At 41.4% G+C, this 72,089-nt stretch overlaps 2 pseudogenes; both read left to right on the forward strand.

Annotated features, from left to right (window-relative positions):
• The first annotated feature begins 19,040 nt into the window (after positions 1–19,040).
• On the forward strand, positions 19,041–22,329 carry LOC116765007 (annotated as a pseudogene).
• A 13,277-nt stretch (positions 22,330–35,606) lies between these two features.
• On the forward strand, positions 35,607–36,532 carry LOC116738952 (annotated as a pseudogene).
• Positions 36,533–72,089: the final 35,557 nt, after the last annotated feature.

A 72,089-nucleotide genomic window follows, 5' to 3' on the forward strand; every position in this document is an offset into this window, starting at 1 on the left:
TGGTTTTTTTCATTACTGGAAATATTACTTTTCAATTTTCCCAAGTACCTTACAAGTTGAAGTCAAACATAGTGAAAGGAGAAACTGCATGTATGTTTAGCAGACATATTAACCTGAAATAACACAGGCCTGGCTCCTCTCTATCCTGGGCAAATTGTTTACCAACTCGGAGTCTAGCAGGCTGCAGTGTCTATTGACTTAATAGCTATTACAGAAAATGTGTTGAAACTGATGCAAGAGGATGATGGGTATGGAAGTTAAAAGCATTATTGCTACTACTAAAAGGTGAGAGACCACAAACACTAAAACTGGTCAGTGGAGAACAACTGTTATTTCTTTGCTTTCACCTGTGTCACTTAAATAAATTTTCTAGGTGTCCATCAGGCCAAGGATAAACTCACTAAATTTCAAAATGGGGAAGAATTTTTAGAGTTTAGTCATCTAAGACAAGCCAGCCTCTTCCACATCCAATGTGACCTATCTTAAAGACCTTTAGGGGAGGTGATTTCAAAACATATTTTTGATAACTCATTTCAGTGTCAAACTGTTAAAAAGAAAGGATATATTTCTATTTTTAAAAACCACTTTCTTAGCATTTCTGCATTGCAAATAAAGTTAATCTTCTACTCCCAACATGAAGCCCTAAAAATAACAATGAGTAACAAATGATAGTTACCAGCTTTTAAGCATCCACTTATGTACATTCACCTTGCATTAATTATATCTACCACACAAAATAACCCTGTAAAAATAGGCAGTAAGATCCTATTTTACAGGTGATGAAACTAAAGGTCAGAGGCTATTTGTCCAAAGTTAAACACCTAATGAGTAGAGAAACAAAAATGTAAACATAATAAATGATGCCGAGTGTTTTGAGGTGTTTTCCCTCTATGCTAGGATGTTTAGTAAAGTTTTTTCCCCATCTTTTCTCAGAAATCCTTTGTTGAGGCTGTTGAAAGTAAAGGCAACACTCTGACAGCACAATTAACCCCAAAGTATGTGATGCTCACCTTTTTCAAATTACAGGTGTAGGAGCAGGTTTTGTTCAGAGAGGGGTGGAGAAGCAGGTCCGCATAGAGCAGGCCAGCTATTGGAAAGGGATTTTAAAAAAATGGAGGGCTTCCCTGGTGGCGCAGTGGTTAAGACTCCGCCTGCCGATGCAGGGCACACGGGTTTGTGCTCCGGTCCGGGAAGATCTCACATGCCACGGAGCGGCTGGGCCCGTGAGCCATGGCCGCTGAGCCTGCGCGTCCGGAGCCTGTGCTCCGCAGCGGGAGAGGCCACAGCAGTGAGAGGCCTGCGTACCGCAAAAAAGGAAAAAAAAAAAAAAAAAAAATGGAAAGAAACCTTCAAGGTGCGTGTAGCTAAAGCACCTATTCTGTAAGCATCTTGTATTTCCCAGGACCTGCCTCTTCTCCTTCTGTGCATAATTGTGTGTAAGTACAGCCTAGTTATTATGCATTCTAAGTAGCAATTTGATGTGGGCAAAAAGCAACATAGGTCGAGTCTCAGAACGGCCCTGAGACCATCACTGTCAAAGCCCTGTCTTCAGAAGGCACTGGTATGCCAACGAACCCACGATCTGCCTCATTTACACGAGCAGCCAAGAACGGTGCAGGTGTCGCATTTAGGACTAGAAGAAACCAACAAAGATTTTGACAAGATATTAACATCTGGTGAATTTTAGCTAGAGGGAAGCTGACCTGGATTATTTTGCAAAAACATTCCAGTTTTGCCCTACATGTATCATCCAGGACAATTCTCCTGCTGTTGTCCCGAACAGAGAAAGGACAGGCAGAGGTGTCTAGCCTCTGCTTCAGCATCTGCTGGTGGTGGATGCCAGCCTGGTGCTTCTCAGAAGGGCTGGGCCAGCAGCACTGATCTAGACCAATGGAAATAAATCGTCAGGTTTTACATGAGAGGTACTGAAAGAATGCATAGTTGGACTGCATCTTAGGGTTCACAAAGGATGCTTCAGAGCAATGGTTCTCAAACTCTAGCCCTCGTAAGAACCACCTGGAGGGCCTGTTAATGCACAGATTGCTGGGCCAACTCGCATGGTTTCTGATTCAGTCGATCCGGGGTGGGGCCTGGAAAATTTGCATTTTTGACAAGCTCCCTGTGTCCTGATCCTGCTGGCCAGGGACAACACATTAAGAACGCTGCTGTAGAACAATCTACTCTGGCTTCAAAGGTTTGAAGGTTTCCTGTCCTCCATCTCAGGCACCTACTAAAGTTTACTATTTTTGAGAGCAATGGCTGTCCTTTTTTTCCATATTCTACCATATATTAACTCTTCTCTTGGATAGCTAAAAAAAAATGGCAAAATCTTCTAAGTTCCTTCAAAGCCTAGACATTATCAGGGTATCGAGACTAACATCAGGTTGGGTAAATCATGTAAAAAGCAGGAAATCGAGTTATACACTGTTACTAATGGCAGTGGAAGCATTCCCAAATGATCAACAGTCAGATTAAAAATTTCAAACATTTATTTCAGCTGTAAATTGAGCCCAAGTGATGCCCATTATGGCTGGCAACACAACACTCTTCTCCTGAAACAGCTACTGCGGTTTCTTAGTTGACATTCACAGGCTTTGGTTGGATGAAAGGTGGGAAAGAAGTTGAACTCTTTAAACCTCATCTTCGCGTTTTCTTAATTTTTTTTTTTTTTTGGCAAAAATAATGCTGCCTATCCTAGATAGAACAAAAAAGCTAGCCATAGCTGCTGGTAAAAAAGACAATCTAAAAAGAAAGTGCCGATTATTATCTTAGGCATGATTCAGTCTTTTTTTCCCACTTGAGTTTTCCTTATATAAAATTGAGAAGAATTCATTACACTTACTAATTTGTCAGACATTGAGAATTTAGTGGCCAAGAAAGAGTGATATGGAATTATTCAGTGTACATCAGTAGCACCTGGAGATCTTATTCGAAAGGCATGATCCTAAGACCACACAGGTGAAATGGCCAGGAATCTGTATTTTAACAAGTGTGACTTAAGCATCACAGGAGCACAGACAGAGTAATGTGTCCAGGGGTCCCTGAGAGAAAGGAATCACAGATTTAAACCAACAGAGTGGACTACTGATTGTAGCTTTTCGAGAGCAGCAGGATTTATTGTACCGGGTAGCAACAGCTGCAGTCTACTCTAGGGCCAATAGGTACCTAAACAGCAATCAATAACTTTGTGTTATCCAACTGTGAGAACAGATATTAAGTTTAAAATTCCTTTAGGACAGTAAGATGTATGAGGGGTCAAAGTTGAACTCGTAACTATATATTTAAAATGTGTTATTAAGTCCACTAAATGTGAGGAAATTATTTTTATATTTATGAACAAAATAGGTTAATCAGAAATATGTAATTACATATTACATTATGTAATAATCTATAAGGGAAGAGAATCTATATATATATGTATATTCAGCTATGCTGTACACCTGAAACTTATACAATACTGTAAATCAACCATACTTCAATAAAAAAATTTTCTAAAGTGAACAGAATGTTGGGACTAGGCCGGGCTGTGCTTCTTAGCAGCCCTCCAAGCCTCGGCAAATCGTTTCAATCAATCGTGTATCTGAAAGTACCCAACAGACATCTGCTGTGTAAGTATCCTACATTGCTGGGAGTATGGAGATGGACATGATACAAAATTTGTCCAAAAAAATGTACAGTTCAGTAAGAGCATGCAAGCCTTAAAGTGTTGGAGGTCTTATAATAGTTACTTTGAGGATGATAGAGGAAACAAGGAAAAAAGAACAGTCAACTTTACAGATAGGAGGAAGGGAGGAGACTCAGGGAAGGTTCCAAGAGACGGTCATCTTTGACCAAACTCTTGACAAAAGGGTTGATATCTACCAGGTGCTTATTCTTTATAGCAGTTATAGTGGTGTGTATATTTGTATGTCTGGGGGTGGAGTGCTATGCCAGGCATAGAAAATACCATGAAAAACCACAGAACTAGACCAGTAAGCAGTCCACTCTGGCTGACACGTCTAATCTGAGATCTAAATCAGAGGAAAACCTGGGGGCTGGAAAGGTCCTAAAAGCATCAGGTTAAACCATAAAGCATAAACCATAAACAAAAAAAAAAAAGGAATCTGTCAAAATTACAGGAAGAGTCGAAAAGCAAAAGCAAGATACAAACATGACACTGACACATAGGATATGGCATATAGGCCATATGGGAAAGCAAAGGGTTTGTAGTTGGTATTAATTGATAAAAGATGAACAAACCAATTAAAAACAGATGAAAGACAATCTGCAAAAGAAATAATAAAATGTCCAATGAAAATATGCTAAAATATTCCATCTCACTACTAAACCAGCAATAAAATTTAAAGCAACAACATATACTACTCATATATCAGACTGGCAAAAGTGATACACTGTAAATGCTGTGTCAGCAGCAAAAGTGTAGGAAAACTGTAGACCCAACAGCAGAGGTAACACATTAGCAAATAAGAATATTTCTGGAGGTAATTTGACAATATCTAGAAAAACTCTTTAACCCAAGCTAATAATTCCTTCTAAAATTTAAGCTTAATTGATAAAATAGCATAAAAAGCTATATTTTTATATATAATTAGCATTATTTACAAGAGCCAAGAAAATGAAAACAAGCCCAATGTTCAGCACTGTCATTTAAATAAATCCTGATACATCTAAACTATGAATATATAAAATGAAATGATGCAGATTTCTTTTGACAAGGAAAATAACCATAATAAAATACTAGGTGAGAAAAGGCACCTGACTCTGGTATACTGACAGTGTTCACTTAAAAAATGATGCTAAAAAAAAAGATGACAGGGACTTCCCTGGTGGTCCAGTGGTTAAGACTCCATGCTTCCACTTCAGGGGGTGCGGGTTCAATCCCTGGTCGGAGAACTAAGATCCCACAAACCACGCGGCCAAAACAAAAAAAAAAAGACGACACCTTAGACTATGGTTAAATTTTTTATTTGTTTCTTTCCAAGGTGGTTAAAATCTTTAGGGAAGTTCATGTGTGGAAAGCAGTCAAGCACAGCACGATAGCCATGAATCTGGGCCCCTCATGTTGAGAAATGATAACACTTTGGTCTTCCTACCTCTATCGAAGAATATGCAAATCTAGAAAATTTAATAACTACAGATTTATCTCCTTTTGAAGGGATCCAGACACACAAAATTAATATTGGTAAAAGGAAATCAATCCTCCAACTATATATGCTAAAGTTTTAAGCAGATAAAAATTAAATGGGTAGAAAAATTCAATAAATCTAGCTAGATTTTCAATACCAATATATCAAAGCAACCAAATAAAATTAACTTCGACTTTTTTAAACGTTAGTGAATTCCCAAGATTTCTAAATAATGTATCATTCTAATTAAGAATTATTAGAAATACTCATATATGTATATAAAAGTATCACATTTCCAAAAATTAAAAGGAAATATGAAACTACATATAACGGAACCCTCATGCATTCCTGATAGAAGTATATATTGGTTAAAACGTCTTGGAAAACTGTATCTGCTAAAGCTGGAAATATATATCTACTCTGATCCAGCAATTTTGCTCTCAGGTATATCATCCCCCCCAAATATATACACATATACCTACATATATATACACATTCATCAAAAGATCTGATCAAGAATGTTCAGAGCAATAGAACCCATCAGTACAGTTCAGTATAGTCACACGATGAGGACAGACAATTAATAGCTACACTCAACCACATGGATGAATCTCACCATTGCAATCAACAAAAGAAACTGTAGTAGCTGGTCTGGTGTACCACACAGAACCCCCCCAACACCCAAGCCATTCATTTTCCTGGCTGCCAGGAGTGTTGACCGCTGATGGCTCACGCCTGGATTCCTCTGTCAAAGGGATCAACGGCATCCCATGAACGGCTGTGATGTGGCCCTGGCACTACTGCTTCAATGCAGTGACGTCTCTGAAGGGCTGGTCTCGGTCCCGAGCATCCCACAGGTTTGGCTGAGGCCCTCGGTGTTGCTACCTCTTAGTTAGTTCAAATTCTCCCCCTGCCTCACCTGCTCCTCTCTTTCCCTTATAGATGTTGTTGTTTCCTGCAAACCTCTGAGTTTCAGAGTGTTTCCTGGTGGACTCAAGAGGGTTAATACCAGGAATAGCATAACAACGCCCACCCAACAACTAACAAGGAGGACCCATCACCGGTAGAGAACTGACAGCCCCTGGGATGTGATAAGGGTGCAATGATGAAAATGTCTACTGGCAGAAGGGAAGACACTATACAATAGCGTGGCTGTCTGACAGATTTGGGTGAAGTAGTCATTATAAGGGCAATGGGATCAGCTGGCTCTTGCTAAGGATACACTAGAGAAAGACAATGAAAAACTGAGGCCACCAATGTACAGCGCAGCGTGAAGCTCAGGCGAACTCTCTCTGATCTCCACTGACGCATAAGAAACCACCCCAACCTTAGTGGCTTAATACAATGGCCATTTTATTATCTCTTGTGATCTGTGGGTTGACTGAGCTCAGCTGGGCAGCTTTGCTTCTTCACGTCATGCTGCCTGGAGTCATCTCAGGACCCGTGCAACGTGGTTCACTCCTACGCTGGCGCTGGATTCTGGCTTGTGCCTAAGACATCGGCTTAGAATTTCAAGCGAAGCACCTCACTTGTCCTTCATGTGACCTCTCCCTGTGGCTTGGGCTCCTCATAGCACAGTGGCTGGGTTCCAAGAGGAGAAAGAGAAAGCTGCCAGGCCTCTAATGGGCTCAGAAGCCCAGGAACATAACCATCACTTCTGCCACATCCTATTGGTCAGAGCCAGTCACAAACTCAGCCCAGATTCAAGGAGAGCAGAAGTGCGTGCCATTTCTTGATGGGACACGCTTATACGGGGAGAATCGGCAGGGGTGGCAGGTATCCTCAGCTTGCAAGAGGCACTACACAGCCTCCTTAGTTAACATATACAGAGGCCCTCAGCTCCTGGAGTCAGAGAATCTGGGCTTAAATAAGGGGAAACTTGACTGCTCAGCCGGTCCCAGCAAGTCTGCTGCGCCCAGGTCAGGTCCCTTGTTGGGAAGGAGAGGGAGCCTGAGATTTGAGATAAGAACATCTCAGTCAATGCACTTGAAAATACTGTATCACGAGATTGCCCTGAACCTCCTTGGCCTAACAGAGCAGCCCACTCCCCTCTCTAAGGCTGGCACCAGTCCCTGGATAAAGATGATGCTGAGGCCTCTCCTTGTAAGACAACAAATGTCACCAGTACAATACAGTCCACTTCCCCTCTGATCTGCCAGAAAACTTACTAGGTCAGGTCACGACACAACCTGGCTGGGTAAGTGCTGGGTCTGCTGGGGGAGCAGAGGGTCTAGAATACTGAAGGAGCCGTGGGACCAAACAAACACGCATGGCCAGAGCTGAGAGAATGGGTCCAGGTAGGATGCTGAGAGTCCCAGACCTAGTGGGGAGGGACATACAGTTTAATAAGGAACAGCTTCCTGATATGGGAACAATCCTCCATGATATAGGGTGTAACTCCCTAAACATGAACCTAGAAGACAGTACAAATGTGTTGCTAAAATAGTTCTCAGAGATTTGGAGGAAGCAATGTCCACACCATGGCAGACAATTTAAAAAAAGGACCAAAATGTACAGACACGTGGGCATGACAGAGTATATTTTCCAGGATATACGAAGGCCAGAACACCTACCAGGTGACCACATCCTGTGGGAGGTCCTGGAGGACACACAGTTTACCAAAGTCATAAGACACGACCTAGTTACACAGGTACAGACTATGTTGACATGCTTGGCGGTGCTGTTCTCCTACGCCAGGGCTGATTGTAGGAGATGCTGTTACAGAGCAATGCCCCTGATGGCAAAAACAAGCGTGATTATCATCCAGAAAGGCAGCCAGGAATTGGTGACCTATTCAGGGTAATGGCGACGGTTAATCAAACTCAGCATTCTCTGTGGGAAAAAAGATGGGCAGCCAACAAGGATACTATCCGATTATATGATCAAAACAAATCAAAGGTGGATAATCAGGAAATTGAGAAGGGCTGCCTCAACAAAAATTCACAATCCTTGGCCTAATGTCTGGACCTGAGCCAGTTTTCGGACACCAAGCCCATTAACTAACGGGAAAACTGGGTTCCTAAGAAGGACCCCAGAAACCCATGGCAAGTATGTATGTTAATGATTCACCCAGTCCTTCCACAAAGGGGCCTACAACCATTTACTCAGTACCCAGAGACTAGGGAAAGGGGAATACTTAGAGGTATCAAGGACTATTGGATACAGGGTGCAAAATTCCAGGAGAATGAAGGAGAATGACTGGGAGGAGGCAAAGTCCTACTGTATAGCAAGGGAACCATACCCCATATCCTGTGACAAACCATAATGGAAAAGAATATGAAAGAATATGAAAAATAATATATATATGTATAACCGAGTCACTTTGCTGTACAGCAGAAATTAATGCAACATTGTAAATCGACTATACTTCAATAAAATTTTTTAAAAATTGAGAGGAAGGAGGCCTGGGGAGAGGGTCTTGGAAAGACCATGGCAACGAGCACGAAGTATGAAGAGCTTGAAGGACTTGTTAACCTATGTTAGAGCCCTCCAGGGAACAGCCACTACAGAAGAGGCAGACACAACCAGGCAGACAGATGATCTGGTCAACTGACACCAGCCAGCGGCCCCTTGACCACTCCAGCGGTAGTACAATGGGTACGTGAACAGAGGCCGTGGCAGTGGACCTGGATGCCGTGCACAGGGCCAACATCCTCATGATCTACCGACTGCCCAGCCACTTGTCAAATGTGCCAGCAACAGAAAGTAACACTGATACCCTAATAGGGCATTATCCCTCTGGGAGAATCACCAGATAGATGCTTGGCCAGCTGAAATACACTGGAAACCTTACACGCTGGAAAAGCCAGTGATTCATCTCAACTGGAACTGATACCTATTCCAAGTATGAGTCTGCTTTCAGTGCCCAAAGGATCTCAAAGAGAACCACTGTCCACGGGCTTGTATTTACTCCACAGGTAAAGGAGGCTGGGTAGTATCACATTGGACCAGAGGACCACCTATATCAAATGATGGATGGAAGCAGACACATCACTATGAGGCTCCACCAGTCCTATCACATGTCACACCACCCAAAAGCCGCTAGCCCAACAGAGGATGGAATGGCCTTGTGAACTTGCAGTTGAGGTCCCTGCTTGGGTATGGGAGCGTACCAGCACGGGGCACCGTATCTCTAGGATGCAATCTATACCCTAAATCATGATGACTGTTTAGGAACCAAGGGGTGGATGTAAGAGCGACTCATTTAACATTTCTCCCAGTGACCCATTTGGGAAATTTGTGCTTCCTGTACTCAAAACTGCAGGTACCAAAGGTCTAAAGGGCTGGTTCCCAGAGAGGAAACACTTCCAAAGGGGGCACGTCAAGGGAAAAATGAAACTTTAAACTACGGCTACCCCCCAGTCACTCTGAGCACCTTGTATCAAGAGACTAGCAGACCTGGAAAGAAGTCACAATTCTGGCAGCGATACTTGATTCTGAACATTAGGGGAAGATAAGCAGATGTATCTCAACAGGGCAGTGAAGGGCATGTTTAGCACTCAGATAATTTGCAGGGCATTTTTTTTTTAATTTTTGTTTAAAGATTTTTCTTTGATTTGGACCATTTTTGAAACCTTTACTGAATTTGTTACAATACTGTTTCTGTTTTTATATTTTGGTTTTTTGGCTGCGGGGCATGTGGGATCTTAGTTTCCCGACCAGGGATCGAACCCGTGGCCCCTGCATTGGAGGGTGAAGTCTCAAACACTGGACCGCCAGGGAAGTCCCTGCGGGGCACTTTTTCATATCCTCCTGACCAACTGTGGTGGTAGATGGACAAGTGCTGCAGTCTGAGAAGGGCATGGTGTTCAGGAACGCAGACCCTGTAGAGATGATGATCTGGATCACTCTACTTGGTTATCTGTCCAGACAAGCAGAGGTGCTGTAACTGTGAGTGAGGGGCTCTAGAACTGGTAGGAGAGGAAGGGGATGACGAGTTGTGGCCCAGAGACCAGCTGCTGAAGAAAGGGCTTTATTTTACCCCACTAGACCTCCTCTTGCAAGTTTTCTTGAGAAAACAGACCAACCAAAATCCTGGAGGAGGTTTTTTTTTTTAAGTTTATTATTGCTTGGTTTTTTTGTTTGTTTGTTTTTTAACCTCTGATTTTCTATCTTCCCTCTTTTTAAAGTATAGTTGATTTACAACGTTTCAGGTATACAGCAAAGTGATTCATATACATATATTCTTTTTCAGATTCTTTTCCATCATAGGCTATTACAAGATACTGAGTATAGTTCCCTATTGTATACAGAAGGTCCTTGTTGTTTATCTATTTTATGCATGGTTGTGTGTATCTGTTAATCCCAAATTTCCAATTTATCCCCCCTTTCCCCTTGGGGAGCTTTTCCCCACAAGGGTAAATGAATGGAGCGAATCTCAATGGTCCAGTGGGTGGACTCTAAGAGTCCTCAATCCCCCCTTCAAGACTGAGATGGCCAAGGTAGAGGTGCAGGGACCCTTGCCCATCCTGGCCACCCAGCCCTGGAGTTCCCACATGGAACAGGTCTTTGGTACAACTGCATCTCAATTCAGTTTCCTCCTGCCGAAACCTCCTTCATCCACCCCCTCCAGGTGAAGTTGCCAAGAGGACTTCCCAGTACACTTCCAGCATGTGAGTCTGCATCTCAGGGTCAGTTTCTAAGTTAGAAGCCAAATACAAAAGAACAGGAACCCTCTTTCACCGTTGGTGGGAATGTAAATTGGTGCAGCCACTATGGAGAACAGTATGGAGGTTCCTTAAAAAACGAAAAATAGAACTGCCACATGACCCAGCAATTCTACTACTGGGCATATACCCTGAGAAAACCATAATTCAAAAAGGGACATGTACCACAATGTTCATTGCATCTCTAATTACAATAGCCAGGACATGGAAGCAACCTAAGTGTCCATCGACAGGTGAGTGGATAAAGAAGATGTGGTACATATATACAATGGAATATTAGCCATAAAAAGGAACGAAACTGAGTTATCTGTAATGAGGTGGATGGACCTAGAGTCTGTCATACAGAGTGAAGTAAGTCAGAAAGAGAAAAGCAAATACCGTATGCTAACACATATATATGGAACCTAAAAGAACGGTACTGATGAAACTAGTTGCAGGGCAGGAATAAAGACGCAAACATAGAGAACAGACTTGAGGACACAGCGGGTGAAGGGAAAGCTGGGACGAAGTGAGAGAGTAGCACTGACATATATACACTACCAAACGTAAAAAGGATGGCTAGTGGGAAGCTGCTGCGTAGCACATGGAGATCAGCTCAATGCCCTGTGATGACCTAGAGGAGTGGGATAGGAAGGGTGGGAGGGAGGCTCAAGAGGGAGGGGATATGGGGATATATGTATTCATGTAGCTGATTTACTTTGTTGTACAACAGAAACTAACACAGCACTGTAAAGCAATTATATTCCAATAAAGGTATTAAAAAATATAAAAATAAGATTTCCAGAAAAAAACAAACAAAAGAACACACACAGGATATTTTTTATAAAGTTCAAACTCAGGCAGAACAAACATAGTGTTAGGTATAGGACAGAGGTTTCCTTGGAAGGGTGGTAATGGCTCGAAGAGGGAATAAGGGGCTCCCAGAGAATAATGCTCTGCTTCTTATCTGGAGGCTATTGACGTGGATGTGATCATTGAAAATTCATCCAGCTGGAAACTGTTTACTGCATTCTATTTATATATTCTATACTGCAAGAAGGTTTTTTAGAAACCTACATTTCACAATCCAGAAAGGATTTCTCTTTTGAGGTGCCACAAGATCATCAAAACGAGTACCAATTACCATTCTTCATCCTTAGGCTCTGAATCTGACACCGTGTGTTCAATGCCAGACTTAGACTAACCATGTGAAGGTGGTGAGAGGTACACAACTCTATGGACCTCACTTCTTCCATCTCTAATACGACTGAAAACAGTACCGAATGGAATTTTTGTGATTATCAAATAAGAAAATCTATTTAAAGACCTAAGGCAACGCTAAGATAGAATACAGAAAATATTCAGTAACATGTTTATTTTGGTTCGTTTTTATGAAGACATTAAAGTAAATTTAAACTACTGCCAGGACATGTCCTGGAAATTGCCTTTCAAAATAAAGATGAAATAGTTCATCTTGTTTTACTCATAAAAAAGTACATAAAGTTACCTAATTGTTTGGATTTGGAGTACGTGAAAGAGTTATGTTTACGGGATGCTTAGTATAGTATATAATCAATGTGATTATGACAAATGTTTACTCTGTTACAAGAATCATAATAAGTAACGTAGAGACGATAGTCCCTCTCAGCAAAGTGAGGGTTGCTGGCATCTTCTTATTGTCCAATGAACGTGTGATATTCTCATATATGAATTCTGACTTTGCCAATTATGAGCTGCATCAAGTTGCACAAGTTGGTTCTCATCTGAATCTATAGTTCTTTGTCTCTAAAGAAAAGATGATGCTCACTGTACAGGATTTTGTGACATTATTACATAAAACAAGATTGAACACTGGGTCCACTGAAATACAATTTCCCACCCCTCCTCCTGCTTATGGCCAAGGACATGATGTTTACATAACAGCTGTTAATATCAGAGGAACAATTTTTAGTCAATTAATAATTTTCAAAGAGCTTTTAAATCAAGTACCCTGTCTCTGTCTCATACTCACTGAAAAACCTTAGTAAATTAAATTTTTTAAATCAGAAAACTTGTATGCAATGAATCAGGTTACAGATTTGTCAAATCCTTAGGATATAATCCTGCATAATGAATTGCCTTTTAATAGAGAATTAACAACTCAAGTTTCTAAGCACAAATATTAATATTTCGACTATAAATTTGGCTTACCTTTTTTCTACTGTTGCAAAAAAAGAAAAAAGATTGGTGGAATGTAAGTGACATGGATAGATTTTGCACCTCAGCTGATACAAGCTCAAATATAAGCTCTGTCACTTACTAATTTGGGGTTTGGGACTAAGTTTCTTATGTCTCTGAACCTCGGTTTTTTCATCTGTAAAATGGGAGCATCAGCCACCTCAAGGGTAGTTGTGAAGGACAGAAACAATGTCAGGAAAGAGCCTAACAAAATGAAACACAGTAGGAGTTCAATAAAGCAGGCTATTTATACCATGGACATTTGCATTATGAATGATATTGGTGTGTGCCTGAGAATTGATTCCGTTTTAGTTTTTACAGAACCTGTCAGTTCTCTTTCCCTCTCTCCTCTTTTAATCACTTTGAGGCTTCACAGGAAAATATAAACCTGCAACCCTATTTAGTATGTTAATGCTGTTTAATAAACACACTCTACATTCCAACTCTGGCACTAGTGTCTTGGCAAGCATTCTGGCTAGAATATATTTCATGCTTCAGGACCTAAACGTGTAGTGACATATTAATACATCATGAAATTCAACAAAGATGCAGCGGGCTCAAAGAAAGAACAAAGCACAGGTTCACACTCCGTCATATAATGTTGTCTGTCCTCTCACTCTATATTATCAGGTGTCCTGACAGTTACATCCTTCGTGAATAACTTATAATAATTGCAAGTTCCAAAGATGAGCTGTACCAAGGTGAGACTGCTAACAGTCTGCTAATATCAAAGCAGGCGCATTTTATTGATAACAAATTCCAGATTTTTAATTCCTTTCACTCACGAAAAATAAAAGTTCCACGTCGATATCCGTAAGATATTTGTAAAACAACATACAAGGGGAACTTCTGAAAAATATTGTTTAATACTTTTATTAAACAATAAACAACCCCATCTTGTTCACAAGGTCTGCAAAGTCAAACCTATTTTCATAATAATGCTAAAACATCATTTCTACTTTTCACTCTCACTCCTTCATGAGTTTACAGTGGAATTTTCCAGAGGTTACATGATGTCACACAGCAACCCACTGAATGCAGAAAGGAGATACGAAATTCCAACTGCACTGTCTCTTAAACCAGGCAGCAAACAGATTTGGAACATTATAAAACAATCAGTAAACAAGTATTAAACAAGTATTGTTTAATACATGCTTGGTTAATATATGAAACAGTAAGAAACCCATGAATTGCCTGTATACATACAGACCTATACAATTCTAAGTATCCAAAGGTGATGCTCATGACTTACCTTTCTAGAAGATCCAACAATCTTCTAAACATTATTTGTAGCTACAGAGGGTGCAAGATGCTATTCCCAGTTTGGGGAAGACCAGTGTAGATGCTATAGGAAACAAGTGCTAACTGTGGAGTGCACTTTGGTGTGCCTGTTTTCCGATCCATCCAAGACAGAAGGGCATGGGAGACAGACCATAGGCTTAGAGTCAGGTGGACCTAGGTTCAAACATGACTTCAGTCCTTTACTAGGTCCACATTTGCCTCTGTATTTTTCTCTTTCCTAAGATCTCAGAAGTGTAGTATGTTATAAGAAAACGGAAACTTCTAACACACTGGGGCTTGATAAATATTCATTTGTGTGAGGGGTATAGTTTCATTTCCTCCCATTGGGGGAGATCAACCCCATCTTGTTCACAAGGTCTGCAAAGTCAAACCTATTTTCATAATAATGCTAAAACATCATTTCTACTTTTCACTCTCACTCCTTCATGAGTTTACAGTGGAATTTTCCAGAGGTTACATGATGCCACACAGCAACCCACTGAATGCAGAAAGGAGATACGAAATTCCAACTGCACTGTCTCTTAAACCAGGCAGCAAATAGATTTGGAACATTATAAAACAATCAGTAAAACGTTTATCGCTAAACATATTTTGTTCTATAAATGTGTTTAATTTTCCAAAAAAGTTATGTTAATATATAATGAGTTTATTGGTTTTATTTTTAAATTAATTAAATTATTTTAAAATATGTTTTAATTTCTAATACAGTAAATATCTATCATCTATTACAGAAATGAAAGACCTTTGGGGTTTTCAATAAATTTTATGTAACAGGGTCCTGAAACTTTAAGGTTTGGTAAATGCTGCCTTAGTTTAATGATTTAGTAAGAAAATAAGAGCTCTGGGGACTTTAAATTTCCACTCGGGGATATGGAAAGGAAGAAAAAGAGTACTGCCACACTTACAGTAAAAATCTGGACACATTGAAAATTCATGAGTGTTTTGTACCCACAGGAGAGCTGAGGTTGTGAGGCAAACAATTGGCCTCACATCTGAGGAAAGACAGCTGACTGCAAGGAGAAATAATATGAGCTGTGCGTACTTGTGAGAGACACATCCAGGCACCAGGAAGAAGACTTCAGTCAGGGCGGAAGCTAGGGGTGAAGTGGCAAGAGATTTAGAAGCCCCTGGAGGTCACAGAAATTAGAGGAGTCCAGCCACCTTCAGGTCCATGTCTCCACAAATCCCCACCAAGTGCTCACAGAAAAGCTGAGAAAATGTCTAAGTAAAGCGTCTTTTGTAATGCATACCTGGGAAAGGGAATAGCAACTCCCACAGGAAGAACACAGAACTCCACCTGGAACCTTCCCCTCTATCTCTCCTACAGAACTAAAGCATTAATCTTCTGGAAGTAGAGGAACTAACCCCACCAGCCTTGAGTATTGGAAAAAAACCCACTGAAGCCATGGGAAGAAAACAAATGAAACAGAACAGCCAACGACCTACTCTTGAGGGAGGAGAAAGCAAACACGCTGGGCTCAGAATTACAGATGGGGAAGTGGCAGAAGATCTCAGGAGGCCACGCCCCAAACACCCAGGGATACAGTCTCCACTCAGTAGTGATGCTAAATGCTAATAGAGTTCAAGTAACAAGTCATAGAGAACACTGCTCAAAGAGGAACAAAAGTATGGAAGGAGACCTGATATGAGGTTCAGCAAAGACGAAATCTCAAGCTGAGAACAGAGCAGACATTGAGGAAAAACAAAACACCTCTGACAGCCCAGCCTGATCCTGAACACAAGGTACCACTGGAGGAATTTGAAGCTCATGGCTCACTGAGGTTCATGATAGAGACAACAGACTTCAAGCGTAACCTACATCCTAACTAGATTTCTCAAACTCTCACATGAAAGGGCTAGAAAAAAGGAAAGGCATGCCTGTTTCTAAGCATGAAAACTGTTTACCTCAGTCTCTACTGAACTACACAAGGTATCCAAATTTCAACAACAACAAAAAATACGGGGCATATGAAAACGCAAGAAAAAACAACACACTCCCAATAGACAAAGCAATTGGCAGAACCAGAATCAACTATGACACAGATGGTGAAACTTCCTGATAGGAAATTTAAAATAACTATGATTGATATGTCAAAGAATCTACTGAAAAAGGAGGATTGCATGTAAGCTCAGATTAGAAGGTTCAGCAGAAAGGTGGAAACTATAAGAAAGAACCAAATGAAAATGCCAGAATTTTAAAAATCCACAGTAAAATAGGTGAGGAATGGCGTCAACAGATTCACTCAACATAGTTGAAGAAAAAAATCAAGGAACTTGAAGATACATCAATAGGAAATTCTCAAACCAGAATACAGAAATAAAGACGAGTTTGTGTGTGTGTGTGTGTGTGTGTGTGCGTGTGTGTGTGCATGGGCACACATGTGCGTGAGGGACGTAACAGGGTATCCAGGAATGGTGAGACAATATCAAATGGTTTAATACACTATGTAATTGGAATCCCAGAAGGAGAATCCCAGAAGGAAATATTAGTTCCCAGGGCAGAACTAATATTTGAGGAAATAATGGCCAAGAATTTTCCAAAATTAAAAATGGACACTAAGGAATATTAGCTATAAAAATGAATGAAATAATGCCATTTGCAGCAACATGGATGGACTTAAAGATTATCATACTAAGTGAAGTAAGTCAGACAGAGAAAGACAAATACCATATGATACCACTCATATGTAGAACCTAAAAAAAAAAAGATACAAATGAACCTATTTACAAAAACAGAAACAGACTCACAGACTTGGAAAACAAACTTATGGTTACCAAAGGGGAAGTGTGGGGGGTGAAGGAGGGATAAATTAGGAGTTTGGGGTTAACATATACACACTACTATATATAAAATTGATAAACAATAAGGACCTACTGTATAGCACAGGGAACTCTACTCAATATTCTGTAATAACCTATATGGGGACAGAAACTGAAAAAGAATGGATATATGTATATTTATAACTGAATCACTTTGCTGTATACCTGAAAGCAACTCAACATTGTAAATCAACTATACTCCAATATAGAATAAAAATTAAATTAAATTTTAAAAAAAGAATATTCACACATACACAGAAAACCCAGACACTAAGCAAACACAGATCCAAGAAATTCAGAGAACACAGGAAGGATAAAAAGAAAACAAATTCCACTTTAGAAAAAAAAGGAAATCTTGACAGCAGCTATAGAAAAAGGCACATTCTATGCAGAGGAACAAAGATTAAAATTACAGTGGACTTATTGTAGCTAGAAGACAATGCAGTGCTGAAGGAGAAAAAAAAAGTCAACCCAAAACTCTACACCCAGTGAAAATATTTTTCAAAAATGAAGAAGTAAAGACACTCTCAGAAAAAGAAAAACTGAGATAATTCATTGCCAGCAGACCTTCCCTACAAACAGTGGTAAGGGAAGTTCTTCGGGCAGAAGGAATATGAGAGGAAACAAATCTGGATTGACACAAAGAAATGGTGTTGAAAATGGAATCAGTGAATATAACATAAAATTCTTTTTTTCTTATTTTTAATTGATTGAAAATAAAACTGTCTAAAGTAAAATATAGTAGCAACATATTGTATGCTTAAAGCATACGCAAAAGTAAAATTTATGGGAAAAAAAGCACAAAAGATGGAAGAGAGGAATAGAGAATATATTGTTGTAAGAGCCTTGAAAGACCTTACATAACATGTGTGAAGTGATAAAATGACATCTGATGGGTGGCTCTAATTAATTAAAGATGTAGTGTATTGCAAATCATAGGGCAAACACTAAAACATTAACACAAATGAATAAAGAAGCTAATATAACAGGTAAAATGAAATTATAAAACATGCTGTTTATTAGAGAATATAATAAAAGAAAAAAGAAGAAACCACAGATGGAACAAATAGAAAGCAGCTTAAAAGACAGATAGTAAAAAATAAGAACCAAATATATGCTGTCTGCAAGAAACACAGTTCAAAGATACAGATAGTTTAAAAAGAATAAAAAAATGAACTACGTAAACACCAAAAGAAAGCTGAAGTTGCTGTATTAATAACAGATAAAGACTTCAGAAAAAGGAATATTATTAGTCATAAAGAGGGACATCGTGGCATGATAAAGGGGTTAATTCTCCAAAAAGACACAACAATCCTAAATGCATATGCACCTTACAATAGAACATCAAGATACATGAAGCAAAAACTGAAAAGAGAAACAGACAAATCCACAACTATAGTTGAAGACTTCACCATTCTTCTTGAAGGGATAGAACAAGTACAGAGTACATTAGTAAGATCACAGAAGACCTAAACAATGCAATCAACTTATTTGACATAATTTCTGTTTACATTTACAGAACACCCCTCTGGACAACAGCAGAACACATAATCTCTTCAATTTCACATGAAACATTCACCAACGTATACTATGTGCTGGCTTATTGAGAAAACTTAAAATTTTGAAACAATAAAAATAATATAAAGTAGGACCTACTATATATAACAGGGAACTATACTCGATACCTTGTAATAACCTATAATGGAAAAGAATATGAAAAAGAAGACATATGTATTCATCTGTATAATGGAATCACTTTGCTGTATGCTTGAAACTAACATAACATTGTAAATTAATTACACTTCCATAGAAAGTAAATAAAATAGGTCATCGTGGAGCTCTCTGGCTGTGTCTTGAGGATCCGGCGCTGGAGGTGCAGATGGTTTGATGAGTCCCTTAGTGTGTCCCTGCTGAGACTCACGCCACCGTCATGTCCCCGTACTTGCGTCCCCCCAACACGTCTCTCTTTGTGAGGAACTTGCGGACGATACCAGGTCTGAAGATTTGCGACACGAATTCGGTCGTTATGGTCCTATAGTTGATGTGTATGTTCCACTTGATTCCTACACTCGCCATCCAAGAGGATTTGCATATGTTCAGTTTGAGGATGTTCGTGATGCAGAAGATGTTTTACATAATTTGGACAGAAAATGGATTTGTGGACGCCAAAGTGAAATACATTTGCACAGGGGGATCAAAAGACTCCAAATCAGATGAAAGCCAAGGAAGGGAGGAATGTGTATAGCTCTTCACTCTATGACGATTATGACAGATACAGATGTTCTAGAAGCCGAAGTTACTGAAAGAAGGAGATCAAGAAGTCCTTCCTTTGATTACAACTATAGAAGATCTTATAGTCCTAGAAACAGTAGACTGACTGGAAGAGCACAGCGTAGCATAAGCCATTCCGACAATGATAGATTCAAACACCGAAATCTATCTTTTTCAAGATCCAAATCCAATTCAAGATCACGGTCCAAGTCCCGGCCCAAGAAAGAAATGAAGGCTAAATCACGTTCTAGGTCTGCATCTCACACCAAAACTAGAGGCACTGCTAAAACACATTCCAAAACACATTATACGTCTGGCTCAAGACATGAAAAGGAATCAAGGAAAAAAGAACCACCTAGATCCAAATCTCAGTCAAGATCACAGTCTGGGGCTTCCCTGGTGGCGCAGTGGTTGGGAGTCCACCTGCCGATGCAGGGGACACGGGTTCGTGCCCCGGTCCAGGAAGATCTCACATGCCGCGGAGCGGCTGGGCCCGTGAGCCATGGCCGCTGAGCCTGTGCGTCCGGAGCCTGTGCTCCGCAACGGACGAGGCCACAACAGTGAGAGGCCCGCGTATCGCAAAAAAATTTTTAAAAAAGCACTTGGTGTGTGCATTTGTATCAAAATTTGCCCATATGTTTATGAAGGAGGCTTGTTCTTCACACCTCAGTTTATTTAATGTGAGGCAAGTTAAAAGACACCGCTCCCATTCTAAGTGATTCTGTGGTGCCATGAGATTTAAAATAATTCTGGAAAAAATTAATTTTAAGAAAGTCACATCTCTTGAGTTTTTGATTATCAATGTAGAACCTGATGAAAATAATACCCTAACTCTTTATAATTTCTAACATCTCTCTACGAGATCATTTGGGGGCAATAAAAAGTGACTTGACGTGTCCAATCTCATTTCAGAATAAATGCTGGCACCTTTAAAAATTTTAGATTGCTTGCTTACAGGCATAATAAGTAAGAAATGTTGTGGGAAAACCATTCCTTTTAGAGGATTACTTTTTTCAATTTTGGTTTTAGTAATCTAGGCCTTGCCTGTAAAGAACAAAAGATGGTTTTTAAATACTGTTTGTGGAATGTGTTTAAGGGATTGATTCTAGCACCTTTGTATATTTGATAGTATTTCTAACGTTCACTTCTTTACTGTTTGCAGTTAATGTTCATGTTCTGCTATGCAATCATTTATATGCACGTTTCTTTAATTTTTTTAGATTTTCCTGGACGTATAGTTTAAACAACAAAAAGTCTATTTAAAACTGTAGCAGTAGTCTGCAGTTCTAGCAAAGAGGAAAGTTGTGGCGTTAAACTTTGTATTTTCTTTCTTATAGAAGCTTCTAGAAAGGTATTTTTATATGTTCTTTTTAACCAATATTGTGTACAACCTTTAAAACATCAATGTTTGGATCAAAACAAGATCCAGCTTATTTTCTGCTTGCTGTAAATTAAGCAAACATGCTATAATAAAAGCAAAATGAAGGAAAAAATAAATAAAATAAATCTAATGTATCAGTAAAGGACAAAAAATATTAATAATATAAAGTATATCCTCTAAATAACCTATGAGCCAAATAGGAAATGTCAGGGAACATTTTAAATATTTTGAATTGAAAGGAAATGAAAGCCCAACATACCAAATTTTGTGGGATGCAGCTAAAGCAATGCTTAGAAGGAAATTTATGGTATTGAAAGGATTATATTAGAAAAATGACTCTGAAGTCAGACCACCAGTATTCAAATACGGGCCCACTTTGTACTAAATGTGTATCAGGCAATTCGCTTAACTTCTCAGTGGATCAAACTCCTCACCTATAAAATGAAGGGAACTTCCTGGGGGTGTCGTAAGATTAGATGTGGTTATGTAGAACCCTTAGCACAATGTCTGGCATAAATTAAGTACTTAATATATATCAGCTAATTTTTTGTTAATTTCTAATAATTAGTAGACATCTTGGTAGAACTGGAGATAAGAATGACAAACAGCCCTTAACCTCAAGAACCTCACAATTTAATGGGGAGACAAACAGATTTATCAAAGTTACCACTCCCAGTATCAAACTGGGACCACAGGGAAATGCCGCTATACCAAAGTGGGGGAATTAAGCAAGCTTCTCAGATATAGGAGACCTCTTATCAAGGTTTAAGGAGTCAGTAGTTATCTAAATTAAAGGAGACATTCCAAGGACAGAATGGCTTGAGCAAAGCTGGAAGCTGTGGCATGCAAACTGGGAAGCTGCAGTTGGTTCAAATTATTAGAGAGCAGTTTTCCAAAGACAGGTAGGTATGATGGCAGGAACAAGAGATGCAAAGACCACATTTGTCATTCCTAAGAGTTTATATTTTGTCTTGTAATGAGGTGCTGAATGACAAAGTGACACAGCCAGTTTTTGTTACAAGTTTCTGGCTTCACTATACAGGATATTTACTAGGATATTTACTAGGTGTCTGGGGCCGGGGGCAGTACAAGGCACGAAGATGGCAACTCTGACAGATACGATACATGGTGGTGTCTCATCACGTAATCCAGATGGAACGGACAGGGATATTAAGAATGCTTATCGGGCTTCCCTCGTGGCGCAGTGGTTGAGAGTCCGCCTGCCGATGCAGGGGACACGGGTTCGTGCCCCGGTCCGGGAAGATCCCACATGCCGCGGAGCGGCTGGGCCCGTGAGCCATGGCCGCTGAGCCTGCGCGTCCGGAGCCTCTTGCTCCGCAACGGGAGAGGTCACAACAGTGAGAGGCCCGCGTACCGCAAAAGAAAAAAAAAAGAATGCTTATCAAGAGTGCCTTGTGAGCGATTCCACATGGAGGTGATCATTAAGACGCATGATTCTGGCTTAAACATCTGGGTGGAGAAACGTATGAATCACCACGATAGACAATACAGTACACGGAGCAAGACAGAGAGTTTAGCAGTAGGTACGCTGGTTTGGAGGTGCTAATAAGCTATCCAGAAAGCCACTGTCTAGTCACACCTCAGCAGTGACATGTGAAGAAGAAAGAAGAATTTAGGTCTCAGTGCAGAGAAGTAACTGACATCTCAAGCACGGGTGATTCTTTCTGAGGGAGGAGAACTTAGTTGTGGACAGAGACAAAGAGGTAACCCAAGGCTCTGGTACCTACTGAAGACAACCGAGGTGATAAGAGAGAATTATAAGCAGATATTAAAGATGAAGTGGCAACTTGACCAGGTTACTGATGATGTTTGAGAATTTGGTTCAGAAATGTTCCCTTCAAACTGTAATAATACCTCTTCATAAACAGTGGATTCTGTACAGCACTGGACTGACTTCCTGGGGCTGCTGTAGCAAATCATCACACACCTCACGGCTTAAAACAACTGAAATGTATACCGTCACATTTCTGGAGGCCAGAAGTCTGAAATCAAAGTGCTGAAAGGGCCACATTCCCCAGGGAGCTTCTAGGGGAGAATCTATTCCTTCCCTCTTCCAAATTCTAACGGTTGTCAGCACTCCTTGGCTTGTGGCAGCATCTCTGCTCTGTGTTCCCAGTATTTTCTCCTCCTCAGTATCCCTCTCAAAACTCCCTCTGCCTCTTTCTTATGTGATTGCATTTAGGGCCCAGATAGATAATATAGAATACACTCCTTCTCTCAAGATTGTTAACTTAGTCACATCCTTGCATTACAAGGCCATGTTCATTCTTTTGCCATTTTAGGTGTTATTGACAGGTTCTGGAGTTAGAACGTGGACATATCTTTTGGGGGGCCACCATTCAGCTCACTACAAGCACTCTGTCAAAAATATAAAATAATAAGACTCACTGTTAGCAAGGGATTGGGGAAAGGATATTCACACACTATTAACGAAAGTTAATTGGCATGATCTCTTTGGAAAACAATTTGGCAAAGCTAAAAAAAAAAAAAAGGCTTGAAAATGTGTATATTGCCTTTAACAAAACAATTGCAAGTTTAGAACTTTATCCCCAAAAGAGATGTGGTTCATAGAATGTGCAAGTATGTTCACCACTGTCTTTTTTATTATTTGAAAAGAAAACCTGGATTTAGCCTAAAATGCTCAACAATAGGGGCTTAAATAGGATTTAAATTATGTGTGTGTGTGTATATATATATATATATATATATATATACACATGCATATATACATATATATATTGAATCAGACATGTATAGCCATCAAAATTGGTAATATAACTCCATGTTTATAGCATGTAAAAGGATTCACAACATCCTCAAATAAAAAGTTTTTTAAATGACATGTATGGTATTTTAGTAAATAAAAAGGTACATCTAAAATAATCTCAATGAGTTGATCATACAAATATTAATATTAATAGGATCACTGGGATTTTATCATTTTATTTATAATTTTGAATTTTTCTTCAGTGAGCTTACTTATATTTTTAAATAACTGAAAAGTGAATTAATGTATCAGACACATATTAACTTTCCTTCAAATATATTTATAACCCTCAGTTTCAGAATTTCACTGGTAAATTAGCCATAAATTTTCTTTTGATAGATATCTATCTTTTGATAGATAAAAAAGAAAACTATAAAACAATATATACAAATGAATTTGGGGATAAAAGCCAAATATCTTTTTTCTAAATATAACAAAGTCCAAATGTGAAAGAAATTTGAGCCACCTAAGTAAAAATACTAATACTAGCATTATCTATTTATATAATAAGTGAGAATAAAACGTTTATTCCTAAGTGTAGTAAACATTCACTATTTAAGAAAAAACTAGCCTATATCTGTGAATATACTCTACAAGCCATTTTAAAAAGCCAATTATGTGTATGTATGCTTGGTAAATGAGACTGAATGAATTACATCTACAAACTTATACACATAAATTATAAAATTTAATTGTTTCTGGAAGAGGCTCTGATCTTCTTAAGCATCATGATTAGTGATGTTAGTGCCCACAAAATGCATCTTTCAAGATTTATTTTGATTGATATCTAACTCGTAAAAGAGTGATCTTTTATACACTACTAGGACAGAGTATACTTTATAGCTCAAACCTAAAAAAATATCATGGAATTGCTCTTTTGCTATCATTAAATGTGACCCACCAATTCTTCCAAAACCAGTAAATATTCACTTCTACAGGTATTTGCTTCCTCATCTGGAAAACTGATTAATAAAAAAATGTCCTCTGGGCTTCCCTGGTGGCGCAGTGGTTGCGAGTCCGCCTGCCGATGCAGGGGACGCGGGTTCGTGCCCCGGTCGGGGAGGATCCCACGTGCCGCGGAGCGGCTGGGCCCGTGAGCCATGGCCGCTGAGCCTGCGCGTCCGGAGCCTGTGCTCCGCAACGGGAGAAGCCACAACAGTGAGAGGCCCGCGTACAGCATAAAAAAAAAAAAAAAAAAAAAAAAAAAAAAAATGTCCTCTTAAGAGTTTTTATGGAGAACTTTATGTAGATCTTCATAAAATGAATAATGAAAGTTGTGCCATGTTCACTGGCAGAACACTTGCATCAATATTAAGGCGAGAAGTAGTTCACAATTCATTTAACTATGACAGTAATTAGGCAGCTATTTTTTTCTTAATTCACTAGGGCCATCTGTTTGCCTACTAAGTGCAAGGTCTTTCACATCAAGCTACAGGAATGGTTTTCCTAGATTGTACTGTAGGTTGGAACCCTCAGCCTTGTACAACAAAGTGTAATAAAATGATTCAACTTCGCTCACATCACAAACAATCTAAGAGAAATTTTTCCGAATTCATATCTTCTCAACAGAATTTGCTAGAAAACAGGGCAGATGTGCTCATTCATACCGCTGTTTGTTCTGGATGAGAACTCAGTGCTTCCTGAATGAGCTTCTAATACAGAAACTCATCATGGAAAAGCTGCTTCAACTCTGTCGGTTCAGAAGATGCTTTAAAGGTTGCCTGTTCCAGAGCAATATTTACAGATGTCCTGGGAAGGTGACACACTGCAGGGACCCTGAGGGCAGGGGACAATACGTCAGTGGAGACGGTCAGAGAAGATCTTATGGCTGCCTGGGGAAGCAAAGGGCAGAGAATTTGAAGCCACATCTATTTACGAGGCACTCGGTGAAGGTTGGTGGAGAGTCTTAAAAGGATGCAGTAGGATCCTTGCAGATGGGGAGGGAACCTAGGCAAACTTGTCCTCCTTTCTAGTTTTACATCACTCCAGATAGACAACTGAGTTGATAACATGCTGCATCCCCTATCTCAGGACCCCAAGTTCCTCATTCCAGTTTAGAGAAAGTGTAAAAGATTAACACACATTGGCTAGAATTCATCTCTTCTGTTTCTGCTGGTTATGCCATCTTCCCGGTTTCAGCATTATCAACTTTTTAAAATATAAATTTCAATTCATGTACACTTGATATAAAGATAAGAAAAAGTGATCACAGTCACTGGGATAGAGGGACCTTTGTAATTTCAAGGATAAAATCAGTCATTTATCCTGCATTCCCAGCATTTTTCCTGCAGAATGGATAAGATCATATTCACTTCCAGGGAAACGTAATAGCAAAAGGAAATCACAGCACCCAGAAGCCGATGAAGCATAGATAAGATCCAGGTTCTCAGAGCAGCAGGGTGCCTGGATGACGGTCGTGTTGGTCATGTGACAACACAACTGACACTCTACGTGCACACAAACTGCTGATCCTTTGTGGTCCCCCAATTACCCTAACTCCATCTCCACACCCCCAATACAAGTAGGACAACAGGATGGCCGGATTTGAGGCCACTGTGGGAGAAGACGTCTTCCACTTCAAAGTCTCGCCCCAAGTGGTCTTGATAAGGCATTTGAAAGTCCTGTCCTACACATGCCTTTGAGCTAGAGTCCAGAAAGCCTCTTTTTACATATAAGTGCTGGCTGTGACTGCTTCTGCTTTTGAATTCTTATACTACTTTCTGCCGTTCTCTCAGACCAAGGAACAGATTTATTTATTTAAAAGACCCATCTTAAGGGGAAAAGGGGAGGGATAAATTAGGGGTAGGGGATTAACAGATACACACCACTACGTATACAATAGATAAAAACAAGGACCTACTGTATAGCACAGGAACTACATTCAGTATCTTATAATAACCTATCATGGAAAAGAATCTGAAAAAGATTATATATATATAAAACTGAACCACTTCTCTGTACATCTGCAACTAATACAGTATTGTAAATCAACTATAGTTCCATAAAAAAAGGTTTTAAAAATTAAAAGACCTGTCTTGTTCAGAAAAGGTTTAAAGAGGATGAAACATGTATCATATTGATAAAGAAGTAGAGACCAGAGATGAAGAATGTTGGGACGTGGACAGATATCTCCTACTTGCGCCCTCTCTCTACTGGTTCCACAAGCTACTTCCTGTGTGATCATGGACCATTACATGGCTCAGTTTCCGTATCTGTAAGGTGGGGATAATAACGTTACTGCACCAGTAACCCACTGTAAGAATTAAATGATAATACACATCACACACATGGCAAACTATCATCTTCCTAGGACAAAATAAGATCTCAGTAAATTTTCTGGGTATTAATAAATTGCTATGTTTTCCTTTACATATGCATTATCTCCTCAATTAGATCTGAAATCATGCAAAACCAACAAAATGTGATTGGGTACTTTCGAGAATACCGAGTAGCAGTAATCAGAAGGGAAATACAATGAGAAAGGAAAGATATTAGATTAAATGACAAGTATACAAAATGTATTTGGTTAAGAAGATCGTTTGTTGAGAAAGGATTATGAGATGATTAATGTTTATATTATAGATTGTAGAACTATCATTACAGATTTTTGAGTTAGTGGAAACAGAATGCCTTGATGTAGTGGATTTGGGAAATTGTAGTTTGGTGTTATACCTGAAGATGCAGGAAAACTAGGAAGGGAAAGTTTCAGGGTTCTTATAATCTTGTAAACATAAGAACAAGGTGAGCCATAGACACAGTTGGAGACTAATTAAGCAAATGGAGCAGAGACGGCTTTCCCAGGCTCGGGATACCATATGGAGCCAGGCCACATGCAGAGGAAGCAAAGAAAAAATGGGAACAGAGCAACAAGCAGATGGGTGAGGTCCACCTTGGGTGAAGGTTGGTGGTGGAGTTGGGAAGGGAGTTATGCAATCAACAAAGGACAGAACCCCAAGGGACACCCTTGGCTATACTCAACTTGTCAAATCCGAACCTTCTGGAATCCTGCAGACCTGCCAACATAAGTAAGATAGGTGTCTGGGAATCCACATCACCCCAGCTTTTCTGCTAGGCCTCAAGATGCAATGAAGGCAGCTAGGATTAGGAGAGCTTATTCTTTCGGAGGCTTTGGTCAGTTGGATGGCTTCTGGCAATTTTCACATCTTGAAATTTGGATCATGTCCCTTGCTGCCATCAAAGGGTGAGACCCAACCTAAAGAGAGTAGGAGGGGGGCTCCCCTGGTGGCGCGGTGGTTGCGAGTCCACCTGCCGATGCAGGGGACACGGGTTCGTGCCCCGGTCCGGGAGGATCCCACATGCCGCGGAGCAGCTGGGCCCGTGAGCCATGGCTGCTGAGCCTGCGCGTCCGGAGCCTGTGCTCCGCAACGGGAGAGGCCACAACACCGAGAGGCCCGCGTACCACAAAAAAAAAAAAATTAAAAAAAAAAAGAGAGTAGGAGGGGTGGGTGGGAATCCAGCATGCCTATGCCTGTTCAATCCAACTTCAGATAGAAAAACCATCTGCTGCTTGGGTCCATTGCTTTAGAAACTCTAGGATGGTCCCAGGTTAAACGCTGAGCTCCGAGTGGATCCTAAAATAAGCTTGGTCTCCTAACTCTGCCCCTTCTGATTCTTGCTAGGTAACCATCCCAAATCCTTAAGGCGATCGTAACACCTGAAGTGACCGCATTGTGTCCATGCTCAATGTCTTATTACAAAATAACTTCACAATACAAAGAGGACCTTTTCTGTCAAACAGGAATATAAACTGTGCAGATCTGTGCTCATAGAGGGAGACATTTATTAAAACTCATTTAACTTTGGGCATTTATTGGATCTTTATCAAAAGATGTTCCACTTCTCTGAGTTTGATCATCTACCTTTGGTAACAAGTTATTATAGCAAAAAGTGCTCTTACTTGATCAGTGGAGGGTAGAACTGGGTACCAGGGATTCCATAATTTTACCATCACATTAAAACAGGAAGTTGGTGCTACCTGATCAGATCCCACTGGGGTAGAAAACAGTCTATAACATGAACCAAGAGAACCTGGGTCACATCACTGGGGTCATCAAATGTCACATAATAAGGACACTTTTCAACCAAGGATCTAAGAGGGTTTTAAAAAAATTAAACGGTGAAAATCTCAAAACAGCCCAAAGAGTTACAGTGTTATTACTTCTGTAAACCTTGCAATGTAATCTATTCAGGTCAGTATATGATTTCATCCTGAGTCATTTACATATATATAAATGTTAATGTGTGTGTGTGTGTATATATATATATATATATATATATATATATAAATCCCACCTTACTATATTCTCTTCCAGGATGAGTTAAAACATCAGGATAAAATGAATAACTATGAATAAATTGAACTTCACTTAATTAATTCAAGATTATCATTAAATATTAACGAACATGAAAGTGTGATTGCTGAATATATTAACACCCATCACGCTAAATGTGCGAAAATATCTCTCTTCTCGCATTTTATACTTTCTTCATGTGACTGTGTTGTTTTTCTTAGTCATTTTGCCTAAAGTGAGTATTTATAAAATGTCTTATTCTGACATCCCCTTGCAATATTGTCCATTTATTTCTAACAGAAAAATATTAGACCCCAAATCACAATAAAAACCCCCTTTGAATGCTAATATCCACCCACCAGATTGGCAAAAATTAAGAAGGCTGGTGACACTAAGTGTTGGCAAGGACTTAGAACACTGGGGACTCTGAGATGCCACTGGTGGGAGTCCCAAGTGGCACAGCCACTTTACAAAACAGCTGGGCATCATCTTGAAAAGGTGGGACACTGCCCAGCCCAGCCTTTCCCAGAGATTTATCACGAGACATGCCTAAGAACGTCTGTGGCAGCCTGGTTGGTGACAGCAAAAACAAACAAACAAAAGCGACTGTCAAATAAACCAAATACACAAAAATGAGAGAAGAGATGAATGAACTGTGAATAGCTGGAGTTTGCACATCACTGCAATAGACTGACCATGCCCGTCAGTGTGGCCGGATCTTCAGAGCATACCGCTGGATAGAAAAAGCAAGGTGCAGAAGAATACGAACACTTTGCTGTCATTTTGATCACGTTCAAAAGCAAGCACAATTTTTAAGAAATAGATTTTTAGCAATAATGCATATAATGGTCAAGGAATAAAGAACAGAGAATACAGAGAGGAAAGCCCCACAGAGTAGTTCACTGTGGAGGATGGAGGATGGGGACCGAATGTAGGAAGCTGAGGGCATGGGGAGCATCTCATGGCTGGTGATGAGGCTCTTCCTGTTCGTGGACGTCATGTTTGTGGGATGTGTTAAGCTGTTATGTTTCATATTATAAACAGACATTTAACGATTAAAATATTTTTTAAATACACCACTTTAAACCCAAATATTTCCTTTAAGGCTACACATTTTGTACCTGAAAAGCAATATTCACTTCTCCCAAATTAAGAGTTCTGGTTTCCATTTCTGAAAGAGTCACTCATTGTTCTGTGACCTTGGACATGTCACTTAATCTCTCTGAGGATCTTCTTCTTTCAACCTGAAAATACAGGTCGTAAGGAACAATCTCTTGGGGCTTTTCTACAGAATATTCTTATAATTGTATAAATCTCCAAGCCTTCTACCTTAGGCAGTGTCCAGTCTACCTGAATTTAATTCTTGAAAACAAACACGCAAGAAAAATGTACACGTGTCCGCATGTGTCTTTTCTAAACACTCACTTATTTAACTAAAGACAATGTTAATTTCCTCTCCGTTCCTGAGTTCTGCCACCCTAGGATTTAAATTTTCCTCTGGGAATTTAGCAGAGCCAGATGGAGATTTTTTTTCTCCTACAGTTCAAGCTAAGATTTGACTTGAAAACCAAAGTGGCGTGCAGCTTTACACAATGGAAATAATACCAATCGTCAATTAGAAGTCAACTCCTATTCTTGGCTTCAACATTTACCAGTTAGATGACTGTGGTTAAAGTCACTTAACTTCTCTAGACCTCAACTTATTCATCTGTAATAAAGCACCAGAAGTGGGTCAAAGCTCTCTGGAAACATTTTCTGTTCCCGCATAGTATAATTCTACCTAATTTAAGCTTCCTCTTGGGAACAACTTTTTTACCTAATAATCAACCGTTAACAAAAAGTATTCAAATAACTTGTAGAAATCAAGCACCAAACCCAAACTTCTGAAAACCACGAAGTTCCACCAGGAATACCTTGTTTTTGAAGAGGTTAAAGGAAAATGGGTCCATAGACTGATTGAGACGCGTACAAAAATTCTCATTTTCATTTGTTATTCTGATTTTTATAAATATACTAGACATTATTCTAGCCACTGTAAATACGGCAGCCCTCACAGACCTTCCTTCCCTGTCACAACCAACTAAGTACCTATTCTGAAAGATCCCTGGTGAGCCAAGGGCAACGATACTCTTTATCTCTTTGACAATTTAGTCTATAATCGCGACAGAACCTGAAAGCATCTTACTTGTTAGAGATCTGGCGACACAAACCCCTACACCCACCTACTTGACTCACCTATTCCTTCTTCAGACATTTCTAGTATATGCTAGTATCAAAGTCTGGTTGGGTTCTAGAAAGTGAGCTCTGCTAAAGAGAAAACAACAAAGTCAATGATCCTCTGCTATATATAATAATAAATAACATTAAGCTCTTTAGTTTATGTCCCAAAGCTTCTCTACAATGTGTATCTTGCCACACACCTTTCATTCCAACCATCACAAATTATTCACCACTATCTAAACACGTTTACCCATTTTGTTTCCTCACCCAGCCCTTGAACTTGCGCCTGGCTATGAGACGTCTCCCCCAGAGCCCAACCCCAAAGGTATCTCTGCCATCATCTTCTCCATCCTATTTTCTGTTTTAGGAATTAGAGCAGGTGCCTTCCCCCCAAAGCGTCATGTCCCTATACAACAGCATTTTCCTCTGCTGCTTTATGTCACAGACGCTCATCTACACACGTCTCTCCAACAAGTGTGTTATGTCCTGTCTGAATTCTTGACTCACAGAATCTGTCAGCGTGATAAAATGGTTTTTTTGTATCACTAAGTTTTGTAGTGAGTGACTGGCTAAGCAAGAAAGGATAACAGTCACGCTAACTCTTCCTCTCTCTCACTTTGGTTTTTGAGCTATAATCTGGTTTTTGAACTTTCTTCCCAAACCCTCATTTTTCCTGAATCTGTCCAGATTATAGAAATAGTCTGCACATCACTCTCATACCACTGGGCCTCCATCACCCAGTTCACCCACCCTGGGACCCACATGCTTTCCATTTGTTCCAACAGCATCGTCTGGTGTTCCCAATTCTCCACTTATCTGGGGGATGAATGTTTCTCCTGTTGGTCCTGCAAGAAGTCAGTTCTTCTCAACCAGCTCATGAAGAGACCAGCATGGCGGCAAAGTCTTACACTATGTGTAGTAAGTACACGTAAGATACTGTTGGAAGCAGAGGAAGTGGTGTGTAAAACTTCCCGGGGAGCTGTGGGAGGGAAACTTGAGCCACCCTGAGCAATGCTTAGATGTCTGCCAGGCAGAAAAGTAAGTAAGGGCATACCAAGACGAGGAAACCACAGAGGCCACACAGAGACAGAAACGTGATAAGAGATAACATGATTTGAGGAATTACATATAAGGCAGCCTGAAGCATACAACTACATACATGAGGTGGAGGATTGAGAGTTAAGACTGAGATACTATGGAGAACTGAATGGAGGTTTCTCAAAAAACTAAAAATAGAGCCACCATATGACTCAGCAATCCCACTTCTGGGTATGTATCTGAAAAAACCAAAAACACTAATTCAAGAAGATACATTCACCTCAATGTTCATAGCAGCACTATTTACAATTGCCAAGACATGGAAACAACCTAAATGTCCATCGACAGAAGACTGGATAAAGAAGATGTATATGTGTGTGTGTGTGTGTGTGTGTGTGTGTGTGTGTGTGTGTGTGTGTGTGTGTGTGTGTCTCTCTCTCTCTCTCTCTCTCTCTCTCTCTATATATATATATATATATATATATATATAGTGATGGAATATGACTCAGCCATAAAAAAGAATGAAATGTTGCCATTTGCAGCAACATGGATGGACTTGGAAGGCATTATGCTAAGTGAAGTAAGTCAGACAGAGAAAGACAAATACTGTATGATATCACTTATATGTTGAATCTAAAAAAGTCCACAAAATAGTGAATATAACAAAAAAAGAAGCAGATTCACAGATAAGGAGAACAAACTAGTGGTTACCAGTGGGGAGATGGGGGAGGGGCAATATAGGGGTGGGGGAGGGGAGGCACAAACCACTGGGTGTAAGATGGGCTCAAGGATGTATTGTACAACACGGGCAATACAGCCAATATTTTGTGATAACTGTAAATAGAAAATAACCTTAAAATTGTATAAAAATTACAAATTAGGGCTTCCCTGGTGGCACAGTGGTTGAGAGTCTGCCTGCAGATGCAGGAGACGCGGGTTCGTGCCCCGGTCCGGGAAGATCCCACATGCCGCGGAGCGGCTGGGCCCGTGAGCCATGGCCGCTGAGCCTGCGCGTCCGGAGCCTGTGCACCGCAATGGGAGAGGCCACAACAGTGAGAGGCCCGCGTACCGGAAAAAACAAAAAAAAAAAAAACAAAAAAAAAAAAAAAAAAAAAAATTACAAATTAAAGAGTTACGGCTGGGAAAGTATACCTGACCAGGTCATAAGAGACCTTAAATGCCATACTGCAGAGTTGAACTTCATCTAATAGGTCACGAGGGCAAGACATCAAACAAATTAATTTGGAAATTCAGCTAAAAGAAACATTTCAAAAGGATTTATCTAATATAACTTCAGAGGATTGTTTGGAGGAGGGTGAATAGGAAAACAGAATGAGCAGGAAAGGAGGCTCTTGGATTAGCAAAGAAAAATAGACAGTGAAGAGACCAGGCAGGCTGGAGGTTGCTGGCTTGTGGAAGGGAAGTTGATTTGTGAGAATAATAGGTCGGCTGTTACAGAATAACAGAGAATAAAGGTGGGCGGTTAGTAAAATTTACGAATGGATATGAAGAAGTCAAAATAGAAGCCATTTCTCTTTTCACTCACCTGAAAGCTACCTCAGAAATCGCCCAGGTTTCGGACTTGAGCGGTAACTAGGAAGATAATGTACATGCAACAAAAAATACAGTCACATAAAAACACTGACATAAACTTCAGAATAATGGAAATGTATTCTCGTAAAATGAAAAGGGAAGGACTAGGGGGTCTGGAAAGATAAATCCCACAATCCCAGCAAACAATGGACAAGGTAGAAGAGAAGTTCCCAAGTCGATAAAGTTCAAATGGTCACAAAAGAGGTCAGGGCAGTCAGTCATCTCTCAATCCCCACATCAAAGGAGGGAGGGCACTGATGGAAAATCACCAGGTTTCAGCTGCATCCATCACTGAACTCTGAAAAGAGTTTGGGTATATTTGAATGCAATCGATCCAGACGTTCTACAAATACGTAACTCTTTAATCACAGTCATAAAATCACTCAACAAAAATCTCATTCTGGAGAGATGAAAGCTAGCTGCTTCAATTCTGAAGTCTTTGTTTCACTTCCCTCTCCCCAAACATGAAAAGATTAAACTTGCACCCAGAGCCTGGATAGCGGCAGGTCACGGAGACAGGAAGTACAACCAGGGAAGCTGCGGACAGGCTTGCAATGCAGAAGAGCTGGGAGGGGCTCATATGCGTCAGAGCCAAGTAGATGGACACACAGACACACACAGCTAGGTGGCTAGAAACCAGCAAACTCCAGGAAAGGTGGCCAGAACAAGCAGCCCAGAAGCTCAAAACATGCAAGATGACTTTGGGAGCGAGGAGAAAGTCAGAAGCTCACAGAAACATTTCTAGAAAGTAGGCAAGGGTGGAAAGCTCCCAGAGAAGTGGTCTGGAAAGCAGGCGAACATGGCCAAGTTAGGGAAACTCGAGCAACAATCCCTTGTTTCAAGCAGTGATGTTGCATGTTTTTCCCTCCATGGAAAGTAGCAATTCCCAAGCGTGATTGCCTGGGAACTCTCGGCAGAGACATACAAACGTAAGTATTTGGCTGGAGGTAGGAACCTAAAGGCCAATCGTTCTGAAATGTTAACGTGGGTGATAATCATCTGGAGAGCTTGTTGAAATGCGGCTTCTGAGCCCCACCTCCAGAACTGCTGATTCAGTGAGTCCGAGCTGGGCCCAAGTATTTGCATCTCTGACAAGTTCCCAGATGATGCGATGCTGCTGGTCCAGAGACCATACTTTGAGAACCAGTGTCATGGGCCCTCAGTTCTCATCCCTAGACGTGCCCTAGAATCATCTGGCAAGCTTTGTAAATGCTCACACCTGAACCCACCCTACAGGTGAAGATGAGGTGGTCTAGGACAGAGCCTGAGATCGGTATGTTTTCAAAGTTCCCTAGATGTTTCCAATGCCTACACAAGGTTGAGAATTACTGCTATGTGGGGATGTAAAGTTAAATGATGACAAACTAGTTCTGTTTGGGGTATCTTTCTGAAAGGAAGCTGGCTTCTCTCTTTAAACCTAGGGGCTTAAACTCTTTTTTTTTTTCATTAACATATTTTTTTAAATTTTATTGGACTATAGTTGATTTACAATGTTGTGTTCGTTTCAGGCATACAGGAAAGTGATTTAGTTATGCATATATTCATTCTTTTTCAGATTCTTTTCCCATATAGGTTATTACAGAATATTGGGTAGAGCTCCCTGTGCTATACAGCAGGTCCTTTTTAGTTATCTATTTCACATTTAGTAGTGTGTGTATGTTACTCCCAAGCTCCTAATTTATCCCTGCCCACCATGTTTCCCCTTTGGTAACTGTAAGTTTGTTTTAGAAATCTGTGACTCTGTTTCTATTTTGTAAATAAGTTCATTTATATCATTTTTTAAAAAATTAGATTCCACATATGACTGATATGTGGGAGCTGGCGGCGGCGGTGGCGCTGGGCGAGGGGACCGGTGCCCAGGGCAGGGGCAGCAGGGGAGGGACTCGGGCCACCATGGACGACAAGGCGTTCACCAAGGAGCTGGACCAGTGGGTCGAGCACCTGAACAAGTGTAAAGTACTTAGCGAGAACCAGGTGCAGACGCTGTGCGAAAAGGCTAAGGAAATTTTAACAAAAGAATCAAACGTGCAAGAGGTCCATTGTCCTGTTACCATCTGTCGAGATGTGCATGGTCAATTCCATGACCTTGTGGAACTCTTTAAAATTGGTGGGAAATCACCAGATACAAACTATCTATTCATGGGTGACTATGGAGACAGAGGTTATTATTCTGTGGAGACTGTGACTCTTCTTGTGGCATTAAACGTGTGTTATCCAGAACATACTACAATATTGAGAGGAAACCACGAAAGCCGACAAGTTACCCAAGTACATGGCTTTTATGATGAATGTCTGCGAAAGTATGGAAATGCCGATGTTTGGAAATATTTTACAGATCTGTTTATCTGCCACTTACAGCTTCAGTAGATGGACAGATATTCTGCCTCCATGGTGGCCTCTCCCCATCCATAGATACACTGGATCATGTAAGAGCCCTGGATCGTTTACAAGAAGTTCCACATGAGGGCCCAATGTGTGATCTGTAATGGTCAGATCCAGATGACCATGGTGGGTGGGGCATTTCACCACTCGGGGCTGGCTACACATTTGGACAAGATATTTCTGAAACATTTAACCATGCCAGTGGTCTCACACTGGTTTCTTGTGCTCACCACCTTGTAACGGAGGGATACAACTGGTGTCACAATCGGAACGTGGTTACCATTTTCAGCGCATCCAATTACTGTTATCCTTGTGGGAACCAGGCTGCTATCGTGGAATCAGATGACACTTTGAAATGTTCCTTCCTTTAGTTTGACCCAGCACCTCATCATGGAGAGCCTCATGTGATCCACAGCACCCCAGACTACTTTCTGTAAATTCCTCCTGGGAAAACCTGCCTTTGTATGTGGAAGTATACCTGACTTAAAAAAATATATATATACACACACACACACACACACACACACACACATAAAATAAAACCAAAAAAAGCAACAGTAATCTATGTGTTTCTGTAACAAATTGGGATCTGTCTTGGCATTAAACCATACCATGGACCAAACTGTGCCATACTAATGATGAGCATTTAGCACAACTTCAGACCGAAATTAGTTCAACACTATGTTCTAGATCGGTCGGTCGTAACAGTTTGCCTGCTGTATTTGTAGGAACCATTTTCCTTGGAACTGTTCAAGCAAAAAAGATAGCTAACTCCATCTACTTTTGCACTTACTTGGAAATTTTAGTTAGAGTGTTTAACTGACATGGATAAATAGGGTTGGATTTTTATTTTTAAGAAAAATTCACAAGCTAACTTCCACTTAATTCATTACCGTTTATTTTATTGAAATGTATAATTAACTGAAAGAAAGATTTTTAGGAGTACGTTGTCATAACATTTAAAGAGATTTCCCTTCATTTAAACTAAATTACTATTTTATGTTGATTTGCATATTTCTGTATATTTATCATGACAGTACTTGCATTCTATTTGGTGTACTGAGCAAATGAACTTTCCATTTTAAACAAAAATAAAGGCGGGGGTGGGGGGGCTTCCCTGGTGGCACAGTGGTTAAGAATCCGCCTACCAATGCAGGGGACAGAGGTTCAAGCCCTCGTCCGGGAAGATCCCACATGCCACGGAGCAACTAAGCCCATGCGCCACAACTACTGAGCCTGAGCTCTAGAGCCTGCAAGCCACAACTACTGAGCCCACGTACCACAACTACTGAAGCCCGTGCTCCACAACAAGAGAAGCCAATGCAATGAGAAGCCTGCACACAGCAACGAAGAGTAGCCCCCACTTGCCACAACTAGAGAAAGCCTGCACACAGCAACAAAGACCCAATGCAGCCTAAAATAAATTTTTTTAAAAAATGACTGACATGTGGTATGAACATACAATGGAATATGACTCAGCCATAAAATTTTTTAAAAAAAACAACTACATGATGCCATTTGTGGCAACATGGATGGACCTAGTAACTCAGACAGAGAAAGACAAATATCCCATGGGCTTAAACTCTTCATGGGGTCCAATAATGGATATGTTTAAGTAAAGCACTTACAACTCCTGCTCAATCAAAATCCTATTTATACCAATAAAGTGTTTAGGTAACATCATCAAAAATTTATAAACCATCATAGAAGGCTCGATTTATCTTTCGGAAACAAAGGAGAAATCACTAACAATGGAAGGAAGACGTTGGTTTTCTCCATTCACACTGCCAGGACTCAGAAGAAAAACAAGTTTTCCAAAACAACGATAAAGCAGCCAAGAGGAAAATCCACTAAAATTGCCAAGGAATGACAGTGCTCTAGGAACAGATGGACTGGTTCCTTTCTGAAATTTTATGAAGAATCTCGATGAACTGAAACATTGACAAAGATATTTAATGCAACCTTATAGGGAAAGTAATCAAATCTCTTGGAACATTCTAGCCAAGCGAGATGCTTGAATGCAAGGATAATGTTTTCAACCTCTTTCTCATTTTTCAGAATTACTGAATAACTGAACAGTTAACAATAACTAATGGAACAAGTCATGCTGTATGATCTTGGTTTTGTTTATCAGTTTGACGTCAGGTGGTACGTGAAGTAAATAATGGTTCAAAGATGCCTCATTATTACAAAAAAAAAGTTAAGCCATTGAGAACTTCATTCACATTCATCCTTTGGATAAATATTTATTAGGAAGCAATATTTGACAAATATTTATTAAGAATCTCTGTGCTAACCAGGATGCTGGGAAAAGAATATGGTGATAAGTTGAACTACTTTGCAAATGGTGGGAAAGAGTGGCATTAATGAGAAAAAAAAACAGTCATGTGCAAAACAAGTTGGGAGGAGGGAGGGAGCAAAATTCCAGGCAGATGGAATAAAATATCTTAGAGGGCTTCCCTGGTGGCGCAGTGGTTGAGAGTCTGCCTGCCGATGCAGGGGACACGGGTTCGTGCCCCGGTCCGGGAAGATTCCACGTGCCGCGGAGCGGCTGGGCCCGTGAGCCATGGCCACTGAGCCTGCGCGTCCGGAGCCTGTGCTCCGCAACGGGAGAGGCCACAACAGTGAGAGGCCCGCGTACCACAAAAAAAAAAAAATCGTAGAAAAGATTAGTTATCCTTCCATTTTACACCTAAACATATATGACTGTGTGAGGCAGACGACTCAATTTCAATGATATAAGTTCTAATAAAACGTTTTGAGTCATGTGCACTCCATACATGTGTATACAATTTTAAGAACGTGTCTAATATCAAAAAAACTGAATTTCAATTTCAATGTAGGACACTCGTAGATTGAAAACTTGCCAAGCCTTTGGCCATATATTTCCTGTCTTCAAGAAATTAATGTATTACTATTAATACATTACTTTTACTAGCACCTTCCTAGAACTTTCACTAAGTTTATGCCCTAGGCAATTCAACACTCAAATTTATTTTACATAAGGAACGTAAAGCAATCCCAAACAAAAGCGGCAGAAATAATACATGTAGAAACACGCAAAGAAAGATGGAAGACACTGCACTTATAAAATGCATTTGTTTTCTGTGACACTATGGCAGGAGGGACTTTATAAAGGGTGCTCACTGTTCTACCAGTTTGACGTGTATCCATCTTCATTTCAGCTTCTGATAACTTACATGAGCCAAACATCCCATACCAATATTTATTTGAGATAGAGATGCTTATACAGTCAACTTGCCTTTTTCTTAAAAAAGTAAAGCTAAAAAAAAAACTACAGCAGCATGCTAGTATTTTATAGGCCACTTGAATTACCTTGCACTTGAGTTCAGGATACAACAGTGTTCATTTATCCATGTCTGTTTAAACAGACTGAAGTGTTTAATTCCATCAGTCTCAATCGCAAAGAATCCCAACAGCCAACGAGCACTCTTCTGCTGGGATTTCTTAGCAGGACAATCTAACATCTTTTTTTTCCCACTTGCCATCAAAGTCCTTATCTGAATGTTGCCAAAGGTGTGTCAGGTTCGTTCACTGTGTTCCCTAAATTGTCTTTATTGCCGGTGTCACCTGTGCGTGTGCTGCTTTGTCTTGGAGGGATGCTCTAAATGTCCTTTCCAATAGCTTACTCGATGGGAAGCGGAAGCTAGGGGTAGGACAGAAGTAAAGATGCAGACGTAGAGAATGGACTTGAGGACATGGGGAGGGGGAAGGGTAAGCTGGGACCAAGTGAGAGAGTGGCATGGACATATATACGCTACCAAATGTAAAATAGATAGCCAGTGGGAAGCGGCCGCATAGCACAGGGAGATCAGCTCGGTGCTTTGTGACCACCTAGAGGGGTGGGATAGGGAGGGTGGAGGGAGACGTAAGAGGGAGGAGATATGGGGATATATGTATACGTATAGCTGATTCACTTTATTATAAAGCAGAAACTAACACACCATTGTAAAGCAATTATACTCCAATAAAGATGTTAAAAGATCAAAAAAAAAAAAGAAGCTAACGTTTCTCCTACAGCTGACAGATCGTCTCCTGGAAAGAAGGAACTGACTTTCTCCGGAGCAAGCAGATGGTCCCACCCTCAGAAGGTTCCGCAGAGACTCACCTCTGTCATACAAAATTTCTCTGACAAGTGGGAAGAGGCAGGTGGAAAGTGGAAGGTGAGCCAAACACAATGTACTGAGGCCCTTGCTTCCTGGTGCCATTGAAACACCTACGTCCTGAAAGAACCCATCAGAGCAGGCACCAGTCAGCAGCAAGATAAAACTCAGAAAAAGGTTATGTGGACATTCCTTCATATAACAGACATTACAGAACAAAAAGCTTTACCTTCACACTACAGGGTTATGATTTTAGCAGAAGTATTTCTATTTCCGTCAAGGTCTCCACAAACGAGATGAGTGGAAACAGAAGGAAGGAATTCAAGAAAAATAAAACAAGGGTCATTTCGAGAAATTTCCAAATAACCACCTCCTGGGCCAGCTAGGCTGTCCAGTGAAACAACTGAAAACAAGAGGGTATATATCTTGTAGGCAGCTGGAGACACATTTCTGAGAGTTATCAGCTTCACAATATGGTCACTTACTTGATTCCCATTTCACTCCATATTTCTTGGATGCCAACCAAATGCCAGGCACTGGGTTAGGCACCAGAGGGGTACAGAGGCTGATGCTAACAGAACTCGGTTCAACAATCAGCTCTGTCCGTGACAGTTCTGCAGTCTGAGAATATGTTCTCTGAAGCATGATATCACTTTCTACTTAGGGTGGCATAATACACTTAGCGCGTAGAAAGCATTCAGTAAGATGTATAACAACTATGATTATTACTAGCAGTATTATTACAGGGATATGTTCTTGAGAAGCATGCCCTATGATGTTACCATGCATAATCTAGCAGGAGATTAAAAACCACAAGCAGCTACAATGCAATATGGTAGATACTGTATCTGAAAAGTATACAGACTGCTGTTAAGACAGAAAGGATAAAAGAATAAAAGAATGACACAGCAGTGAACATCACCCCACACCTCTCCAAGAGCCTTGTCAAATGCCAGAGCTAGAACCTTCCAAGAGAAGGTCTGAATTTAAAAAATAAAAATAAAAAAGCTTGGACTTCCCTGGTGGCGCAGTGGTTAGGAATCTGCCTGCCAACGCAGGGGACACGGGTTCGATCCCTGGCCCGGGAAGATCCCACAGCCCGTGTGCCACAACTACTGAGCCTGCGCTCTAGGGCCGTGAGCCACAACTAGTGAGCCCGCGTGCCACAACTACTGAAGCCCGCGCACCTAGAGCCCATGATCCGCAACGAGAGAAGCCACCGCAATGAGAAGCCCATGCACCGCAACAAAGAGTAGCCCCCACTCAACGCAACTAGAGAAAGCCCGCACACAGCAACGAAGACCCAACGCAGCCAAAAATAAATAAATAAATAATAAATTTATTTTTTAAAAGTCTTTAAATAAATAAAAAAGCTTATTTCCTTCTATACTGGAAATCTATCAAAGAACGGTACTTCAATAATCCCTCTCATCTGGTTCTCTGTTTTTCATAGTTGTTATTCCTTCTAACGTGCGAAAAGAAGTCTCATGTTTGTTGTTTGCTGTCTGTTTCCTTGCACTTGAACGTAAACTCCACAGGGGATGCCTTTTGTCTTTCGTTCTTGCTGTTGCTCAGGACCGAATTCAAAGCACCTAGAATAGTGCCTGGCATGTACTAGTTACTCAATAAACTGTTAGTTGAGTGAATGAATGAATGAATCAGTAATTCCTATCATCCAACTGTGGGCATCTTTAGGATCTGAAATGCATAGGAAAATAAAGATCTTGAAAAATGAACTTAAGTACAAAGGAATACATTTCTACCCGTCACTCCCTTATCGATATCTGACTTAGAAATCACCTACATATCTTGGTTCTCAGTGCAGGACATAATATGGATAATTGAGCTATACTAGAGTTTTCTTCTTTCATTCAAATATTCAAATAAAGAGAAGTGGTTTATATAAATGTAGCTCATTAACAATTATTAGTGCCCATCAGTGAGCCTCTTGGTTCCCTCATCCCCTCACCAGTCTGGTCCTGGATCAAGGGGAAATCACACTGCCGTGTTAGCAGCGGCTGTTGCCTGAACATGGTTCAGCACGTGACCCCTGGAAGAGCAAGAGACTTCCTAATTCTGTGGCAGAAAGGGTGGTATGTGTTCCTAGTCACAACTGAGAATTCCTTTTTGTCATAGATATAGGGTCCGGAATTTTAGATAGCTACTATGATTTTCATTATAATAATACTCATTTGCTTGTAGAAAATGGGTGAAAAAGGACTCTACAAATTTCACTTTAGAAGCCAGCCACTATCAGATACATAATTTCTATGGGATAATTCTGTTGGGTGTCCAAAAATAATCAGCTTATAAGCACAACTGTGGAACACAACCTCTTGGTAAATTAGCATTGCCAACATTTCTCACATTTAATGTGTGTTTATCAGCTCTCTTTGGAGCACCTCAAGCCAGTTTATGTGTACCAACATTTCTACCCAAGAGGATTCCCTGAAAGAATTAAGGACGTGAGATTAAGGACGTGAGAAAGTATTTTGGATTTGGGTGTATGGGGTTTTAAACCTAAATCACAGAGACACGAAATATCATGCTGCTATAACAGATAAAAATCCTACAAAACCCAAATAATCCAGATGTAACTGCCCAGAAACCATTCCCTTAATGAAAAAACAATGGAATTTTCCCATCTAATAATCAGTAAAGTTCTCGTTCTGTTTAGTATTGGGTTTTATCTGCTGAGCCCCTTCTAAGAGAGAAGCTGTGAAGCCACAGCTGAGTCTTCATTGTGAGCTGCGCGAAGACACATGACTCGGAGGCAGAAGATAAGCCACAGGCAGCAGAAAAACACGGATGCAATCAGAAGACGAGTGCCCCACCTACCAAAGTACAATGGACCCGGGGCTCACCGTGACGGTTAAGAGATACTCCTCTGTAAGGGTCAAGCATAACTGCCTCTTTCTGGTTAGCCTAGAGACCTTTTCCATATCCCATCGTGCCTTAATAAATAAGCATTCTGCTCAGAGTAAATTAAAATGTACACTTTGCATGTTGCTTTAGCTGCATTAATTTTTTCATAATTAAATCTTCCTTGGGGAGAAAGACATGACTATGATTTCTTCTGTACTCTGCTCACAGCATACGGTACCACGTCAGACAGGGCTGAACTGTAGGGGCTGTGGGCCTCTTTCCCTGTAAATGCAGCCCATGGAGCCTAAAGGCACTACTGCCGGAGTCCAAAGACCAGGGTTGCTCAATAATTATTAGCTATGATTGCACTTGTTCAGTGAATTGCTCTCACTGTCATCAGATAATTAGGGAAAATGAAAGCAGATCTAGGAATTTTCACTGGGAGAAAAAAAATCTTTCATGACTAAATAATTTTTAAATTCTTTTAAAATAGCACCTTTTAAACCAAGGTGCTACTCTGTTATAAAAAGAGGGTTGGCAGATGAGTTCTTGCAGATAAAAATGTATTGTTAATAACAGCATTTATTATTTGCCCACCATAAGCCCACCATTGAGCGAGATACTTTACAAAGGCTGGCCCACTGAGTCCTTTCAAAACCTCTGATATGTAAGTTTAGTTATCCTCCTTGTTCACGTGAGGAGACTGAACTCTGAAAAATGAATGAACTTGCCCAAAGTCATCTAGTAAGTTAGATATCAGAATAGTAGAATCAGGGCTGGGGGTGGTGAGGAGTAAGGTTCCTGTCTGGGACACAGAAACAGCTGCTAGTATCCTGAATCTAATGATCGGCTTCCAGCAGAGAACACCCTAATCAACACCCCAAATCTTCATCAATTCTTGAAACGCAGGTTTAATGTTTCCCAAGTTGCTGATGGGACAGGGTCATGTCAAAAATCAACATAACCAAAATAGACCTCAAATTGTTATCACCACAATTTAGCCTCTTACTCCAGATCCTTACATGTTCCAGTAATGTCACTATTCCCAATGTCCTCACACTCCAAGTCTCCACTCAGCCCAGGCCATCTCCAATAACTATTTACAATCATCAAGAAAGCAGCTGCCACCTCCTAAAAAAAAAAAAAAAAAAAAACACTCTGCTGGCTACTGGGTTTAGGCCTAAAAGACAGACAAAAACCACATTAGCCAATTCATCACTTGAAGGAGCTTAAAATCTAGCAGTGTTCACGTGAAATGTTTAAAGTGTAAGTCATAAAATAAATGATCCAGAAAAATGCAACTGGAACTCAGAGGACAGTTTACCCTGGGCTGGAACAGTCGTAAAATGCTTCGTGTGAGAGGCGAGATTTGACTGGGTCTTGAAGGATAGAGGAAGCATTGAAACAATGATTTTAAAAGAAATTCTTGCTCTTGGTAAAACACTCAAACCGTACAGAAGGACATGAAGGGAAGAGAAAATTCCAGACTCCTCTTCTCCTGGCCCGAGGAGAATGTGCTGCTGGTCATCTGTCAATTCGACAGAATTTAAATACATGAAGGAAAAAGAAACAAAGGAAGAGGAAAGAAGGGCTAGAATAGCACAGTCCTGACAAGCAGAGGTGGTCATGGTGGAGAAGAGTTCTGATGTAAGAGACTAAGAAATGGAGGGGGGAGGGATAAATTAGGAGTTTGCGATTAGCATGTACACGCTACTGCATATAAAAGAGATAAACAACAAGGACCTACTGGGAACTCCTACAGGGAACTCTACTCAATATCTTGTAATAACCTATAAAGGAAAAGAATCTTAAAAAGTGTGTATATATATATATATATATATATATATATATATATATATTTTTTTATATACATACGTAAAATACATGTATAACTGAATCACTTTGCTGTACGTCTGAAACTAATACAATATTGTAAAGCAGCTATATTTCAATAAAAACTTAAAAAAGAAAAAGAAATGGAGCTGAGCCACGAAGGGAGCCACTCACACATCTGAGGACCAACCAACCATATTCCAGGTTTGTGCTCGAGTCTGGGGGATGCAGGGAAGTAAAAATGGTCGTGGCTGCTGCCCTTATGGTCTCCCAAGGTCAGAGTCTGAGGAGTCTCCCAGTGACTTTGATAGGTCTTTAGAAAAGTAAATCTAGATGCAAGTTGAATCAGAAGGAGACCCCGGAGGCAAGAAGTTCCATTAAAAGACTCTGTACATTCCCAACATAACATGATGAAATCTTGAAGTGGAGGGGCGGCAGCAGAATCCATACAGCACAACTGCTTCAAAATCTAACTTCATGAGGAAGAAATTAAGACCAAGAGAAGTTAGATGCTATGCCCAAATTTGGAGTGTAATTAAGGGCTTTATAAAATAACCTTTGATAAGAAAGTCTTGAAGAACTAAATATGAAAATAAAACTTTAATAGTTTATGAGATATAAAAGGGTGATACTTTTACCACTTAGAAATGGAAAAGATTTCTTAAAACAAGATATCTATACCATAGCAAGAATAATCAAAAATGCATCTATTTTAAACTTTAAAAAGAATCTTTTCACCCAAAGATGTCCTAAAAATGAAAAGACAAGCCACCAGTTGGGAGAAGCCCATTGAAACGAGCTTCATTTCATTTCTGGAATGAAATTACAGAAAAAACTCTTGATATCCAGAATATATAAATAACTCTTACAAATCAATGAGTCCTTTTACACAGTGGGAGAGTGGACAACAAGCACGCCTACACATTCCAAAGAAACCTGAATGTTAAGAGAGGGAAAAAATGGTCAACGACATTAGCCGTCAGGAAACAACACATTAAAACTGCAAGGAGATAAAATTTCACATCCCGAAGGCTGGCAAAAAATAACATATACCACTAAGTGTTGACAACGATACAGAACCAAAGGAGCTCTTATAGATGGCTGGTGGGAGGATGGACAAAACTCGTTTTGGTAATTTGGCATTACCTGCTAAATGAGAAGGTACAAATCCCTCCTACAATTCTCCTAAGAATATACCCTAAGGAAAGGTCCTCTGTTAGCACAAGGAGATGTGGGTATGAACATTCATAGCTGCCTTGCTGGAAAAAAAATAGAATGTCCATCAATACATTAATCACTATATATTATACAACGGAATACCACAGGGTAGTAAGAATGAATAAGTAATACCTATTCATATCAACAAAATAGTAATCAATTAAAGTTGGGTAAAGAAAACTACGAAGAGCATGGTGTTCCTATTTATTGAGTTTTAAAACAGCAAAACGAAACTCTACTGTGTAGTACACACATATACCTACATACCTAGCAAAGTATGAGGAAATGTGTGGCAATGATAAACACAAAATTCAGTGTACCGGGTACCACTGAGGGGAGATAGGCTTGGAGAGACTCTGAGAGTATCAACAGCGTGTGCAGTGCCTGGGTACATGGGTGTTTATCGTAATATTTAATTTTTTGTGTTGCTGAAACATTTCACAGTAATTCTCAATTTATAATGAAGAACTAAAAAGTAGTTTGAGACATAGGTACACAGTAACAGAGAAAGAAAAGAGTCGACTATTACTTGAAAATTTTCCAAAATATTTCATGTCTTCTCTTCTCCCATTCCAACTTCCCTCCACCTGGAGCCCATCATTTATACCTGAATTAGCACAACAGCCCCCTAAGGCGTCCCTCTGTCCCCATCTGGTGGCAGACTGATCCACTTCCATCCGTCCCAGAGGCCACTTCTCCACGTCACTGTCTATACAAAGTCCTTCAATGCCCCTATCAATGCTAAACATTCTTGAATCATCAGTAAAACCATCCAAAGTGTGCCTCCATCCTTCTCAGTCAAATTCATTTCCAGGTCTAATTAAAATGCACTAGAGAAGCTGGTGCAGAAGCCCATCTCCCTGAGCCAGCAATCTGCCAAGCTGGTTTGCATCTCCATGTCTTTGTCAAAGTTTTGCTTTATCTGAAAAGTCATCCCTTCCTCCTACTTAACTCTTACCATCTAGGCAAGTCCAACATAAGACCGTCCTCTTTAGGAAGCATCCCAAAACGATCCCATTCCTTTGGGTTCAATTTTCAGCTGCCCAAGGATTTGAACTATATTTTGCACTTCGACAGTCTCCATACCCACGAATACAAGGAAGATCATATGATTTCATCTGCTTGTTCGCCCGTCCTTGGAAAGGCTATATCCATGCCAAATATCTGCCATGGATCATCTAAATCCCTTGGTATTCTTAGCATCAAAGCAGAATATTTTAAATTACCGGTAAAGTAGAGACAGATCTAGAAAAATGATGATGCATTATTATAAAAACATGGGTCACGTCCATGCTGAGTCTTACATTGCCTCGCAGATCTTTAAGGCTGAACAGTGGTGTAACATCTAAAGCTGGGGGCGGGGGCAAGGGCAGGTTAGCACACCCGTGCCGCTGGCCCACCACACCTCATCGTTCCCGTGTCTCAGAAGTGCAGATCGGGCAGAATGTACTACTTGCCTGGCCAGAAACTAGTATAAAAAAATCATGGAGGGCTTCCCTGGTGGCGCAGTGGTTGAGAGTCCAGCTGGCGATGCAGGGGACACGGGTTCGTGCCCCGGTCCGGGAAGATCCCACGTGCTGCGGAGCGGCTGGGCCCGTGAGCCATGGCCGCTGAGCCTGCGCGTCCGGAGCCTGTTGCTCCGCAACGGGAGAGGCCAGAAGTCATGGAAATACCAAGGAGGCTGTGAACCCATATAATTTAAAGTGGTAGATTCCAACATCCCCTATGATCAAGAGCCACCCCACATAGGTTCTAAGTAAGTATCTCTACAGAAATCAACCTCCAGCAAGAAAGTCAGCTGTAGCCACTTCTCCCCCCCCCACTTCATACCTCTCATCCCTGTGATCTGATTCAACCTTTCAATCCTCAGTGAACATTTGCATCCCTTCCATCAGCTACCCCTCTCCTAGCCCCTATCTCTGTTATCCCTTGAGCTTATGGTCTCACAGAGGCTGACAAGCACATCAACAGAAAATGGAATATAAGTATGCATCAAGGACTTCCCTGGCAGTCCTCTGGTTAAGAATCCACCTTACAATGCAGGGAACTTGGGTTTGGTCCCTGGTCGGGGAACTTAGGTCCCACACACCACAGGACAACTAAACCCACCCACCGCAACTACTGAGCCCGTGAGCTCTAGAGCCCTGCGCCACAACAAAAGATCCCACGCACTGAAACTAATAAATAAATCACGATGCAGCCAAATCAATCAATCAATAGATGTTTTCAAATAAATAAATGTGCAGTGGAGACACAGGAAGGAATGCTTGATCCTTTGGGCTAAAGGGTAGGAAAGAAGTTTGTGTTTAGCATCAAAGGGCCGGGGGAGGGGGTGGAATCTGATAAAGGCAAGTGGGGGGGTTAAGCTATTCCTATGCTTGAGTGAGAAGGAGGAGAAAGGAAAAGCGGCAAGAGGGTTTTTTTTCAGGGGGGTAGGGGTTTGCATTGCTTTGTTTTTTTAATCCTTATCTTATTTCAGAACCCCCCTCTGTTGACCAGAAGACTGTAGTTTCCGTAGCTGGAAAACAGAGCACAACCTAACCCATCACATGCTGGCCATGCTGGGATCAGCCCTGTGTTTACCAGGTGTTATCAGAAGACACTAAGGACCAAAGGATGCAGAGTTTGAGACTGCAAGGAGGGCCATGCAAAAGCCATGTAATACTACCCTCAGAGTTACGGTCCTTACACAGTTGGAATACAGATTTGCATGCACTCATTATTCATTCATTCACTCAGTCAATGTCTACTGACCACTTACTAAGTCCCGGGTGCTGTGCTAGGCGTCAGTGATACTTTGTGAACATGCTATTTTAGTCCTTGATCTCATGGAATGCATAGTTCAGCGGGGAAGACAATCGATTAGATAAGCACAAAAGTCAAGACATCATTATTTACTGTAAAAGGACCACGGTAAAAAGTATCAAGGCAACTAAGCTGCCTGCAACCGGACAGCTTCACTGATTAAATGACCTTTCAGCTGAGGTCTAGGGAAATGGAAATACTGTAAGAAACATGTTACGGGGAGTTCACACAGGAAACTTCTAAATGTGTTACTGCTTCAAGGTTCCCCTGTTGCCCCTTCCCAGCTCCAAGTGGGAAAGCTCACCCCTGTCTGATAGAAAAGGTGACTTTGCTTCTGAGTTAGTGTCTGGGTAAAGAGCTTCGAGGAGAGTGACTGTGCCTTGCGCCTTCTTGCTAGACTAGTCTGATGAATCATATCAAAGAAGAACTATTTGCAAAGTCTGAGACAAGATCAAAATGCCATTTTCCTCTTCAACGGCAGCCTGTGTCTTGCAAAGAAATCTCCATGCTATCTACCAGGGGAAATTTCTAGCCCAGAAAAAGATATCACACTGAGTTTCCACTGAAACTGAAACCCAGAAAGCAAGGGTCCCCAGGGCAAGGATGTAACCTGGAGGTTAGAGTGAGGGTTAATGTCAGTCCTCCTATCAGAATACTCATAAACGTTCTCCTGTAGTAGAATTAAAAGGGAAGTTACTCTAGCAGATGTTTCCAAATTAGCCAAAACCGTGTCAGGGAGTAAAGCAGGAGAGCTGGAAATACGCCCAGAGAGAGAGAGAGAGACCTTCCCACAAGCAGCCTGATGGAGCCACTGAAATGCCTCTGAGCCCTCCCGGTGCAGATGGGGATGCAGGAGTGAGGATATACTCAGGTCCCAGCACAAATCCTCCTCTCCTAATTGCCCATCCATGGCTCCAGTGAGACGACCACTCTGCTGAATCCTAAGAAGTCCTGGCAGGATCGGGCAGCTAATACACGGCCAAACCACACTCTTCACGCTTGCTTTTGTGCTGTTGCTTACAAATCTGACAAGAAACGTTGGGAGAAGGTATAGAAATTGTCCATGACAACAGAGGAGCAAACTGTGAAAATGAACAGTATAGTGTCAGGCAAATAAATCCCAGGAGGAGGGTGGGTCTGCATCTTCAGAGAAGACCCAGAGCACTGATATCTAGCTCACAACAACCCCAAACTGGGCAATGATATCCCCCGCTATGCGGGTTCTCACCTACCCAGGAAAGAAAAGGCCCAAGAATCTGAGCCAAAGATCCGTGCCTACATATCCAGAGGGTTTCCTGGGGGTGAGCTGGGCTCCCAAGTGGGCTGTCACTTGTTACCCAGTAATCATTACCTCCTGCAGGAAGGAGAAAACAGTAAACACCATCCCGGAAAAACCTTAGGTCAATAAAGGCAGAGAAGATCTCGTTTCTCACTGGTACACCAGCTGTCTGGCCCTACCATTGTCTAGACTAAAAGATGTAAAATTTGTGGGTCAGCACAGCTCACATGCAATACCAACATCCGCGCAATCAGAGAAAGGAAGAAAAGACCTCAAAGAAAAGCCATTCACCATTTTAACCACCTTATATCCACATCCCATTTTTTTCTGCCCTCAACCACACGTCTTCCTCAGCAGGTGGTTTGTGTGTTGCAGGGTTACAAAAAAAAAAGAAGTAGTAAGTTTTGGTATGCATTAATGGTGTATTATACATAGCAAATATACATTTTGCATAAGCCAAAGAGGTATGTGTTAGAAGAAAAGGAACTGGTACCTGGTATCTCATACAATGAGTTGTCAATGGATGTTTAATAAATTAAAGTGAAAGACTGATGATTAGTTCTAAATCCTCCTCTGTGGTAGAAAAATGGTTTAGACCTTCCTAGGAACCACATCTTTGGCAATTCCTGAGAGACCACACCATGAAAGTCACCTTCACTGGGGAGTAACAGGAAGCAGGCTACACATTCCCCATGATTTAAAAAAAAAAAAAAAGAAGGAAGAAAGTCAAAGAAGAAATGATTCCTTTCTTTGAAAATGAAGAATCACAAGCCCTGAGGATCTTCTGGAAATGAGAGATGGCACAAGATATGATGGGGTGCTTTTGAACCTCAGAGCGTATCTGTGGCACAAAATTTTTAGAATTCTAGACAAAGGGTCTTCTTGTGATTGTGTTCCTTTAAAACAAAAATGTACAAAGAAAACAACATCTCATAGATGTAAGGCATAGATTGTAAGTGTGGGAGGTGAGGATTGGAGACAAGTGTTCAGATTTTTCAAAAGTCCATGATGCTCCTGCTTTAAGGATGCTCCTTTAGCGGGATAAAGGAGAAAAAGAAACAAAAGAACTTCCAACTACATTGTTTCCTTGGATTAACCAGGAGAGGCAAATGGTGGTTTCTATAGAGATGAAATCTTCATGACGGTCTTCCAATGGAATGCTTCCTAAGAGGAAACAGATCCTTCTGCGTGGAGCAGAGCTGCTCTGAATAAGGGCAGAACAATTTGTGGGAACGATCCAGAAGATACCATAACGTGAATCTGTCACAGAAACTTCACTATGAAAACACACATTTAGGTGGCATATTACTATTCCTTCTGAATTTGAAATATTACATGAAATCAAAATCAGAACACTGAACTCTTTGTTTCCAGAAGAAGTTGCTATTCAAAGAATGTTACTTGTCTCAACTGAGTTGTAGATGAAACTGTTACTATGCTACAACTCTCTCAATGAGTAGTTAGTAAAACTTCATTTCTCCTCTTCCCAGTTTTAAATTTATACTTAAAAATTCATCCATCTAGGGAATTCCCTGGTGGTCCAGTGATTAGGACACTACGCTTCCATTGCAGGGGGTCGGGTTCGATCCCTAGTCAGGGAACTAAGATCCCGCGAGCCACGCTGCATTGCCAAAAAACAACAACAACAAAAAATAATCTAAAAAATAAATAAATAAATAGAAATTAGTCTAGACAGCCATATAGAACAAAGGCATACATAACCTAGTAGAAGTTAAATCAAAGTGCATGCAATCTGTATTTCCAAATTTGATTCAATAGAACGTTTACGCTTAGAAAGACTTAGAAAGTAGAACAACTTATAGTTAGTTTAGGCTATTTCCCTGCTTGGGCTACATAATATTTTGAGAAGAAGGTCTTGGCTACATAATATTTTGAGAAGAAGGTCTTGATTTCAATGATCACTCATATCAAGGTTTTAGTCCTGGAAGAATGAAGTTTACATTGAAGGAGAAATTACAGATTCTAAACCATGAAAATTCCCCATAAGGAAAACTCAAGTATTATTCCCCCCCCCCCCAAAGCACAATTGCTAGTGTGTGACTTGAAGAGTTTTGTCAGAAAATTACTTAATTTTTTAAAGAATCTGCTTACCGGTTCATTTTGCCAATATTTATATAGTCTATAATTTTTGAGATCAAATATTTTATTTAGCCAACTAACCTTGGGATAGAAATATAGAGAGAAATAGCAGATATAATTTTTAAAATAGCCTATATTTGTGAAGGCATTCAAGTCTCTTCTCATACAAAGTAGCTAATACTTTCTCTTAAGTGAGTCAGTTGTTGTTTTTTAAATAGTCATGGAATTTTAGATCTAGAATTAGGAATATTTCAAGGAAGTGGCTTTACTGCAGCAACTTTAAACTGAACTAATACACCCAAAGGAAATTAATAACAAGGCCATTGACACCAGATTTCTATGAACTTTCCTATTTCATGCCAGAATATGAAGTTTCTGAACCAAGGGTAGTTTTCATAACCTAAACGGTTAAATTTCAAATGTTTTTCAAAGTTATTCGATATTTCTTTATGACTTTGGATCTCCTTTTTAAAAATGTAAGCAAAGAAAACTTTTTCCTTTTGACATTAGATAAATTAGGATACTTGTAACGTCTCTTGCCTTCCTGTCACTTTGGTTCAAGTTGGGATAAAGATTACTGCTCCACATGCAAAATTACCTAGGCCAATAGAAAGTTGCTTCCTGAAGCTGAAATTCGGCTATAAATAACCGTCAAAAGGCAGTTAGCTCCTTCCTGGTAAAAAAATAATTTGCAAGATGTTTGCATTTGGTCCTAAAATTGCTTTCCTAGTTCTGAACATTCCTCATCCCAGGATCTGACTACAAGTCAGACTGATCCATCACCAGTTTATAAAGCCAGTCTCGAAGACTTTAAAAGCTAAAGATCTGCCTTGAATTGTTACTTTTATGATATGCTTTTCATCACTGTAATTCCATAACTTCATGTGTTATGCTGGGGGTGGAGGGTGGGGGAGAAGGGGCATCGATCTCTCAAGAACGGAGCCAAGCTCACGGGGTCGAGAGGGGACAGTCTCGCAGGAGTCCAGAAAGGAGATAACATCTCACCGCCCCCCCCGCACCCCCCCCCCCCCCCCCCCCCGCCCACGGAGGGTCCTGTCCCAGACTCCTCTTTGCCTCAAACCCCCTCCCCTTCTCCGACAGAAAATTCCGCAGCCTCCTGGCCGGGAGGGAGACGAGCCTGAGAGCCCTGGGTGGGAACGGCGTGCCGGCACAGACAGTGTCGCGGGCGCGGGCACCTGAGCAGCCCCTTCCCACCGCCTCCCGGGGCCCCTGCGCCAGGCTGGGCTGGCTCGCCTCCCGCGAGGGGCGCAGCCTCCCGAGCCCTGCAGGCAGGATCTCCATCTCCGCGCGGCCCCCCTAAGTCCTGCCTGCAGCTGCGGCCGCCCGCCCAATGAAAGTGCAATTTGTTATCCCTCCCGGCCCGGAGGAGGGGTGTCCGGGTCTGGTCCTGGCTCAGCCCCGACTGTTCAGCTGTCTGAATACCGGGTCTCACCGCCCGCGCCGCGAGTGGCCGGGAATCGGCCTTGGCCTCGGCCGCGGGAGGGGGTCGACTCTCCCGTGATGGCTCCCTTGGACCCCGTTCTCTCCGTGTGTCACTCTTTCTGTATCTCGGTCTCTCCCTGCGTGCCTGTGTCTCTCTTTGTCTCTGCTTCTCTGGCTTCCCCTCTCTCTCGTGCGCGCGTGCGCGCACGTGCGCGCGCGCACACGCACACATACATACACACACACACACACACACACACACACACACAGGGGAGGGGGCTGTCTCCACTACCAATGCCAAAATGTCACCTAAAAAACAAGTGCAACAACTTGCCTCGCCGAAGACCCAGGAGCCAGTCGAGAAATGCCCTGCAGGGCGCAGCCCCCTCCTTCCCTGCAAGGTGCATCGGGGGTTGGGGGGGGAGGGGTGGGAATTTGGCCGGTGGACCTGACGGGGACTGTTGTTCTCCTCCCCTCCCCCTTCCGGGACCCTGTCGCAATTAGAAATCCGTCCTCTCCTCAGGCCCCGGGGGGAGCCTCGAGAACCGCACGCCGGAGAGGGGCGCGCCGGTCCCCGGGTTCCCGGAGTCCCCCGGGGGTCGCAGGAGTGCGCCCCGAGTGGTGGAAGAGAAAGGAGAAGCCGGCCGGCGGCTAGGGGAGACCAGTCCAGAGTCCCTCCGCCCGCGACAGAAGCGGCGACCGCGCGGCGGGCAACAGCCGCCCAGCGCGCGGCGACCGCGGCGGCCCGGGCTCCAGCAGCCGCCGCCGCGAGCGCACGCCCCAGCCCCCGGAGCAGCCCGGCGTTACCTTGCCACTGCCCGCAGTTTGGCCCTCGGTCGCCGCGGCCGTCCGTCGGTCCCGCGAGCCTCGGAGGGAGGACGAAAGAGGTGTCCCCGTGGCCGGGACAGGATCCCAGCGAGGCGATGGGAAGGACTCGAGTGAGGAGCCGCGGGGGCTACGGCCGCTCCCGCCGCGGATGCCGCCGATTCCCCCGGGCCGGAGGTGTCGGAGAGGCAGTGTCCTCCGGACTGCGGGGCCCGGAGCGCAGCGCTCGCCTCTGGCGCGGCGGCTGAGCGCCGGGACGCGGCGGGCTGGGGCGGCGAGGCTGGGCTGGTCACCCGCCCCTGGGTGCATGTTAATACGGTGAGGAGGAGGAGTCCCGCGCTTCCTCCGCCCAACCGCGGGAGCCGGCGGGCGGGCGGCGGCCGCGGCCCGGACCCAGCACTGCCACCGCCCCGGCTACTACGGCGGGCCACCAGCCCTGACCCAGACCAGGCACGTGCGCCCGGGCCGCAGGGAGGCGCCCGGCGTCCTGCGGGTGATGCCGGCTCAGCTCCGGGCCGCAAGTGCGCTCACACCACACAGAGGGGAAAGCCCCGCATCCCCTCGAAGGAACCGCGAGGGGACCGCGCGTTAGTGGCCGTGTCCCGTGCGTTCCCCGGCGCAGCGTCCTCTGAGAAGTGAACCTGCCCCTCCTCACCTGACAGCTCTCGTTCCCAACCTTGTCATCGGGAGCGCTCAACACTATCACAGGGACTCATGTTGGAGGGCAGAGGGTTTGCCTTTCTCTCTCTCTCCACCCTCGGGATCCCTAGTAGAATTTTTGAAGAAGCAGTCAACAGGGAGGAGCCGGGGTCGTGGAAAGAGGCTAGACTCACCCGGACTGACATTCACACCCGGTGCCATTACCTCCCCCAGAGCCTCAGTTTCCCCATCTGTACAACGAAGGCTCTTGTGGATTAGATTATACAATATTTTTACCACCAGCTTCTCAAGGTATTGGCCTAAAGATACGTAGAAAAGCGAATCCCTTTTCTTCCTATCCTCTGACCTCAGAAAACTCCCCGCTCTCCATCCCAACTGCATTTGGAAGCCACGCCCATTCACACCGTCTGAGGACCACAAGTCCACGTGCTCTGAAAGTAGGAAGCACCCGTGAGGCTTCAAAGTTAGAAATAAATATTGTATGAAGAGATGAACTAAGATTTGGGTCAAAGAGAGAAAAGAGTCAAATAAGTGTTTATTGAGCTTCTGCTCTACCCACTTAAGTATCAATACTATAGATGATAATAGTTAAATAGTGGTTAATCACCATCTTCCAGTTTCCCTCTACTCAAAAAAGAATGAGTGGGCTTCCCTGGTGGCGAAGTGGTTGAGAGTCCACCTGCCAATGCAGGGGACACGGGTTCGTGCCCCGATCCGGGAAGATCCCACATGCCGCGGAGTGGCTGGGCCCGTGAGCCATGGCCGCTGAGCCTGCGCATCCGGAGCCTGTGCCCCGCAAGGGGAGAGGCCACAACAGTGAGAGGCCCGGGCACCTAAAAAAAAAAAAAAAAAAAAAAAAGAATGGGCATCTTCATGGAGAATGTCTGCCCTTTGTTCTACAGCTCCCAGGGAGAACATTATGCTAAAGAGTATATGATCTTTCTGTAATTGTACCCATAAAGTTATAGCATAAGGTTTAGCATCTGCTTTGTGTTATATCTAATTATAAATATTAATAGAATATCCTTTTTAAAGAAAACCCTTCTAAAAATACAGAGAAGTGAAAAACAGTGTCCATAAAAATATGACTCAGATAAATAATCGCTTTTCCGCAATTTCACTGAGTGATTTTCCATTAAAGAGGAAAAAAAATCCGTAAACCACGAAACACTCCAAGAAATGGAGGTAAATCCTCAGCAGTGATTATAATGCTTTAACAAAGCTCTAAAAATTATCCCCAGCCAATTCAAGAGTGACTGTATAGAGGCGCTTATTCTTCAAATAAGATTCCATGAAAAGGCAAAGTACTGATATAGGAAAAATAGCCTTCATAATCTGGAGAGAGCAACTACCTTGCCTTTCCAGATTTGTAAGTGTGTCTAATCCATGGAATTTTTAATGAGGTCACATAAATAAGGAGGCCATTATAACTGTCAGGCCCTAAATCAAATTAGGTGACTTTAGTGAATAAATTTGCTTGAAGCAGAAAATCATTTTCTTAAAAATTCTTATGGTGGATTCAACCAGACAACAATAATATCTATGTACCACTGCTATTGTGAGGGTTTGCGGACTGTAAGTGACAGAAACCAAATCTGGTGAACTGAAGAGAAAGTTATTTATTGGAAAGATATTGAAAGCTTTGCAGTCTTGAAACAGGCAGGATTTGTGGCAATACTGTAGCTCTAGAAAGTCAGAAAGACAGAAGCAGTTCTGTTTGGTGTTGCACTGAAATGTACAGTTTACAGTCAGTAAATGTCAACTATTTCTTCAAACTTCACGTTACTGGATCAAGATTCAAGTCACAAAGGAGAACATCTGACTGGCCAAACTTCAGTCAGGTACCCACTCCCTGGCTGTGCCAGGAGAGGGAGAGGAAACGTTTGGCTCTTTGACTTCCGGAATTTGATGCCGAGGTCAAAAAAAGGTCAATGTCTGTTACATTGATGGCCATGAAATTTACACTGTAATGCTTAGAGTTGTTTGGAAATGAGCAGTACAAGTGAAATTGCAAGTTTGTTTCACTTAAAGAATGCTGTTTAAATACTGTATGTATGGCCAGTTACCTTATTTAAATAAGCATAGTGCCTGTTATAAGCACTACTGCAAGCCAGGGCCAGCAGCTGTGTTCATTTCTTGTCAGGGACAGTATAGTAGTGGAATAATCGCCCTGGAAAGATGACCATGTCCTAGTCCCTCGAACCAGTGAATGGTTATCTTGCATGACAATTTGCAGATGTGATTAAGTAAAGGGTCTTGAGATGGGAAGTTTATCCCAGATTACCTCAATGGGCCCAATATAATCAAAAAGGCCCTTATAAGAGGGAAACAAGAAAGTCAAAGGCAGAAGAAAAAGATGGAATGATGGAAGCAGAGGTTGAAGTGATGCATTTTGAAGATGGAAGAAGGAGGTCATGAGCAAAGGGATACAGAAGCTAGAAAAGATTCTCTCCTAGAGCCTCCAGAACTCATGCCAGTCTACTACTATCTTGATTTTAGCCCAGTTAAACTGATTTCCGATTTCTGATCTCCAGAACTGTAAGATAATAAATTCATGTTGCTTTAAGCCACCAAGTTTCTATAACAGCAGCTAGAGGAAACGAATATAGACAACTTACCCGACCCTTGGGAACATCCTCCCCAAAGCACATGTTGGTAGCAGGTGGCGTGAGAGCCTTTACTGTAGAAGAAACACAGAAAGGCATAGATACTTCTGAAGAAGTCGACTCAAAGGAGGTTGAGTCAGCAATACCTTGGTAAGAAGAGGAAATTAGAAACCATGAACAGATAGGGTTCCTATTCAGGAGTTTCCATTTCTCTGGTTAAATCAATGTGGCGGCACTCCCCCTAGACCACAACATGGTCAAACCGATCAAATCCCATTAGAATGAAGTATACTTGTGAAAGAAGAAAGAACTCGAAGGACAACCTGAATGCTAAGTGTGAAAGACATACAAGTTTGCTTCTGCATTTAACAAAGCCTTCTCACTCATTCTCGTGGTTTTAAGTAACATTTAAATGGTGATTCCAGATCTATATCTTCAGGCTTGACCTCTCAGCTAGGTTTCATATTTGGGGATCCAAAGACCTGCTAGACAAATCCACTTACAACTTCCACTGGCACTCCAAAGTTAACAGGTCCAAATTAAACTCATCGCTTTCTGCCCTTTCCATCTGTTCAAATTTTTATTTCTTTTCCTGTTATACTATACGAATTCATGGCACAGTCACCCACCAAGTCACCAACACCAGAAACCCATGAGTTATCCTAGACTTCTGTACCCACCAATCACCTCTAATCCATCAGCAAACACTGCTGACTTCTCCCACCATCTGAACTGATCCTGACTCCCTCCTATATTTCCATTTCTATAACAGTATACCCGTATAAGGCTTTGTCATCTCACCTCTGGGTTATTATCCTCTTAACTTCTTTCCTTTCCCCCAGTCTTGCCTCCTTTTCATTGAAGCAAGAATGGGCTTATAAAAATACAACTCAGGGCTTCCCTGGTGGCGCAGTGGTTGAGAGTCCGCCTGCCGATGCAGGGGACACGGGTTCGTGACCCGGTCCGGGAAGATCCCACATGCCGCGGAGCGGCTGGGCCCGTGAGCCATGGCCGCTGAGCCTGCGCGTCCGGAGTCTGTGCTCCGCAACGGGAGAGGCCACAACAGTGAGAAGCCCGCGTACTGCAAAAAAAAAAAATACAACTCAGACCACGTTACAGCTATGGTTTAGTGCCTTATAAATTTATAAAGTTCAGTTCCTTAGAATGATATACAAGGCTCTCCTGCTTTTATCTTTCTTAGGCCTTTGCTCTCGTGATTTATACGCTATGCTTCAGTAAATCAGACTGCCGCTTATAATACCATTCCTGTAACATGCTCTGGAATATTTCTGTAACTCTCTCATACTATTCCTTCTGTCTTGCATGCCCTCTCTCTGCTTTTTCTGGCTAGTATGTATTTCTCCTTCAAAGCTTGCTTCAGTGGTCCTCATGCCTGAATCATTAGGTTGGATTAAGTCGTGCCCACACTCACTGAACCTACTACTATCTTAGTTTTTATGACATTATATTAAGTTTTTCAGGTTATCTGGGTTGTATTTTTGAGACTGTAGCTATCCCTATATGGATCTCCAATACCTAGCATAGTAACTACCTCTCAATAGAAAATCAATATATATTTGTGGGACTGAATTAACCTGAATGGCTTTGAGAATATTTTGTGATGTCTGTAATATACCTTAATATTAGGTAGTAGAAGGCCATGTGTGATGTAATATAACCTGTAGCCAAATTTTAGAACCCATCACTTATCAGGTTCAATAAATGGAAAGTGTTCTTTTTCATGCTAAACAAATGCCAAAAAAAAAAACTGAGGAAAGACATATGAAGACATCATGGCTAGTTTTTCCTTTTAAGAGCCAATCCAGTGAAAGGAAATGGTCTTGTTATCCTCAAACGGTTTTCAAGGAACCTTTTTGCTTTATGTTTTGTTTTTTTTATTAAAGATATAAATGCTGGAATACAATTGATTTAGCTTCTGTCCGAACTCTTCTTTTATACCCTATCATTCTTGTTTACACGTTAATCTATATACACTGTGTCACCTCCCAAACACCCCCATTTACTCTTTCATCCATTACAATATGGTGTGAGCCCTGTGCTTTGCAATCTGGCTTTGTTCTGGTAAACGTGGTGTAATTTTCCCAACAAGAAGCCCCTTTGTAGTTCCTATTTCCCTGATCTCCTAATTAGAATTTTATACAATGGATATGTGATTTTTCAAATTTTCCACTAGAAATGTCCATTATTTTACTGTCTTCTGGTTTCCCTTCTAGTTCTCTGCTCCCAGACTTTCCTACTACCTCTCCTAAGCTGTAATTATTGTGCCCCCAAGATGGTAGCTGAGACCACTGGTGAGAGTAAGGTCTCTGAAGAGAAAGGGCCCTTGGTCAGGACCCTGGGAAGTCTCTGCAATATCCACTGGTGAAAGAGGAAGAGGCCAACGTTAGACGTGGGAAGAAACTCAGAACAGCAGTGCCGTGAAAAGACAGGTTCCATGGAAACCAAAGAATGACAGCATTTTAGGAGATAGGATTTGATGCTGAATTTTAAACTAGCACTTCTATACATGTAACATCTCCACCTGCAAGAGATGTACAGACATCACCAATTCAGTAGATACAAACCAAATGGTCCATCTTCCATCCAGCATTAGCTCTTTCCCACACAGTATTCCCACTGATGATCCCTTCCACCATATACCCAGACACTGAAGCCAGACATTTAGCAGTCACCCTGATACTTTTTCTCCTCCCTTATCTACTCTATCTAATTAGTCACCAAGTTTTATCAAATTCCTAAAACAATAAGCTATTTCACTCTACTGTTTAAAATTATTCAGTACATCCTCCTTGTCTTCAGGTTAAAACCTGAAAGCTTGGGCTCCCCTGGTGGAGCAGTGGTTGAGAGTCCGCCTGCCGATGCAGGGGACACGGGTTCGTGCCCTGGTCCGGGAAGATCCCACATGCCGCGGAGCGGCTGGGCCCGTGAGCCCCGGCCGCTGAGCCTGCGCGTCTGGAGCCTGTGCTCCACAACAGGAGAGGCCACAGCAGTGAGAGGCCCGCGTACCGCAAAAACAAACAAACAAACAAAACCCTGAAAGCTTATGTATAACATCCAAAGCCCTTCACAATCTGATTCTTTCTTCATTAAATTATCAAACTAATTTATTTGAGTGGGTTGGCTTTTCATATACTGGATTGAAAATTTTATTTAAAAAATTTTTAATGGTTTAGAAATTGAAACATAGTTAAAAATAAAATGAAACCAAGAACAATAAACGCATAAAAGAACGTATGTTCACCCATATATTCTAGAGACTGCTAATATATACAGTAATGACCCTAGGCAAACTATATATCATCATATAGTAAAAGGGAGAGAAAGAATCAGAATATCTTGATAACAAAAAAATTAATATATTATTGTATACATTTTGAGAAAAGACCTACTACAGACATTTTTGTTCAGAAGTATTGTATTTAAGAGTTCCCTTTAAAACAATCGCAATCCCTAAAAACTTAGGAATAAATTTAACCAAGGAGGTGAAAGACCTGTACACTGAAAACTATAAGACACTGATGCAGGAAACTGAAGACACAAATAAATGGAAAGAGTTTCTGTGCTCACAGATTGGAAGAATTAATATTGTTAAAATGTCCACACTACCCAAAGCTCTCTACAGATTTAATGTAATCCCTATCAAAATTCCAATAGCATTTTTCTCAGGAATAGAAAAAACAATCCTAAAATTTGTATGGAAGCACAAAAAAACCCTGAATAGCTAAAGCAATCTTGAGAAAGAAGAACAAAGCTGGAGACATCACACTTCCTGATTCCACACCATGTTACAAAGCTATAGTAATCAAAATACTATGGTACTGGCATAAAAACAGACACATAAACCAATGGAATAGAACTGAGACCCCAGAAATAAATCCAAGCATATATGGTCAGTTGATTTACAGCAAAGGAGCCAAGACTACTCACAGAGGAAGGGCTACTCTCATCAATAAATGGTGTTGGGAAAACTGGATATCCACATGCAAAAGAGTGAAACAGGACCATTATCTTATACCAAACACAAAAATCAACTCCAAATGGATTAAAGACTTGAATTTAGAACCTGAAACCATAAAACTTAGAGAGGAAAACACAGGAGGTAAACTCCTTGACATTGGTCTTGGAAGTGATTTTTTGGATTTGACACTAAAAACAAAGGCAACAAAAGCACAGATAAAGAACTGGGACTACATCAGACTTGAAAGCTTCCACACAGCAAAGGGAACCATCAACAAAATGAAAAGACAACCTATGGAATGGGAGGAAATATTTGTAAACCACATATTGAATAAGGGATTAATATCCAAAATATACAAGGAACTCGATACAACTCAATAGAAAACAAAAAACGAAAACAAAAGCCACAAATAATCCAATTTAAAAGTGGGCAAAGGACCTGTTAGGATGTCTGTTACCAAAAAGACAAGAGATAACAAATGCTGGTGAGAATGTGGAGAGAAGTGATCCCTTTTACACTGTTGGTGGGAATGTCAATTGTTCCCGTCACTAGGAAAGAGTATGGAGGTTCCTCAAGAAATTAAAAATAGAGAATAAAGAGGACTTCCCTGGTGGTGCAGTGGTTAAGTAATCCGCCTGCCAGTGCAGGGGATATGGTTTCGAGCCCCGGTCCGGGAAGATCCCACATGCTGCGGAGCAAATAAGCCCGTGCACCACAACTACTGAGCCTGCGCTCTAGAGCCCACGAGCCACAACTACTGAAGCCCATGTGCCTAGAGCCCATGCTCTGCAACAAGAGAAGCCACTGCAATGAGAAGCCCACGCACTGCAACGAAGAGTAGCCCCCGCTGACCGCAACTAGAGAAAGCCCACACGCAGCAACGAAGACCCAAGGCAGCCCAAAGTAATAAATAATAATTTTTTTAAAAAAGAAAAAATAGAGAATAAAGAATAGATTGAAAGAGTCCACCAAGATGGTTATGTAGGAGGCTCTTGAAGCCCCCTCCTCCCATGCATGCATTGAATGTACAGCTACGCATGGAGCAACTGCCTCCAAAGGAGCCAGAAACCTTCTGAGCAATTCGTGCACACTGGATGGATGAGAAAATATACCCATCAAAATGGTAGGAAAGGCTGAGACACACACTTGCAATAAGCCCCACCACCCCTGGCACAGCACCACACAGTCGGGAGGGAACCCCTAACTCCCAGCATCTCCCTGAGGAGTGAAAGCTTTGGACCCCACATCTATCAATCCAACATTTTAAAAAATTTATTCTATTGAAGGACAGTTGATTGACACTGTTGTGTTAATTTCTACTGTACAGCAAAGTGGTTCAGTTACACATCTATATGTATTCTTTTTTTCATTTTTTAACTTTCATTTTTATTTTATATTGGAGTTGATTTACAAAGTTGTGTTAGTGTCAGGTGTACAGCAAAGTGATCTAGTTATACATATACATATATCATCACTCCAGCATTTAAGACAACCACTGGAGGGAGGACTCGCAAAACACCTAGCTCTGAAGGCCAACATGCTTGTGTCTGGAGACCCACAAGACTACAGCAAAGAAACAATTCCTGATAGGCACCTGGCCTATCCCCCCACAAGGGCTCAGCGTAGAGGAAGCAGGCAGAATCACCCATTTCCAGTATTTCCCTGAAAGAGGCTTATCTGCATACTTTAAAAGCTGCTGCCTGAGGGTCAGGCTTCTAACTTAGCAGGTACTAAGGGCTGGCTGTGGTCCTCCCCTGAGGCCAGGGAAGCCAGTGGACACCTCTCCCACTTCCTCCCTCCAGCCTGCTCCAATAACACTATCAAGGTGCCAGTATCATCCTGGAAGGAGGTCGTATACATGTCTGTGGCTCCAGCTTTTGTGGCTGCCACCCGAGGGAGTGGCCTGGATTTCCTGGCCCTAGTAGTCAATGGGGCTTGCATCCATGAGTCCCCTCGGACTCTAGCAAACAAAGAAACAGTTCTTAATGGGCCTAGGAGCAGCCCGACACCGCAGCTCTACAAGTAGGCCCAGCAGAGAGGGGGCAGGCAAAAATGCCCATCCCGGTTTCCTCCTGGAAGGGACTCCACCACCTGTTTTCCCAGCTGCTGCCTGAGGGTCCAGCTTCCAATCAGCCTGCATCTAGGTGCGGACTACAAGGCTCCCCTTCGCACAGCCCTGACTGCCAGGGGCCACTGAGAACAAAGAAGGAGCCTCGGAAATCACGGAAGTCTGAGCGGCAACTCTTGAGGTTGGGCCGCACTGACTGCAGCACTGTTTACAACAGCAGATGCATAGAAGCAACTTACGTGTCCATCCACAGACGAATGGATTTTTAAAAAGTGTGGTACAGATATACAGTGGAATATTATTCAGCTTTTAAAAAGGAAATCCTGCCATTCGCAACAACGTGGATGAAATTGCAGGGCCTTATACTAAGCGAAATAAGCTCAACGGAAGATGAAAAGTACTGCATGATATCACTTCTGTGTGGAATCTTAAAAAAAAAAAGTAAACTCATAGAAACAGCATAGAAAAGTGGTTGCCAGGGGCTGGGGGATGGGAGAAATCGAGAGAGGTTGGTAAAAAGGAATAAATTTTCAGCTATATGATAAATAAGATCTGAGGATCTAATGTAAAATGGGGTGACTACAGTTGATACCAGCACTCCGTATAACTGAAATCTGCTAAGTGACTAGAACTGAAACATTCTCACCAAAAAAATAAATAAATAACATGATAAATACTTGAGGTGATGGATGTGTTAATTAACTCAATGAAGGGGGGAGATCCTTTCACAACACACACATGTATCAGATCATAATGATGTGTACTTTAAATATCTTACAATTTTATTTGCCAATTATACCTCAATACAGCTGAAAAATATAGTTCTCCCTTAAGTATTTTAATTGAGCAAGGTATTTTACCCTTTTGGGAAATCGCTTATAATTATGAAGTCTTCTAATATCTCCAGAGACATAAATGTTCTTGACAGACTACATTAAGTAAAATTGTTTAAAAACAAATAATAGGATTAGAATTTAACCTTTAATTTTACATGCAAAATATGCAGTCAACTGAAAGAATACATCATTACATCGTTAGTCTCAATCATTCTTTTTTGCATTACACTTAATTTGACTGTCTTTTCCAACTCCAGTTTATATTTGAATTTTTCATAATAAAGATAGATATGAACTTGATATGTCTAGAGGAAAAATGCCATTTTAAACATTATCCCTGTTAAAGAAAATCTAGCTTAAAGAATAATTTGTAAAACTGAAATGACCTCAAATTAGCATAAACCAGCAAATAAATCGGCAATGAGCATACACACTTCTACAGAATTCTACTTTGTTTTCACTGTTGTATTCAAAAGCAAAACAACTTCCTTTTTCAGTGAAAGAATGTGTAATTTAAGAAAAGTCAGCAATGAAGTTCCAGTATTCGTGTGGATAGCCGAATAAATTACACACAAAAAATTCTGTAAATAAGCCATATTCTCTTGAGAATCAGTTTCTGTCCGTTTTGGTAGATAAAAATTTGTCGTAAGATATAATTTATTGAATCCTCAGAAGCACAGTTCCCAGACAGGCATTATCAATATTGATACCTCCATTCTAAGACATTTTAAGCTACACTTAAAAATACGGTGAGCATACATTCGTGTCTGGGAAGCTAGAAAAACTGAGATAGATTTCCTAGGTTTTAAGATTCTGTTTCTAATATTTATTCTTTCAAAAAATATTAATCATAGTCTGTTTTTCCTGTACTCAGCATCAGAACCCTTGCAGGAAAAAAACAAGATATGCCTTCTGTCTTTAAGAATTCTCCACTCTAAAACAGCAATTAATAAAGTAATATTGGTAAAATGCAGTTTGCTGCTTGTTGGAAAGCTGGCATTCAAGAACTGGTGGCTGAGGACATCCCCAGGGATGATGATTATTATAATTTTATAACCATTAGTATTTAGAGTGATAACACCTCACATAAAAATTCACGTATCAGCAACCTCAACTCTAAAATATAGCCCTGACATAGGCTCTGTATAACAAATGGATATTACTAACGCTATATCCTAAAGCTCATTTGAGTGTTTCTCAGACTTTCATTCTTGACTGGCACACGGAATGTGGTAGAAACATGCTAGCTATTCACCAAAATTTGGTTTCCACTTCTTCCCAGGCTATGGTCACAAGACTGTGTCCTGGTGAAGTGAATGTTGCTAGAAATAACATATGCTACTTCCCAGCCTGGCCCATAGAAACCTCTCAAGATATCTGGCACTAACTCTCTCTGCACGGCTGGCCGGATATTGATGCCTGCAGTGTGCCTTGTACTGAACGGCCAAGACCCCGAAAGCTACCCCCGCCCCCGCACTCCCTGCTACCAATTGGACATTCCATGAGCAAGAAATAAATTTCTATTGCACTTACCCACTGAGGTTTTGGGGCTTTATCAGCTAGAGAGTTAGTGTTAATTCATCTAATACAATGAAGAGAGGAATGCAAGGGAGTTCGCCGGTGGTCCAGTGGCTAAGACTCCGTGCTCCCAATGCAGGGGGCCCAGGTTTGATCCCTGGTCAGGGAACTAGATCCCACATGCCACAACTAAAGATCCCACGTGTCGCAATGAAGATCCCACATGTTGCAACAAAGATCCCACATGCAGCGAAGACCCCGCGTGCCAGAACTAAGATCCGGCGCAGACAAACAAATAAATAAACATTTAAAATAAGTAAATAACAGGTATCACTTTAGAAAAGAGAGAAAGGAATGCAAAAATTTGATGTCTACTGTGTACTAGACCTTGTATATAAATACAGTGTTTTATTTATTCTCCAAACTAAACCAATGAATTAGCCACTAGCAGTCCCATTTCATGATGGGGTGACTGAGGATTGACTAAAAATAACTTTCCTTGGATCCACAGCCAGTTAGCGGTACAGTCAGAATTTGAACCTGAGTTTACTGACTTCAGAGATGGTATTTTTATAACACATCCTCCTATAATCTTTGGTTGACTTCTAACTGGATGGTAAGGGTTACATTCTATTACAGGTTTAAAGCAATACATCAAAAGACAAAATTTTTGATATTTGAAACCACCAATAACAAACTCTAAAAAGCTAAAACAAAATTTCACAAAACACAGAAGCCCAGGGCCACTTGTGTGGGTAAAGGGGCTTAATTAACTAACAGGTACTGACATTATTTGTACACTTTGGTTCAAAAATGCAGTTAATATCCCAAACAATTATCCTGAGTTAGAAAGGAAAAGGAAATTTGATTTGTATACAATGTTTAAGATGGAAGAAAATGATGCAGTTATATTAAACAGCTTTGTTGAAATATACAATAAACTGCATGCTAAGTTGTACAATTTGGTAAATTTTTACATATGTATGTCCGTGCACACGCGTGTGTATGTGGAATGTTTCAGTATGTGAGACCATCACGAAACCATCACCATAATCAAGATAATGAACATATGCGTCCTCTCCAAAATCTCCCTCCTACCAGTTATCAAACCCACTCTTTCTGTTCTAATAGATTATTTCTAAAATTTTGTAGAAATGGAAGCATATAGTACGTATTTTTCTTCCTCTGGCTTATTTCACTCACTATAGTGTATCTGAGAGTCATCTGTGCTGTTGTCTTTACCGTTAGTGCTAACTTACTCCTTTTTATTCCTGAGTAGTGTTCCATTGTGTGTACATACCACAACTTGGTTATCCATTCTCATCTTGATGTATATTTTTCTCCACTTTTTGGCTATTACAAAATAATCTTTTATGAACACTTACGTGCAAGACTTTGTTTGGACATATGCTTTGTATGAACATGTTCTCCGGATAAATATAAAGGAGAGGGCTTCCCTGGTGGCGCAGTGGTTGAGAGTCCGCCTGCCGATGCAGGGGACGCAGGTTCGTGCCCCGGTCCGGGAGGATCCCACATGCCGCGGAGCGGCTGGGCCCGTGAGCCATGGCCCTGAGCCTGTGCGTACGGAGCCTGTGCTCCGCAACGGGAGAGACGACAACAGTGAGAGGCCCGCGTACCGCAAAAAAAAAAAAAAAAAATACAGGAGACTGATCACTGATCATATGTTAAGTGTGTCTTTAATTTTCAAGAAACCATCATACTGTTTCCAACATTTTTGGACCATTTTACATTTCTACCATAAGTGTATGAGAATTCAAATTCCTCCACATCCTCACTAATACTTGGTATGGTCGATCTTTTTAGTTTTAGGCATTCTAATCCATGTGTAGAGTTATTCCCTTGTGGTGTGGCTTTAATTTGCATTTATCTATAGACGTTGAACATATTTTTAATGTGCTTATTTGCCATTCATATATCTTCTTTAGTAACATATAATTAAATTTTTGCCTTTTTTTTTTTTTTTTTCCTGTACGCAGGCCTCTCAGTGTCGTGGCCTCTCCCGTTGTGGAGCACAGGCTCTGAACGCACAGGCTCAGCGGCCATGGCTCACGGGCCCAGCCGCTCCGCGGCATGTGGGATCCTCCCGGACCGGGGCACGAACCCGCGTCCCCTGCATCGGCAGGTGGACTCTCAACCACTGCACCACCAGGGAAGCCCTTTTCTTTTGCCTATTTTTAATTGTTTGTTTGTTTTTTTATTATTCAGTTTCAAGAGTTCTTTATATATTGTGGGCACTAGTCCTTTATATGTTACTTGCAAATATTTTCTCCTAAACTGTGGCTTGTCTTTTCATTCTAAACAGTGTCTTTGCAAGAGGAGAAGTCATTAATTTCTATGAAATAAAGTTTATTATTTTTTTCATTTATGGATCATGCACTTGATATGAGATCTAATAAATCTTTGCTTGGGCTTTCTTGGTGGCACAGTGGTTAAGAATCTGCCTGCCAGCGCAGGGGACACACTGGCTTCCCTGCCAATCCAGGAAGATCCCACATGCCGCGGAGCAACTAAGCCCGTGAGCCACAACTACTGAGCCCATGTGCCACACCTACTGAAGCTGGAGCGCCTAGAGCCCGTGCTCCGCAACAAGAGAAGCCACTGCAATGAGAAGCCCGTACACTGCAGGGAAGAGTAGCCCCTGCTCGCCGCAACTAGAGAAAGCCCGTGAGCAGCAACGAAGACCTAACGCAGCCAATAAATAAATAAATAAATTTATATCAAAAAGAAATCTTTCCTTAAACGAAGGTCACAAAGGTTTTCCCCCTTCGTTTTAGTCAAGAATTCTTACAGTTTTAGATTTTATACTGAGACCTATGATGCATTTTGAGTTAGTTTTTGTATATAGTATGAGGATCAAAGTGTATTTTTTACCTACACATATGCACTTGCTTCAGTGCCATTTGTTAAAAAAATAATCAATCCTCTCTCCACCACGTTACCTTTGCAACTTTTTCAAAAATGAATTGACCATATATGTGTGGGTTTATTTCTGGATTTTGTATTCTGTTACATTGATCTGTGTGTCTGTCTTTATGCCAATACCGCACTGCCTTGATTACCATGGCTTTACTATAAATCTTGAATTTAGGTTGTATAAATCCTTCAACTTTGTTCATTTTTTAAAAAGCTACTTTGATATTCTTGGTATTTTGCTCTTCCATATGAATTTTAGAGTCAGAGTATCAGCTTCTACAAAATAGACTGCTGGGATTTCAATTAAGATCTCTTTGAATCTAAAGATCAACTTGGGCATAAATGACATCCTAACACGAACACCATATGGTTCTCCATTTACTTAGGTCTTTAGTTTCTCTCAGCAATGTTCTGTAGTTTTCAGCACACAAATTTTGATATCTATTTTTCAATTTATCTGAAGAATTTCATTTTTTTTTTTTTGGATTCACGGGCCTCTCACTCTTGTGGCCTCTCCCGTTGTGGAGCACAGGCTGTGAACTGGATTTAATTTTCCATGTAGACAAGGTTCACAATATTCTTGCAGAAATGGTGATGGGGGGAATGGTATTGGAGACCAACGTGAATGAGATTGTTACACAAATTGATGCACAAAATAAACTGGAGAAATCTGAGGCTGGCTTAGTGGGAGCTCCAGCCTGTGCTGAATCAGCTGTAAAGAATATGAATCTCTCTGAGATCCCAAGAAATATTAACATTGGCACGAACCCGTGCCCCCTGCATCGGCAGGCGGACTCCCAACTACTGCGCCACCAGGGAAGCCCCCAAACTGCCCTCTTTTAAATAAAAAATTTTAAAGGCCACTCCCAGGTAAATTCCGGGGGAAAAGTCATCTAAGTTTACCATGCAGTTGTTTACCAAAAATAGAGGAGAAGAGTCTTAACTTTTGCTCTTGGATTTAAGTCAAGGTACTGTATGGAAGTTATGTAAAATCAGTATGGAAGTTCATTGTTGCTTTTGTTCCTCAGTGATTTTGAAGAAATTGAGTAGTTCCAGGGTGATTTTTTCTTTATTTTCTAAACTGCATTCCTATGGCCACCTAAGGCATGCCTCTATGTATTGGCTACTGCAGTATTTTGAAAAGTGTTTGGGACATTTCTTTAAATTATGTATAACCCAAAATGTTGGTGTTTTGTATGGATTACAAAAACAGCATTCCTGAGCTTCCCTGGTGGCGCAGTGGTTGAGAGTCCGCCTGCCGATGCAGGGGACACGGGTTCGTGCCCCGGTCCGGGAAGATCCCACATGCCGCGGAGTGGCTGGGCCCGTGAGCCATGGTCGCTGAGCCTGCGCGTCCGGAGCCTGTGCTCCGCAACGGGAGAGGCCACAACAGTGAGAGCCCCGCGTACAGCAAAAAAACCAAAAAAACAGCATTCCTTAATTGCTTCTGTTATTTGTCACAATTGTTAAAGAACGAAGTATGTATTGCATGAAAACATTATGATCTTTTTCTCTTAGTTTAAATAAACTCCAAGGTAACTGGATTTCTAAAGCACCGTTCTGTTTGCCTGGTATCTACTTTAGCAGTAATTTTTTTTACGACCCTCTGACTCAATGAAGTAAATAAAAGTATATTTTATCACTGTTAAAAAATAAAAAGGAGTAATTAAATTTAGTAGGGAAACCTCCCTCTGAGTGCTAAGATGATAATCTATATGAAGTAGGTGCTAGATAAATGTTGCTAGTTTACTGGAAATTTGGTAATTTTCACTTAATTATTCCTGTGATAAATGGAGGAATTTTTCCCCATGGAAAAGGTTCTGCTTAAAAAGACCAACGAAGTAAGTATATTACACTTGTAAAGAGTATCCCATCCCTTATGTGCTGCTTTCCTGTCCCCTTGACTATTTAGTTTTGAAACTCAGACACCTGTTCCTATCAAGTCTGGAATGAGCAGCATTGATTTATGCTCTTCGCTGGTGTGAAATTAAAACACAGTCTCCTGATATTTCAGCCAATTCTTTTTCTTTTTTTTTTCCAGTTGATAACAGTCAAGTGAAGAATAATGAGGTGGTCACAAAAATTACCCCCTCATTAGAGGTAGTAGAACGTAGACGTCAGCACAGCTCTCATCTTGGACTTCCTGATACTGTGCAGGTATTCGGAAAGAGATTTCAGGTAGAAATGTGAATATTTTCTGTTTCAAGGCTCAGCTCTTCAAATTTTATTTCACAACATAACAACACCTTTGAGTCTGCTTTGCAGGGCAGTGCTCAACGCTTCACACCCCTGGGAAACAAGAGGGTCGAGTTGTGGAGGGAGCCACTGGGATGTTTTGGTCAACAACGAGGGACACTAAATAAAAATCAGATATTGTGGACGGCAGTAACAAAAGAAGAGAGAAATCAAATTTTTAGAAAGTAACATTCTTTAGGGTTGTTTCTATCTAACTATCTATTTATCATCTATCTATCTATCTATCTATCTATCTGCCTATCTGCCATGCCTCGCGGCATGCAGGATCTTAGTTCCCCAACCAGGGATCAAACCGTGCCCCCTGCAGTGGAAGGGCAGAGTCTTAACCACTGGACCACCAGAGAAGTCCCCAGGGTTGCTTCTATCTAAATAAAGTCCTGCAAAATATTCAACTTGCTTGCTCTTGAAATCAATAACAGGAAAATGCAGGGAAATAGAAAATGGAGAATTGGAAGAATAAAACGAAGAAACGGGGGAGTTTTGAAGACCTTCTCACTCCTGACAGGATCCTGGTAGGACTGAAACATGACACCAGCCAGAGGGAAGACCATTTCTGACTGGCAGTCATACTTTAGCTTAAGGGAAAAATGGAACAGATTTGGTCATTTTTAAAGAGTTTGTCATCTTGGCAGAATATTTTTTCCT

This window comes from Phocoena sinus, chromosome 14 (assembly GCF_008692025.1).
Source record: "Phocoena sinus isolate mPhoSin1 chromosome 14, mPhoSin1.pri, whole genome shotgun sequence".
Lineage (NCBI taxonomy): Eukaryota > Metazoa > Chordata > Mammalia > Artiodactyla > Phocoenidae > Phocoena > Phocoena sinus.